This window comes from Sprattus sprattus (genome assembly GCF_963457725.1).
Source record: "Sprattus sprattus genome assembly, chromosome: 7".
NCBI lineage: Eukaryota > Metazoa > Chordata > Actinopteri > Clupeiformes > Clupeidae > Sprattus > Sprattus sprattus.
The window spans coordinates 28,279,989-28,352,077 of NC_137926.1; positions in this window are offsets into that span (position 1 = coordinate 28,279,989).

Consider the following 72,089-nt stretch of genomic DNA (forward strand, 5'->3'; position numbering starts at 1 on the left):
TGGTGTGCAGACCGTCCCGGAGTTAAGCATTCATGGCCTACTGAGCTTTACCTAACAAAAGAACAAACAAAAACACGCAAGCACAGCAAATGATATGATTCACCCCAAATTCAAATGATAAAGAAATAAAGAAATAAAGAAATATAGAAATATATCAGTGCTGCAAAATCAAAAATCACCAAACACAATCCGTGGGTGTAAAACCAAACATCAAAATTATAATACTAATGGCAGAAAAACTCAGCAAGGCCCTAGTACACTTAGCACTCTGGGATAACACAACAGCAATAAATACACTAAAATTACTCCGACAGTGTGGGAAATAAACCAGTACAGTGAATCATATACTTATAACAAGAAATATCGGTCGAAATAGCACACGCACTTCACACCGCAAGCATACAATACACACCAGACACGCAACAACTACACCATACAGCCTGCCTGGAGCACGTCACACGTTTAGTTAAGATGGTAGCTCCGTTTAGTATAACAGACAGTGGCAGCCAAGCAGTGAACACCAAGCAGTGAAGCCAAGCGGTGTAAGCAAAAGTAGCCCACAATGAAGCAGCGTCGCGAAGTGAGAACACAGCACAGGAAAGCAGTCAAACGCAGCAAAGCAGCAGCCAACAAGCCTCTGTAACAAAACGGTTAGACTTTAAATCATACGGAGATTTTATGTGATTATGTACCCACCCGTTGCAGCAACATACCTGTAACGCTGTATTTTAGTTTAGATTGCCAGGAGACCGTAGCAGTCCATACACCTCCACCTACACTGCACCAGAGAACAGGCAACCATTACCCCAGGCTTATTATCCACAATACTAAATAGCGCTCACCAACGGCACTCACCGGTCCCAAGTAAGAGCTGGTTATGGAACGAGATGAATCCAAAATCCAACTCCACGTCTCTTAACGAGTTCCAAGAACCACAAGCTAGAAGCACGCCACACCAGCAAGCTTTTCCCACGAGCTCAAACAGCAGACCACGTTTCAACACTACTCTGGGCTGCAGACGATGTAACTGCAAACACCTGCGTGTTTAAATAGGCCCAGGCTAGTTGAGAAACGGGAATGGTATGGGTGGAGCTACTAATTAGCGGGGAACACCCTACCACATACCTTTTGAAAATTGTCTCTCTAGCTCACAAAGTATGACATCAAGGATAGAAATAATTGAGCTCCTACGAAAATTGTCTTTCTCCATCTCAGTTTGTCTTCCTACAAGTGTGATGTAATGTCCTTCTGGTCTGGAGCTCTCTTTGACTTGACACTCAGGATGGGGGGCAGTGGTTGTGTTAAATTCAAAAAATTCTCCCAGCTCTCCACAGTAAGTATGATTCCCATCTATAGACATTAAAAGCATCCAAGGTTCAGTTGAGGTGACTGTAGTATGTAAGTGTTTTGCCTCTCCATAGGAGGCTTAACAGGCAGTGTGCATCCACACCCCTCTTCACATTGTACTGCTGGGCTATTTCCTCAAGTACACGAATGATGGCTGGTGGTCTGTTTTACAGTTTTATAGGCTAGACACATGCTCAACGAGCCTTTGCAACTCATGAGGAGCCATATCCAGGTCTTTCTGTACCTCTAGTCACCTCTGGTGGACATATGACCCTGACATGAACACATACATCTTTTGTTAATGGGGGAAAAAATATTCTGCATCTAGGATTGTTTTAACTGTGATGTAATCAGTGTGCATTACAGCACACATATAATGCCAAAGTTGCCATTTCTTTAAGTAACCTTTTTTGCACCCCAAAATACATCCCACTCATGACTGGGGCACCATTGTGTCCTTGCCCTACTAGTGTTATTTTTGTGTATTTTAATATACTGTCTTTCTTGTTTACTGTACCATTCATTAAGGGTTGTCAGGATAGAGGGTTTGTCATAGCCTTTTCAAATTTTGCCCATGTTGTCATTGCACTGGTGTGTCCTTCTGACTTAGCATGGGCTGCAAACCCCTCATCACTTTACATTACTTTTTTATCCCAAATCACGAAGGATTCTTCAGAGGTAAATGGTGAATTCCCAAAGGTGGGGGGGCTGAAGTCTCAGCAGGCAGAACCATATACTGCATCCTTACTTTTAGAATATTTCAGCTATTTATCGGTGTTGTACCATATGTTCATATGGGTGTTGTACCTTATGTCCTTGAAGTTCCTTTTTCTGCCCCCTGGAGAGTCCGTGGGAAGAACTTAAGGCACTGCTGCTTTAGGACCTTTGCCTTCCATGTGGAAATGTCTACGATGAAAAAGAGTGAACAATTGGCAAATATCAGTACATTTCCACACTAAGCTGTTTATTACAGACATTCACATGTTCTCCAATACTCTGTATCCTTCAAAAGCAGGTCCACTAAACTCATGATAATGGAAAGAAAAGGAGTAAGTGTGTTGCCCTGTTGCACTCCTGCAATGATCTCTGTTTCACCGTCTGTGGAGATTACTCTGGCTTTGGTGTTATTCTACATGACGTCAATGATACTAACTATAGTTAAGTTTCCGTAGCCGAGGTCAGTGCCGCTGCGACAACTCATTTATTTTTTCATACGGGATTCTTAAAATGTTAAGACTAAAAACTACAAATTTAGGTTCAACTTGCATACTCTATTAAAGGGTTAAAGAAGCATTATGCAACAATTGTACTTCAGGATTAGGGTTAGGATAAGCAGTATTACCTTAAAATAACAGCTTGAAAAAAATTGACGTGCTACATGACTTTTAATATGGCGAATCGCCACCGTGCTATTGCCATTCCAGGGTTCATAGGCTTTTTACTGCTAAATGTAGGATTGCCTGAAGCCGCCTGGCTTTTTACTGTCTGCCGAACTAGAGAGTAGCTTATTTGCCGTCTTGCTTTGTCTTTTGTTGCACTTGCTTGATGTTTGACTGTGTTAGGACAGTTGTTGACTAACTAGTTTGTCATAATGTCAAAGTCAGCACATTTCAAGAGATTTCGTTAGTTTTAGCCGCTAGCATATCGTAAGCGATTAGCAATGGATCCGGAAGGCTACTTTAGATATATCAAACAGTGATGACTAGCGATTACTAAGAGTCCGAGAGGGGTGGTGCCAGGATATCCCCACTCGTGGAATGCCTCTTGTCCAACCATTAGACATGTTTTTAGAAGTTTGAGGTGGTCAATTCTATGATAAGAAACATTGCAAATGTTTCAAAATGAGGTGTGATCAGGTAGGCCTAGGTATAGGGGGATTATCAGTCTACGTCACTCCCACTTTACTGCGCATGCCGGCTGCAGAAAGAGAGCCGCAATCATGTCTTGTTGTGCTGTGGGTTGCGCTAATCGTTTTGATAAAAATGACAAAACGTGCAAATTTTACCGACTACCATCAACTCGCACCCCTTTCAAGGCAAACAAGAGACGTCTTTGGTTGCAAGCCATCAAAAGAAGCGATTGGAACGAGCAGATGATTAAAAATGCAAGAATCTGTAGCTATCACTTCATATCAGGTAAGCCTCTGGTTTTATAATAAACAGAATCTTTGAGTCCTACATATAACAATGTTTATTGTGAATAATTGTAAGTAATAGATGGAGTTATCGTTCAATTTGGAGTATAACTAGTTTACAAGTTTATTTTTTACAAGCTCATGTACCTTGGTTCAGTTTAGCGACGTTGGTTTGCTACACTTTGTATCGATAACTGTAACTGTTTTAACTGTCACTTAGTGACAGGTACCAGTCTCAGCTAGATAGCTAGCATCGTTATCTAGATAGCTAACAAACCAGTGTCGCTGGTTTTATAGATAATAAACAGAATCATTGAGTCCTACACATATCATGATGTTCATTATGAACAATTGTAACCAAAAGATTGAGTTATCTTCAAGTTGGAGTAGAACTAGCTTACAAGTTTATGTACATTGGTTCAGTTTATCGACGTTGGTTTTAACTGTCACTTAGTGACAGGTAGCCTAAGTCTCAGCTAGATAGCTATCGATAACAAGCTCAACAGCGTCGCTGGTTTTATAATAAACAACAGAATCATTGAGTCCTACACATATATAACAATGTTTATTATGAACAATTGTAAGCATCTTTCGCAAGTTATTTGTACAGGAGAGGCATCTGACAACTACGACAGTCCCGACTTTGTTCCGTCTATCTTCCCCTACTCAACCCAGTCCGGTAAGGACGGCGAAGCAAAATTGGAGCGGTAAATATGATCACTTCCATTTAATTTGTTGTTGAATGATCAACCACCATGACTCGACATAGTATGACTGGAAGTGCAAAGCAGAAATGTTGCGTGGTTAAATAGAGCTTTATTTGTGCTTGGAGTTATCTGTCAGACCATAGGCTATAGTTTCTGTTATGTCTACATTATCTCATGAAACTCATTGAGACATGGTGTGTGATTGAGGATATAAACCTGTGGTTAACCAAGTGAAGTCACTGCTTTTTTTGTACTAAATGATTGCTCTCTTCTGTGTGTTTTAGATTTCAGAGAAAAAGACAAAGGGATGAACCCCCCCGCAGATGTCCAGACAATGGAGGTCTGTCCACACCCACTTCCCTCTCTCCAAATGATGGAATTGAGCAAGGTGCTGATCTTTGTACCTGTCTCTCTCTCCCCCTCTTCTGTATCTCTCCTCTGTCTCCCTCTCACCCTCTAGCACAGTCACTACCAGAAAAATAGGATGGTGAAATTCCTATTTGTTTAATTTCTTTTTCAGAAGCTACAGTACCGAAGGCTGTCCACGATGACCTGAAACAGAGGTACAGCCAACTTCATACTGAGTGTGACAACCTGCGTATGGACATCAACAGACTGAAAACAGAGAATGAACAATTGAAAGCAACGATCAGGAGTACACAGTTCTCCTTTGCTCCTCTGACATTTAAAGCAGCACAGCTTCTGTTTTCCACAGGTCTGACCAGTGCCCTTTTTAATTGGGTCTTCCAGACTGTTAGAGACAGTGTAGAGGTTGTGCGTGGCTCTCTGACCCTGGAGGACCATCTATTGGCCATCCTTATGAAACTCCGATTAGGGCTCACTAATAAGGATATTGCGTACAGATTTAATGTTAACGAATGTGACATCTCCAAAATTTTGAGAAGTTGGCTCCCTATAATGGCTCAGACTTTAAAACCTTTAATCAAGTGGCCAAGCAAGCATGCCATTTTAAAGAATATGCCAAAATGTTTTAAACCGAAATACAAGCGTTGCAGGTGCATTATTGACTGCACTGAAATTTTTATTAACAGACCCACAAATCTAACAGCCAGAGCCCAAACATATTCAAATTATAAGCCACAGTTAAATATTTGATTGGCATGTCACCTGCAGGAGCAATTACATTTCTATCCGCAGGTTGGGGTGGGCGAGTTTCTGATAAGCACCTTACAGCTGAATCTGGATTCTATGACCTTCTTGAAGTAAATGACGAGATAGGCTACTAGCAGATCGTGGTTTTACCATTAGAGATGAGCTAGCTGTGCGTGGTGCTACCCTGAGGATCCCCCACTTTACCAAAGGAAGAAAGCAGCCGTCTGCTCAAGAAGTAGAATCATCTAGGCGTTTGTCCAATGTTAGAATACATATTGAAAGACTTATTGGTAGATGGAAAACCTTCAAAATTTTGACCACTGTTATTCCACTCTCACAGGTGGACCTGTTGGATGACTTTGTAATTGTGTGTGCAGCATTGACAAACATTTGCAAATGTATAGTCCCTAGAACATAAATACTTAATGTATAGCAAATGTACAGTGTATAGTAGATATATAGTCAGAACATAAGTACTAAATGCAGTGTTTCAAATGCCCTGCCCCCCCAACGGCCCCGCCCTCCCCCCTGGAAGCTCAAGATAATTGTGATTTAAAAATATATATATATTTTTTTTTTAATATATAAATATAGCGCCAGTAACCCAGTTACCCAGTAACATATTCTGGCAGTGTGCTCATGTTCTCTACCCCACTGTATTGCAGGTATACCAGACAACTCTCTGTTGTTGTAGTGCATTATCAGTTTGACTAAATTTTGTTTTGCTGTCTCAGCTCTAACAGAGCATACGCGATGTAGGGTAGTGCTAGTTATACGTCCTACTCTGTGGGCTTGCTAAACCTGAGATTGGGCCTGATTTTTAGTTACTAATTCGAGGTTCACACACTTCTCTTTTGACAATTTCTTCCTCAGTCTGGAGAATGTCTCCTCACTCTTCTCCAGTAATTCGGCAGAGGAGAGGCCTCTCAGACTCTCATCAAACAGAGCTGCCAGTGGCTCCAGAGGGTCTTCATTCTCTTTCTCAGAGCTCTGATGCAGTGTCTGTGTCACTGCAGTCCAGACTACTGAGCACAGCTGCCTTGGGTTCCAGAAGTTGTAGTATCTTAATATGTTGATCTGTCACCTCTGAATACATAATAGAATAGATGTTAGATAACACATGAAAGCAATTTGTGTCAGCTACAACATAGTACTGAAGTATAATACCAATAACATAATAATGACATTAATGATTGAAAAGCTTGTTTTCCCTACTACATTCCCTGTCTAGTGTGAGGTAGTAAGGTAGCCTTACTCCAGTTGATGGCAGCATTGATTGTTTAAGTTGTTCAGCTTTATTTTTAAATATTATTTAAAATAAATCATACCTTTGACATTGACCTTTCGGTGTTTTTTTCTGGCTGGTTGCAGTAAGCCACTGTCCGTCCACTTTGGCCTTCTGACACAGATTTCGCTCAATCTGGCAGCCTTCAATTCTCTTCTAGATGTGAGAAGCCACTGGTTTGTCCCTGATGTATCTATATTCATCACACTTCAAATCAATGTGTCGAACACATTATATTGCTCGAAATTAATACCAATGTTTATTTCTCTCAGCTTGGGGTCATGCTGCAGGCATGCTGCAGCACTGATGCTAAAAGTTGAGCTATGGGTCAGGTTTGGAAAGACCGAGCAGGCCTCGGTCTTTCCAAACCTGACCCATAGCTCAACTTTTAGCATCAGTGCTGCAGCATGCCTACAGCATGACCCCAAGCTGAGAGAAAAAAACATTGGTATTAATTTCGAGCAATATAATGTGTTCGACACATTGATTTGAAGTGTGATGAATATAGATATGCTCACATGCACCGCTGTATAGGCTAATTGTAGCAAATTATCGCTAGTTGTGAAATGTTTACACTAACGACAGTGACTGAAGACGAGGTTACATAGCAATGGAAAGCAAGCTAAAATGAATTTGTAACGTTATATTATTCTAAATTACATACCCAGCCATGCAGGTGCAGTTCGCGGTCAGGATGCAGTTGTTTTTCTTGTTCACGATGACCCAGACTTTGAGGCAGCACTTGAGTCTTCAGAGCCACAAAGTTTCGCGTGTTGTAATCATGTAACAGTATGTCCTGAACATGATTATCTGTAACATAACTGTAGGCATCGAGTGTCGTGTATGATTTCAGACTCTCCCGAGAATAGATACTTGGGGCCTGATTTACTAACAGGATTGCGCCCATTTTCTGGCGTAAAATAGCGGTCGTAACGAAAAACGGTATTTACTAAGCTGGCGCAGCGCATATTAACGCTTTGAGGGTGTGTACCTGCAAACAGGTGGGATGGTTCGGAAACGTGGGTGGTAACGTAGGCGTGTAGCGCTATTTAATGGGAGGAGTGCGCCTAATGATGAACTGCGTGGTATTTACTAAACTGCCCGGCGAGCGCACATCTCTGATTTGCAGGCTAATTCTCCGCCTCATAAAAGCACGTCTTAACCAAGCGCATTTCCACTGAGTCTGAAAACGTTGATATGGCAGCAGCAAGGCAAAGACATAGACAGAGACAGCGAACAGAAATATTTGTTTCAACTCGTATAATTCATATATATGAAATTAAACTTTCCGAACGTAATTGGAGAAATTGATCGCACCCACATGCAAACAGTCCCACCTTCAATCCGCGAACACGTTTACCGAAACAGAAAGCACACATATTCAATGAATGTCCAGGTCATATGTGATGCCAACATGACCATTACTTACGTGGAAGTGGTCTGTCCATGACAGTTTTATCTTTCGGAATAGTGCCATTTATCCATGATTGAGCAACGGTGATTTTGGAGAGGCCTGTCTACTTGGTAAATGTATTTGTTTCAGTGGGGATATATTGTAGTGAACCCATGTCCCTTGTAGAACGTATTAATCTCGCCATGTACACATATATATTGTTATAATAGACAGTTTATGCATTAATGCCACCAATAGCATATTATTTATAATCGTGTTCTTTTAAACATCTCGCTGTAGATGATGGCGGGCAAAACAACAATATAACCCATTGAATCAGGTTCAGTGATTGAGCGAACGTGAACCAATATATCTATCTCGCTATCTATTCGCTATCTATTCGCTGAACCTTATTTTTTTCTTCCTCGAATCTCCATGGTGGCAGTAACTTGCTGGCAAGTTCTCCAGTCTTTTAACGGTGCGCTAAATAATGATTGCACAGCGCGTATCTGGCTTGATAAATATCACGGAAAATGCGGGGAATCACCGTGCGTTAATGTGCGCCTGGCAAAGATGCGTTCGCAAATCAATCTTAGTAAATCAGGCTCTTTAAAGGGCGGAGTAAGCACAGTTTGCCCAGCGCAGATCTGGCTTGATAAATACCAAGTAAAATGCGCCAAAACACCGTGCGTTAATTTGCGAACGCAGATTAAGAAGCGCTCGCATATTAGTAAATCAGGCCCTTGGTGTCTCGATCAGGTATGAATGGATGTCCGGCCACTGAAGTCTGGGCCATTTTTTCTCGTCATTTATCCACTCACCTGCACCTAACGAGTATGGGTCATTAAGACGTGTCCCATTCACTAACGTTAATTTAGCGTTATAACTTATTTTATCACTCGGTGATAAACTGTTGTAGTAAAAACGTTTAAAGGGACAGTTCTTTCTGCAGCCTCGTTGCGCGCGCATCCCCATTGTTGATAAACAAATAATCCCCCTATACAAGCACAGAAACGATGCCAAAACAAAACAGTTGTCTGTCCTTCCTAATCTGGAAGATAATGACTGAGGAACCTTTCAGGGGGTTCTAATTGGTCACAGATGTGCAGCAAGTATGATGGCCAAATTAAGTTGCAAAGCTTAACAACAGTCATTACTTTTTGGGAGATAATAGTGATGGGATTTTTTTTTCATGATGATCCAAAATCAATTAGTAGAGATGAAGGCAAACATTTTCATGTTTTCATCATTTTTTTTTACCGGCTGCAAGTACTGCTGCAAAGTGACTTAGTGCAAATATTTTGGTAAGAATTAAAGACTTATATGCTATTACTGATGCAATGACTGCTTATAAGTGTGTGTGATGAAATGTTCTCATATGACATGCTATAGCATCCAAATTGAGAGTTGTCAATGATAGTTAACAATAACAGTAACATAATGCTGTCATGTCATTGGACATCAAATGCCATACTAACTTCCAACAGGATACGTCATCTGCCATAGCATGTTTATGACACGGTAACATCAGTCTTCTGGAGGGCTCAAGTAAAGTGTTACCAGTACTTTCAGAAATTTTGAATAGATGTTTAAATTAGCAGTTAGTGTCAGTCATAGGTACTTATAGATCTTAAAGAGGCAAACACCCTTCCATTACATATCCAACTGCACATATACTGTATATAATTACATACTATCCCCACCATTTAACTGTCATGTTTGATTTAATGAACAATCATTTTACGCACAAAACAGTATATGAAAATAATAGCATATGTATGGAACACACACAAATTTAGCTAAGCTCTACTAACATTTATTTGAAAGTCAGAATGAGTTTTGTTGCTCTCCATTTGCAAAGATATATAAAGAAAAGTACCAAATCTTCCCCATGACAACATGCGTGGCTTAAACACATGTCTAGTCTACTCTACAAATAGTCTGACTTTGCTTTATTAAAGAGATCAACATGCATACTATTTTGTGAAGGTTTAAGAAGTCCTGTCATTATATAGCACATGAGACACTCAGAGGGAGGTGAAAGCAGAGGTAAAGGGCTGTCATAGTCAGATTAATTAGCCATGCTTACAGACCAGCGCATGACCAATTATTTGTGTTGTTGAGGAAACATGCTGCTGTTTTACCATTGGGACAGTCTTGACACGTCTTGGGAAAGGCTACACAGCAAGGGATCTTATTACACAGAAGTGTGGTTCACACATACCATAATGGCGCCTGTGTTTGGTTTCGGAACATCAGTCTCTGTCTATCCTGTTTTTGTCCATACTGTTCTGCCTTATTTGTCTAATTGCTCTATCTACTGTGCTTGATTGGCCAGCCAACTGGACTGATTTGTACCATAGAGAATCTAGAATGGGGTATTGTTAAGAGGAAAATGGGATCCAACAGAACCAACAATACAGAAGAGTTGTAGGCCGCCATCAAAGAAACCCAGGGTTCCATAACACCTCAGCAGTGCCACAGGCTGATTGCCTCCCTGTCACGCCGCATTGATGCTGTCATTTGGGTTCCATGGCAATGTTCTGAATGCTCATTATTCCGACACCCCGCTGTTCCGAAATTGTGTGATAGCAACGTGAACCACTATGGCCCACATGCACATCCCAATGAATTGATCACACAATCATAAACATATACATGCATTTATTTCACAAGTATGAACTTTAATTCAGAATATTATTATACACACATGGCATTTGTATCGCGATGAAAAAAAACTTTTATGATTTGTCAGTGCTTGACTAGATCTGCGTAACAAGTAATGTCCTGCAACAATCTGCCAGTGATTTCTTTCGCACGAGTGGAACCCCATATTGAAATATGAGAGTAGGCTAAATTAACAAATATTGCCTAGGAAAAGTGATATGCGTGATAGCCCGGTGAACTTCTCCGCTTCACAAACTAAATGCTGTGTGTGTTTTGTGCCACTTAAAATATTTCTAAATTATGCAAGGGGGACTATTTTTCGAAATATTGAGATTTCGGAATACCGGCTTACGGAACACTGGGCCATCCCCATTTTTTATTTTAAATTCTTTATTCTAATATTTTGAGATACTGGATTTTTTTATTTCCATGAGCTGTATGCCGTAATCATCCAGATTAAAACAAAAAAGGCTTGAAACATGCCACTTTATGTGTAATGATTCTAGAATATGTGAAGGTGTCACTTTTTGAATTCAATTACTGAAAAAAAGAACATGTTTACATTAGGGATGCACCGATCCGATATTTGTCTCGGTATCGGTACCGATATTGAAGAAATGTCTAGATTGGGTATCGGTGATAATGGGCGAATCCATATTAAAAGAAAAAAAATGTATGTTTATGTATATACTTGAATCCTATTCCTACTACAGTACATTATTGACGATAGAGTTGGCTACTGCCTTTCGTACCTTATTGCTTAATTACAAGTTGGGACTACCTCTAATGCTATTTATTTTGAAAGTCTACCAACCAAGCTAGTGAAGCTATTGTTTTCTCAATTTCAGCTACTTTATGATCAAGTTTATACAGGAAACGGAGAGACGCCCCTAATTAGTGACAATGCAACCTATCCAATCACTTTGCTCCCATACGCCCGCGCTAGTTTAAATCCTCCGGTCTCCAGGCCAGATTCACCTAGCTCTTGAGCTATGACGCAGCTTATTTGCTTCTCTTTCGTAAGTGTACTAGTTGTCGTCTTACCTATGTCGGTGATCCGGGAGACCGATGATTCCGCCTCCGCCGGGGAGTCAGAAGACAACGAAATGTCGCCACTTTTGATTGCAGGCTCATCGCCTAACCCGGAAGATTTCCCGGCAAGGGCTCGCCGCAGCCAGTGGCTTGCGCTCAAACAACCAACGATCGCGATCCCGTGCCTAAGATCCTGGCGGACCTCTTCCATCGTGGGATTTCCCCCCCACCAGCGATGTCCCATGAGGAGCTGTTCCGTTTTTTCATGTCCTCCTCTGATCCTGTTTCCCCCTCCTCTCCACATCAACCAACGCCGAGGAAAGCCAAGGCGAAAAGAAAGCACTCTACCCCAGCAGCGAAGCCTGGACCCGCAAAGAGACGCAGAGCGGAAGAACCGGAGGACCTCGTCCTTCAAGCGATACTGGACATGAAGGAATCCCTCGTCTCTCTTAACAGCCGCATCTAGGGCTGCAACTATCGAATATTTTTGGAATCGAGCATTCTACCGAGTATTCCATCGATTAATTCCATCGATTAATCGGATAAAAATTACTTTTGCGAGTGCATGACATGAGATCTTTGAGAATTGTTTGCATGATAACTAGTCATCACTATCAACTAATAACATAGGCTAAAAATAATCACAAGTAGTGTACGTTCCAACTAGCGCTAGTGTCTATATTAGTTAGCAAGGCCTCACAAAAAAATTGTTTTGGTTCCGGTTTCCGACCGACCCTGTCAATTTACGTGCGACCCAAATTATTTTATGAGCTTGGGGAAGAAAAAAAAAATACAGACTATAATTAGGCAGACTATAATTACGTGTTTGTACAGCACCTCTTCATCCTGTACAAGGATGAGCGTATTCTCTCGTGAAAACAACGACTTCACGTGAGATCTGCATGCAGGCGACTGGATCGGTAGCGTGCAGGCTTTTAGCTAGGCATGCGTCCGTGCGTCTTTTGGACGTACTGTTCTAAAATAATAAGAAATTGGACGCAGTACTTTTAGGCAGACGCCCTACAAACGATGAGCGTAATCACGTTGTAACACGTAAAACAACAGTTTACCGGTATTATGGGTGGCGAGCCGCATGCAGCTCTTTGCCGGCTGACGTGTGGCTCGGCTCCAGTGCGAGTGCTGCTCACTGACTTTTCTCTTGGTGTACAGAATTTTCATATTGTAAAATAAACATCTAAAATGCATATTTTGCACGAAATACAGACAAAAAGCTGTCCGATTTGAATGGGGTATTTATTCATGTATATTGTGTCATCACGCGATCTAGAGAGATGTCTTCAAGTAACGTTAATGTTCCAAACATGAAACATTCTAATGTGTGCACCCAGTCGCAGAGAGTTACTAGTAGCCAGACTAGCAGTAGCTACTAAAAGAATGCCATGGATCCAGCAAAGCGTAAAGCTAAACGAAAATATGAAGATAAACACCGCACGTTCTTGCCTGAATGGAAGGAATTATTTGCGGAGCGAAATGGAAAACCCCTCTGCTTAATATGCCAGACGTCACTGTCGCATTTTAAAGCCTCAAACTTGGAGCGCCTGACAGCGCCTTCTCTCCACACACAATGCTAACATAGCCCAGGAGTTCCTAAAGGCACAGAGCTGTGCAAGCACAAGGTACATACTTTGAATTGAAACGTCAGTCAGAGAAACAGACTCGGCTTTTTTTTAAATGTACGAAGTACTCTGAAACGGTCACGTTGGCATCGTATCATTTGTCATGGAATATTGCTCGAGCAAAAAAAGTCATATAGTGAGGGAGTTTGAAAATTGAACAGAGGATATCTGACATTAACTATAATTAGCACCTATCTCAGCAGATGTCTTCAATATGTTTATTTTTGTGCCATATTTTAAATCTACATTTGTTAATTTCTCTTCCTAAAACCCACTAGAGGACACTATTTAAAAGGTTATTTTCAAAAAAAGGGAGGCAACTGCTGTGATTAGGCTCTTCTCCAGGCACAGTCTGTTTCTCTGCTTTGTTTTGATCACAGTCATTGCATAGAAGGAGTTCTCACATAAATATGTGGAGGCAAAGGGTATAGCTGCTCCTAAGCTTTCTCTCCCAGGTCAGGGTGCTCCTGCTTCACACATATCCAAAACAAAATCTCAGCGGATGTCTTCAATATGTTTATACCATATAATAAATCTAAATTTGTAAATGTATCTTCCTTAAACCCACTAGAGGACACTATTTAAAAGGTTATTTTCAAAAAAAAGCTTATGGGGGAGCATGCCCCCAGACCCCCCTAGTTTTGCTGGGTCACCGGGGCTTCGCCGTGTTAGGTTCAATTACAAAATGGACCCCCACTCAAAAAATCCTAGCTAAAAGCCTGGTAGCGCGTGTTATATGGTTGCGGGAGAAAGGTGGATATATGCGTGGTCTCCATTGTTTGCCCATGCAATAGCGTGACAAACACAATTGTTAGATTGGGTATGAAATCTAAAAGACCCACGATTACCAAAGCAGTATTCTTCAAAAGCAGATTATTCAAAGCAGTATATCTCCCTTTAATGTGCATTCATCAATTTCCATTACATGACGATGCATGTGATCGTACATGGGCCTTTCTGCAACTATGGGCACTTTTGAATTCCCAGACTGAGGAAAATAAACCATTATGAAATTTAATTTCAACCATCACAGCATGTCAAACACACATGTAAGTACACATATTAAGAAAAAGTCGCGAAGATTTTAGTTTTGAAAATGTATATTTTTAATGGTTTTCTTATATTTTTTTTTAGGTATGTCCTTACCGCAACAGAGCTAGAACAGTACATTTATGAGTTTTTCTATATATATATATTTTTTAAATCATCAGTTTTGTATTCAGTGCAATCCATTCTAACTTATAATCATACTCAGTGAATTTAAAAAACATGTTAAAATGTAACATTTTATGAGTTTCTGTGTACCAGGAGGAGACTCAGACGGTTAACACAAATGTCAATTGTACACATATTCACAAAAAATGATATAATGACAAATTTCTTTTTTTTAATATTGCTCCAATACGTACACTACCTATTCAATAACTTTAAAAATATTTTTATGAATAAAAATAGATAAATAATAATTATTATAAAAGACTAATGCATTGTTGCGGTAAGGACATCTTGTTGCGGTAAAGACATCTTGTAAGTTTTAACAGAGCATGAGTGGAATAATGTTACGCCATAAGATTAGATTAGACAGGTACTTTTCTGCGCCCTCTCTTCTGAACAGATTGGCCAACCATATTTGGTGAAATAGGCCTACCATTAAGATTTTGGCGATAATTCTCAGCCAAGATAGGCAAGACCTGCTCTGGGGATTCAGGTGGCGTGTTAGTAGTGGCAAACTTCTCTGTGGCCTCAACTGCTTTACTTTGTGCCCTCTGTTTTCTTTTACTTACTTTCAACTGTCTTCTTTTCAGATTCACCTCTTTCTTTGTCATCTGTGAGACAATCTTCAGTTGACCACTTTCCCTTCTTTTTTTGTAACGTTCTCTTTCCTTCTTTAGATACTCATCATGTTTTTCTCGATTGTTTTTCATTTTTTTCTACTTTTCATTGACCTTTCTGTTGATTTAGGTTTCATCTGGGGTAGAAAATGTGATATATTAATATTTTGGTTGATATATCGGCGGTAAAGGCCAAAAAAATAGAAACACCTTTTTCACAATGCACTGAAATTATTTACTTATATCAAAAATAATATAATGTATATATATTGATCTATCAGTCATCTATTATCAAATAGTTTCATCAAAAATTAAAACATATTTAATCTTAGCATCCTAAAAGTAGAGTTCCTGGCAGAAGTGCTGCAAAGTGCTGCGGTAAGGACATTTAAGCTAATATTGCAGAAAAATGACACCTAGCAAGGTCTGCTCTGTTAGCTATTTCTCACCCAAACTGATAAACACTAGTTACATTTTAATATTAATCTATTTTGAACATTTTATGCAAAATACAGAATTACTAGGCTGCCCGGTAAGGACACACAATAAGTGCTACATAGGGAGTTATGATATTTACTTGATTTCTCCAAATTTTGGGACACAGATTGTTGGAAATCAAACCATGTGCCCAATGTGGTCTCCTGAAGTCTTCTATTTCCATGGAAACTAGATTTGTTTGGCTTTGGGAAATATGTTGTTCTATGGCATTTCATAAGTGTTGCGGTAGGGACTCAAAAGTAAGGGACAGGTGTATTTTAATTAAAAAATCTTATGAAAAATGTTGAAAGGTAAAAAAGAACTTTAGGATGATTAAAAGTATATTTTTCTTAAATAGAATACATTTTTTAAATATTTTTTTTTTATTGAATAAGCCCTTTTAAAATGTTTAGTCATTGAATTGTATTGTCCAGGGACACCCCAAAAAGGGGTGTTTTGACGTATTAAATGACTTGGACATGTTAGAAAATCAAATTTTTTTGGGAATATTTTTTTTGGCAAAGTGTATCATACCATTGCACATACATTTCAGTAAAAAAAAAAAAAAATTGGGTTCATTTTCATCCTGGGGACTTGAAAGTGCCCGTAGTTGCAGAATGGCCCACATATGTGTCTGCAATGAGAATGGGGACTAATTAGCACTGCACTGAATTATTTTAACATGAGTAATTGCTACACGATAACAATTACACAACTAATATTACTCGATACATAGAATAGTGGACATTACACTAGGCAACATGAATCTCATTCATAGCTCATCCAGTCGAAATCTTAACAAGATGAACCCATCTTTATTACAGCGAATCAACATCAGGACATAACTAAATCTCCGCCTTAGCATGCTAATCGTTACTAATAGCAACGTGCACTCACCACTATACATACTACATACTACTAATACACTACCTAGCAGTCGTAACTTCATGAAACCCTTTACTTTCATTATGTACGCACACAATGCCTCACATACTGTATGTCAAACAATGATGATTTAAGCATTAGCATCCTGGAATGACTTGACTGCAGTTAGAGAATATTTCCCAGATAATTAGCAAAAGTTTTTAATGTGTTTATAGTCAACACAGTTTTAGGCTACAGCCTGCCTTTTTACTATTGCTTTGACTCCGAACTTCGTTTATAGGCTAAAATAAATTCGAGTAGGCCTATTCAAAATATATATAGGATATAATTCAAACGAATATTAGGCAGCCCATTATATTCAATGATGTTATTGGCATTATTTTTTGTAAATGTGTTTGCTTGAACAGTCTATTCAGATTCCGAGGTTTCTTAACACCTGGTGTAGTTGTGAATCGCCAGCTCATTAGTCATACTAGCATGTATAAATATCCTGGCCATGGATGCATTAATCATTGCATCTGTCTTTCAAAGATGTCCGGTAAAAAACAAATGAGCATAAACACATTAGCGGAGGAGATGGTGGAAGAGGAAGAGACAGTGCAGGTGAGGAGAAAGAGACAGTGCAGGTGGAGGAGAAAGTGACAGTGCAGGTGGTGGAGGAGGAGATGGTGGAAAAAACAGTGAAAGAGATGGCTAGAACAAAAGGGAGAAAAGTCCAGGAGCAGCCACCTACAAGACCTCTTTTGATAGTAAATGGACCTCTCAATGGCCATTTATTACTGTAGGAAGCACCAGCTCATAATACTGGTGCTCTATCTGCCGCCAAAAGAACTTTGTAATTGGTTGAATTGTCATTGCCATGCGTCAAATCTTTTCTGCAAGTCTAAGCAATTATTATTAACAAAACACTAATAATAATATGGGGGGGGGGGGGTCTGGTCTGTGGGCATACAGCAGGGGCGGAGCAGTGGAATACGGCGGGCTGGGGCGTGGTCGGGGGGATATGTCACTCTTGCCTGTCTTCAAAACTTGAGAGCCCTGTATAAGGCACATAGTAGCTATGGTCAACTACTTTGCCACTGAATGGGAGACGAACTGAACTTGTCACTATTCACTGAAAACTTAACTGAGCAGATAGCATTGCTAGGCAACGTCGCTATCAACAGAGTATTGGAAGAGTTGATACTATTAAATGTATTAATTAAATATTACTTGAAATGTCTTCAATGCCAATGGTCCAGGTTGTATTGACTACATATTTTGACTACAAATGTGTGTGTGTGTGTGTGTGTAACATGCTGGGAGTATCCATTGCTGCTGTAAACATTTTCTTAAAAAAATCTACCTATCACTCGCTGCCACTGGAAAAATAAAATAAAATAAAATTCCCTACCTACCCATGACCTCAATTGACAACCAACAGGAACCAAACTTTTTTTTTGTTAGGCCCAATCATACATCTGCTAGCTAGCGTCAACTTTTACGTTACATTGTAGAGGCTCAGCATGGTGACCTGTTAATGTTTTTGTTGGTTCTAGTCTGTTAAAACACCCACGATACCAAAAGCAGTCTTCTCTATCCCCCTTTAATGTGCATTCATCAATTTCCATTACATGACGATGCATGTGATCGTACAATACAGTATGTGTGTTGTCTGCAATGAGAATACGGACTAATCAGCACTGCACTGCACTGAATCACATTAACAGGAGTTATTGCTTCACGATAACAATTACACAACTAATATAACTAAATACATATAAAAGTGGACATTACACTAGGCAACATGGATCTCATTCATATCTCATCCAGTCGAAATCTGAACAGGATGAACCCATCCTTATAACGTCGACTCAACATAAGAATCATAACTAAATCTCCGCTTAGCATGCTAAGCGCTCTTAGTAGCAATGTGTACTCGCATGAAGCCCAAATGCACGATTATCACAGTAGTAACTTTATGAAAACCCTTACTTTCATGAGGTACGCACACAATGCCTCACATACATGTCAAACAATGATGAGCACTATGATCAACTACTCTGCCACTGAATTGGCAACGTACTAAACTTGTCAGTTATCATGCGGAAAGGCATTTTACGGCTGGTTCCTTGATTCTCCGCCATTGTGTCATCGTAAATAATATGAATTAAACAAAGCCTCGAGGCAAAAAATTTGCCTTGAACATTTTTTGCAATCCAGTTACTCGAGTAACTCGAGTAATCATTTCAGCCCTAGCCGCATCTCCACCCTGGAAAGCACTTCAGTCCCCGCGGCCGCAGCTGCTCCAAGCGTTCTAGTGCCGTTTCCGGGAACCAGCGGGCCTTCTGTTGACATCCAGCCTCGCAGGACCTATGCGTCAGCTGTGCCAATGGCCACCCTTCATTCCCTCTGCAGCAGCCGTTACACACGCGCTTCGCAGACAGATAATCGCAGGTAATGATGTCAATTTTGTTAAGATTTTCTTGTGCCGTAATGATGTACCTAGTGGTCGCCTAGTGGAGTGCGGGGATGTTTCTATTCTACTTAAAGAGCGCGACGCCAGGCTCTCTAAAAGCCTTACTTTGGCCGAATTCTGTGTAGCATTCGGAGTATACAGAGACATCATTTGCGAAGAGTTTCCTGAGAGGCGCCAGGAACTGGACACCTATTTAGCGATCATTTCCGACCTTGCGCTTAATTATGGGGGGTCCTTATTCTACGAATATCACAAGTCGTTCTATTGCAAAGCTGCCATGTACATCCAAAAAAGATCCGTTCAGTCCAACTCGTCGTTCCCTGGGTTTAAGCCCAGCACTCCCTTCCTCAACCAAGGAAGAGCTATCCCAAGCCGACCACCGGTGTGTATTAATTTCAACGAATCGGTCTGTCCTTATTTGAAATGCAAATTTCTACACTGTTGTAGTAGTTGTGGTGATAGTCATCCCAGAGCTGTTTGTCCCCGCAGGAAGAAAGCGGGTCCATCAAACGAACATAAATCTGTTTATAACAAACGAACATAAATCATCTAAATCTGTTTCTTACTACCTCGTATGTGTGCAAGAATTTACAGTCTGCCATGAGCCTGACATTGTGGATGGCCTTATCAAGAGAGAAGTCGACAAGGGGTATTTGATCGGTCCATTTCGCAAGTCACCTTTCAAGATTTTCCGCATTAATCCAATTGGAGTCGCCACACGCAAATATTCGGGCAAGAAAAGGGTTATTATCGATCTATCCGCACCCCACAATAATGAAAATGTTCCAAGTATAAACAGTCTGATTCCCCCTGAGATGTTTTCTCTATGTTATGCTTCAGTAGATAACGCCATTCAGTTTATCAAAACCGCAGGCAAAGGAGCATGGCTGGGGAAAGCCGACATTACAGACGCATTTAAAACTATGCCTCTCCAACCCTCCCAATGGCATCTTTTCGGGGTTAGATGGTGTCGTGTCCCACACACGCGGTCCCAAATGAATGGCCGTTCATCTATTCCTTTCATTAATAGACTTATCAGGCGTCTAAGTTGGACATGCATTATTAAGAATTTTATCATTACGGCTACCTACATTCCCGGCCTCGCCAACGATAAAACTGATGCATTATCTCGCTTTGAATTTCAGAGATTCCGCAGGTTATGTCCAGACGCGGATGTGTCCAGCCTGGAATGCCCTCCATTCAAGGATATGATCCTAGACTAAATACTTTGTTGACCTATCTCTCTTCAGCTGCGCACTATATGAGGTTGGGGCCAAATCAACACTGAATTCTTATGACATTGCTTGGTCTCACTTCACCTCCTTCTGTGCTGCTTTTTTCACGCCTGTTTTGCCAGTAAACATTCCGATTATAAGCTCCTTCATTGTGCATTGTTTTAATTCCAGAAAGTTATGTCCCTCTACTATTAAATCTACACTAGCAGGTATTCAATTTCACCTTCGCTGCAAGGATCCTTCTGTTATTAGTGTATTAAGTCATCCTTACATCCGTCTCCTGATGAATGGCCTCCAGAAGGAAAGTCCAGCAGGCAAAGATAAACGCCTTCCTCTCACCTTGTGTCTCCTTCACAAATTAGTGCACAGGTTGCGGCTGGGTGTTTTCGATTCCTACACAGACACCCTGCTTGAATCAGTATACAGTATTTAACTGCTTTTTATGGGTTTCTAAGGGCTGGTGAATTCACGACAAAAACTAGTTTTTTCAATCCCACTTCGGACCTTACCATGTCCGATCTCTTACTAGATCACGACCACTTCACTCTAATTTTAAAACACTCAAAAACTGATACATTTTGCAAGGGTGTGCCTATCATTATTAACAATGATTTCTGTCCCTTATCTTCCATATCTCGCTATCTCGCCTCCCGCCGTTCTGCTGCCCCCGATGAGCCCCTGTTCATCACACCGGACGGCAAGCCCATGACCAGAGCCTGGATCCATGTGCCAGCTTTGCGGCTTGGATCTAAAGCATACACGCCTCATTCCTTCAGGATCGGAGCTGCCACAACTGCTGCGCCTAAAGTACCGGCTGCCACCCTTAAAGAAATGGGCCGCTGGTCATCTTCAGCTTATGAAAGATATGTCAGACCTAACGCCAAAGACATTGTCAATGGCCAGTACTTATGAGTAATTGCTCAGGTGGTGCTGGGACCCCTTAACCTGTTGTTGTTCTTCACTCTGTTGCTCTTCTTGGGGGGCGTCACTCCAGCTTGCTGGTCATTAATCAGGTATTCTTTATTATCGCATTCACTGGTAGGTCTCACCATTAGCGAACCTCGGTCTTCGATCTGAGGTACACACATTGTCACTAGTTATCGACACTGGTATTTTAGTTCACTTAGCTTGCCCATGCTTTCACCAAGGCTGGGTTTCATTTATAGGTCACTGAAACTGAAACATTTTGCAGCAGCGCAGCACACCTGTCTGGCGTCCATCTGCTCTGTTGGGGATTTTCGTTAATTCCTGCTTGTCTTATTTATTGTGGCAGCAATTTACAGTGTAAATTGTATTTTATGCAGCAGTTGCAGTTTGCAGCTTTATCTTGCAGCAGCAGCTGGAGCAGATCTAGGGCGCCATGACCAAACATACTACCTTGTACTTACATTAATAAAATCTTATTTACTAATTCTGAGAGTTTCCTGTCTGAAATGACCAAGTTCATACAGGAAACTGAGAGACGCCCCTAATTAGTGACAACGCAACCTATCCAATCACTTTGCTCCCATACGCCCGCGCTAGTTTAAATTCTCCGGTCTCTAGGCCAGATTCACCCAGCTCTTGAGCTATGACGCCGCTTATTTGCTCCCTCCTCCTCCCCAGCTCCACCTGTCTAGATCTGCTTATAGTTTAAGGGGGATTTTCGTTAATTCCTGCTTGTCTTATTTATTGTGGCAGCAATTTACAGTGTAAATTATATTTTATGCAGCAGTTGCAGTTTGCAGCCTTATCTTGCAGCAGCAGCTTGAGCAGATCTAGGGCGCCATGACCAAACATACTACCTTGTCAGGGGCGGACTGGCCATCGGGAATACCGGGGAAATCCCCGGTGGGCCGATGGCCCAAAACACCGGCCCATTATCATCATCAACCGGCCCACCGCCATCAGGCCCACTCGCAGCGCATATCAGTACAATATTTTTTTTTTTCTGAAGACAACATTAATCTAGTTTTCTCTAAGAAATGCAAATGTTAAGAAGCACTGACTGACTTTTATACTCCTACTTGCAATCTGTCTTCACACCTATGGTGTCAAAGTTAGTTAAACTCGCAGGCAAACATAGTTTTTGCAGGGGCAGTGAACCAGCTCAAGGATCCCCTTTGGAGCTGGTGGAAGTGACATCCAGAGTCATAATTCTTGTCTTTGTTCATCTGTCAGACGATGTCCTCATTTCTTTGTGATTTCTAAGAAATGCTCATGACTTCTTACAATGTTGCATGGAATTGTTTGTGTATCATCTAAGCCTATGATTTCTCACAGTTAAGATCACCTCAGCTGACGTAGGAAGTACAGTCTTCTTTGCCTTGATTTCTTCGATGTGCTGGGTGTTCACAGTCCATGTAAGATCGTCAGTAATGTGTATTCCCATGTATGTCAAACTTGATCTAAATGACTTAACATAAAAATAACATTATCGTATATTTGCCTCATTGTTCTTCTTGGACGCGGCTATGTATACAGCACTAATTATAATTAATTTAGCCCATTTTTGAGGATGTTCGAGTGTTTTCCTCTATCGTTAAAGTTGTTTCTAACCGCACGGGAGCCGCCATTTTTCCATTCTGTTGTCAAAAAGCAGCCTTCTCATTGGTGTAGCATGATCACGTGTCGAACCGTGGCACGGCTCCCGACAAAAATCTTCTTACGCTCTGAAGACTATAGTTCTGCATAAAACAAAGCCATATAGACAATCGACTGGAAAATCAGCGACGAACTTTTTTTTGGTAACTAACCACGGCTCGTTCTTTTTTATTAGCTAAAGATTGTGTAGATGCCAGTGAGTGGAACGGGATTCATTTTCTAAAGGACTTTTCGTGCTTCACCTTGCGGCCTATTAATTTAGATTTTTGTTTCAAGTAGACCTAATGCAGCGCTTCTTATGAGGTTAAATTAATTAATCTGAAGTACATTTTTAATAGCCAACTCTTGAATGTGCTTTAAAAAATTGTGAATGCAAAAGTTAATAAAAATAATTGACGTATCGTGAAGGAGGGCCTTTAAGGATTCCCGGGTACAGCATACATCGCGTGTTGGTGCTGTCACCAAACAATTGGGCAATATTGGTTGATTTCTTTTAATCCATTTTGAAAGTGGGAAAGATTGTTTATATCCAACAATGTCAGAGTAGGTCTGAAATGGCAGGTTTAATTTTGGCCGGTAAAAAATATGATTGGCTGGTACATTTTTTCATCTACCAGCCATGTTGTCTGGTAAGCCAAAAGGTTAATTTCGAGCCCTGCCTGATGGGTAGCTGGGCTTGGCCGGTAAAAAATATGATTGGCTGGTACATTTTTTTTATCTACCAGGGTAAGCCAAAAGGTTAATTTCGAGCCCTGCCTGACGGGCAGCTGGGCTTGGTCGTTTGTGGAGGACTGTTTGTGTTTAGCTTAAGATTCAACAACTTCTTTCCCAATCCTCTGCATGTCTTAGGCTAGGAGAGAAACCGTTAGTGGAGCCTAGCACAGTAGGGGGACAGACCATACCTCAGGTTTCCCTGAAATTAATGATGGAGACCAGATGTAGAGACAGTAAGGTTAAGGGAGTTCACTATTTGTATTCACATGCTAATAATATTAACCTCTGATATGGGCAGCTGTGAACTGTCATGACACTTATCGATAATATTAAAAAGACACTGTGCTATCATTGAACAATAAATGCTATGAAGTAATTGTGCATTTTCAAGGGATTGATTTAAAAAAAATAAAAAAATACATATTGTGTCTGCTGGTCAGTAGTATAACAATATCTCACTGCCCTGGAAGTTTGATTTTAAAAAAAGGTATCATTTACGTGGTTAAACAACAGTTTTGCTTTTTTTCTGTGTCTGTACTATAATGTTCCATTTCCTGGTACATTACGCTCTTATACATCCAGTAGTTTTCACCATGAAGCAGTCTACATTTGAAGATAGTATATGTTGAACACTATAAAAAGCTACAGTGTCTGCTTAGAAAGGGTCCTCTGAGTCACGCAGGAGACCAGTCCCTGAGCAGCTGACAGTCCTGATGGATGGCCCAACCAATTACTCTCCTCTCCACACCATGCAAAATTCATAAAACACTTAAGCAGCAGCTCAGATATCATAGTTCATGCATAGATTGAGCAGCAGCAAGTTAAAAAGGGCTGGGCAATATGGCCAAAATATCTAAATCTCTTTTGAAACCATTCACAATTTTTATAAAATAGATTTATTTGTGTCACCATGAACTCAAGACAAAACATGAATCAAAATAGTTTTCTTTCTTGAAACTATATTCTGTTCCCCAGTAACTAGGGTCATCTGTGCCATCTTGCCAGCCCTAGGCTGAACATGCAGGTTTTAGTATTTACAACCTGCCATACCAAGAAAGTTATTTGGTGGCTGTCACATTAGTCGTTGTCTTTTCCTTGTTATCAGACTTTTATTTTGGATTTACCATGTGTCTCTGTTTACCTCATTGTTTTGAACTCTTATTTTGTAGTAGTCTTATGTTTTGTGCTCCTTTATTTATTTTGCCATGAGCCTCTGATGTTCCTTATGTCTGCCTCCGCCCCTCACAGGTTTCTGCTCATTTAATAGCCCAATAATTGTCTACCTTGTGTATACCTGCCCCTCGTTGTGTTACCAGTGAAGTTCCACCTGATGGAGCTCCCTGTGTATTTAAACCAGTGATGTTTCACCTGATGGTGCTCCCTGTGTATTTAAGCACTTGGTTTCCTTTTATTCTTGGTTGGTTGGTTGTTCATGATCTCATGCTGTATTGCTGTATACCCTGTTCTTGTTTGAAACCCACGTCGTCAGGAAAGACTTCTCGTTTTGATTTAAAACTGTGTTTTCTGTTTGAGTGTGTTTGAGTCCAGCCCTACATAGCGAGTGTGATGGTAGTAATGGCACTCTATCTGACTACAACACATTTGGTGCCATCATATGTAACCAAATTAAAATGTAACAGTCATCATATTGCTAAAGGCAAAATTCATAATGGTAAAGGGGAACACAAAAAAAGTAGTCAAAATGTTTTATAGATTTCCCACAGACTCACCCATTTACCAGATTAGTCAGACATAGCTCAGTTCTTTAATATTCATAGGATGAGATTAAATGACTCAACATTAGGCCCAGGCTATGTTTGTCGACATAGATAAACACCCATCTACTATGTGTGTTTATGATGTGTAATCTTTGTCCTAGTGTGACTAAATTATTTACCACTAGCTATTAAATACACTTACATTGCTCGACCACAAGTGTAATTCAGTTGCCATTAATCCTCAGTTTACCGGCAGCATTAACATGACACAACATTGAGAAAAGGCAACTGCTCTAATGTGTCTAATGAAGGACCCGTTCAATTACGTAGTAATACGTGGTAATCGTAGTCGACTGATCACTTTCGTGCTGCACTGGGCCAGTGACTGGAGCTACACAACACCCTGTGTAACACTTTCTGCAGGGAGGGAAACTAGCATGCCGCTAAGTGCACCAAGGTCACGTGATAAATCTAAATGGGTAGCAAGACTGAATCTACATTATAAGTGTTTTTTCTCTCTCTTATTAAAGTAGAAATGGTTCAATAATATATGGCAAAAGTAAGCCATCATATATAAGCTCTTAAGGAAACTGAGCCGATGTAAACATAATTATAACCTCATAAAAAAATAGCTAAGGGTAAATAGTAAATGGTAAAATAGCTAAGGGCTCTCAAGTAATAATCTTAAGGCATCAATATTATTCAGTATATACTTCGAAAGGCAAACTATTCTCCAACCCCCCCCCCCCCCCCCTTTTCTGCAGTCGGTGCAGTCTGAAGGCTACATTTGAGAGGATCTATGCTCATGATCCCGTGATCACACTGTCATGCTACACCAAGTCCTTTTTTGTGTTAGACTGGTCGGTTGAGTGAAGCACTTTTGGTTCGCTTCACAGGTAGGTGTGGCCTAAAGGTGCAGCACTACAGAGGCCCAATCAGATAAGCCTAATGATAAGCAATAGGTGACTGATGACAGGAAGAGACTTGGTCTACCGACAACATTACTGTCGTAACTATGGTAACTCCAGAGAAGTGCTGGCAATTGAGTGGCAGCAGAGGAAGCAGAGGAATCTCAATTTTGCAATTTAGGCATTTTCACATTGTTCAAAAACAACCACTCTAATTAAATCAAATACATTCAATACATCACCCAGCCCTAGTGCTGATCAAACCACACTTTGGAAACAGACAAAGATAAAAGACAGAGAGCTACATAAACAACATCAGCAGTACTGGTAATAAAGAAATTACCCTTCAATTGCTATGCACATTCACATTGTGGATGTGATAGCTTTCTGGAGCGCTTGCATACTTTAGTGAGAGAGGGATCGATCAACAGCCCTAACCTTTTATTTTCTAAATCAAGGTGGATGAGAATGGATTATTTGCTCAATACACAATCTTGAATTGGTGAGGTCACTTTCAACAGCAATTAAACTGGAATGGAGATTAAGAGATATAGTGAGATATGGCTAAGGAACTACTGGTACAGAAAATGGCCCAGTTGTAGTCTTTGAAACAATGCCTCAACTAAATTCATGGCAAATAAATGGTTCACAGAGATATTAACACCGTCATAATTGTGTATACTCAAGAGATGCTCTTCTATGACTGATGAATACTGGTCAACACTGCCATGGTGCTCATTTCTAAAGCTGTTTGTTATTGTCATGAAACTAAAGCAAGACCTGACAACATTTTAAGATGTGTGGAAAATATATGCATTATTATATATGCTTTCTTTATGTTAAAATGTTGACCCTTATCCCCAAGCCCTTAAAGAACTATCCATCTGCAAAAAACTAACAAACAAAAAAAGAACATTTTGGTGATTAAGGGATTTTGGACAGCTGAAGTCAGCAGTCACTTTGGAGGAACACACTGTTCTTTTCTCCAAGAACAGTGTCTGAGAAACAGGTCTTGAGGGAAGTGTTTGAGGGCATATCCTGTGTAGTTTCATACTATTGAAACTTCATACTATTGAAAATCAGAAAACATTTGAGAGGAGTTGAAATACCTTTGACTGCAGTGGTTGCTCTTCACAAAGCTCTGGCAAAGCTAGTTTGATTTTTGATTTTATTCGGATCCCCATTAGCTGATGCTAAAGACACCAGCTACTCTTCCTGGGGTCCACACAAAAAAAACAACGCACCAAACAACAGATATAAAAGGAAAAGCATACAACAAAGAAGAAATCAACATACAAACAACAGATAAAGGAAAAGGAAAAGACATATAGCAAAGAAGAAATCAACATACAAACACCAGATTAAAAAAAGACTAAATAACCTAACCATCAACACACAAAAACAACAGATGACAAATAGGGAAAAGGATACATGAGTAGATAAATAAAAAATAATAATACATGCTATTGTCCAGTGCAAACAGCCATGAGGTGTTGCTTCACTTGTTTTTTGAATCTAGCTTTGTTCTGAATTTTTGAGATGTGATCTGGAAGGGAGTTCCATTCAACCATAGCCCTGCATAGTACTGTACGTTGTTTTGAGTTTGTTTTAATTGTTGGAATTGTGTAGTTACCCCTGGTGGCATGTCTGGTGGGGTATGTGTGTACATTAGTGCTGAGTGTGAGCTGCCTAAACAAACAGTTAGGGGTTAAAGGGTTATGGTTGAGTAGAACAGTTTTACAGATCGCATACAGAATAGACAACAAGTCAAAAGGGAAAAAAATAATAATTCAATCGAATACAACTACTTATATAAAAGTGTGGTGATTAGAAAACAACATAAAACATTATTTAAAGGATACATAAATTAAAATATGTATGTATATATACTAATAGATTCATTTTTAAAGGTGCATTAAGGATTAATAGCTATTCGCTAAAGGTATGCTAGCAGCTAAAACTAACGAAATCTCTTGAAATGTGCTGACTTTGACATTATGACAAACTAATTACTCAACGACTGTCCTTACACAGTCAAACATCAATCATGTGCAACACAAGACTAAGCAGGACGGCAAATAAGCTACTTACTAGATCGGCAGGAGGTAATCAAAGTCAGGTCGGCGGGCATCGGCAGGCAAAACTACAGAACGCAGTTATATGCCTATTGACCCTGCTATGCCATTGGCACGGACGCAATTCTCGATATTAAAAGTCATTGTAGCGCCCCCAATTTTTTTAAAGCTGTTATTTTAAGGTTAAACTGCTTATCCTAACCCTTATCCTGAAGCATAATTGTTGCATATTGTACCTTTAAACAAACATCTGGAAAGGCCTGTTTTTTTTTTTAAAGATATAGCCTACTGTAGATCTCTGTACAGCTGGTCCCCTATGCTTACAGTTGCTATAAACACTGGTGCATGTCAAGGTAGGGAAAAAGCCTCATTCGACTGTCTTGAAGAATTTCTGATTAGCTTTGGTCAAGGTGAAAATATCTTCACTTTTATGATCCTGTACTTGTACCTGTAGGTAACTGTAGGCCTTTATATTTTTCTGAAAAATTTGATCTTCCTGGAATGGAGAGTACTAACATTACCATACTCTTTAGTGTCGAGCTCTATGAACTTTGGCTTACATCAGTTGGTTGGTGGTGTTATAATCCCTAAACTTTATGTCATGTAAAGGTAACAAAAAACGTAACCCATAACACTTTGTCAAATAGAAACTATAAGGTGATTTTTAACTTTAAAACTGTCGAAAAGCTGAAAGTGACTTGTCTTTGTTGACAGTTTGTTATTGGCCAGTCACTTTAGTGTTTCCATGGACACTAGGGCTGAACGATTTGGGAAAAGAAAAAATAATGCGATTGCGATTCAATATGCGATTTTTTTTCTCCATTTTATCCTCTTTTTTTCCAACAAAACGTACTGAATGATTTAAATATGACCAACACAATATAAGATCCATTTAGTGTAAAATATTCTTTCCCACATTTTACATTTTTATTTAACTGCTCATTACAGAAACAAATCGGTGGCTTTGCCACTGTGCATTTAAGTAATTTAAACAAAGTCAAGTATAAACACAAGGCCTGCACTTTTTAAAGTGGCATTATGCAGGGTTAGGATAAGCAGTTTTCCCTTAAAATAACAGCTTTGAAAAAATTGGGGCGCTACAATGACTTATATATGGAGAATCGCCTCCGTGCCATTGCCATACCAGGGTCCATAGGAAAATGGCTGCGTTATGTATGTGTGCCTGAAGCCGCCCTGTTTTTACTGTCTGCCGAACTAGTAAGCAGCTTCATTGCCGTCTTGTGTTGCACTTGCTTGATGTTTGACTGTGTTAGGACAGTTGTTGACTAACTAGTTTGTCATAGTGACAAAGTAAGCACAATTCAAGAGATTTTGCTAGATTTTGCTTGAGCCACTTAGCCTGGATACCAGCCTGAACTCCGCCCACAAAATTTTTGGTCTGGGAGATTCAGTCTGGAGTCGAGCTAGTTGGGAGGGTTTAAACGTTTCAAAAAAGTTGAGAAAGCAATCTAAACCAATCAAATTGTAAGGGCGGGCTTTATACGTTGATGGACAGATGACCTGATGATAGATAGAATACCGGTATACATCGAACAAAGATGGCGCCGTCTCGGGAGCTTAGTGGGACATATTTGATATGATTTAAGCAATCTACACGACTTTTTTTATGTCTACATTGACTCGGTTAGTTGTGTATACGCAACACCAATGTTGCCGAGGATTGTAGGTCTTAACTTAAGTACTCTAGACCAGGGGTCTTCAACAGGGGGTCCGCGACCCCCAGGGGGTCCGCGGAGGTACTGCAGGGGGGTCGCGAAATCTTTGGTTGATAAGATCATTTTTTTTAATATTTCTAAAAAAAATAAATAAATAAAAAAATCAACCAATTTTTTTTCCCACAAATTTAAATGTCTTCCAAATCAGAATTGTATTTATTCCCTTTAAATTTACATTAACATAAATCCAACATATTGTAGCGAACGTATAAATTGATCGAGAAGACGTTATCTTTCAGTCCAATCGACACCCACAGCTACCCACAGGAGCTCTTTCAAGCTGGGCACCGGTTCACTCACAGCACCTTTCATGCACAGGCACTAGCCAATCAGATCGCGTTTCTGCTCAAGTCTAAAGAGCGCGAAGGTAAAAAATAAAAGATGGCGGACCAAACTCCATAGCTGGTCTTGTTTGTACCTATAAATTGTTAGTTTGACATTTTTTTGCTTAGATTTAAAAAAAATAATAATAAAGAGAAATAGACACTGTAAAAGGTCAAAAAACGTTAATTGTAACTGAAAAATAAGTGAGGATTTGCGAGGTGTGTGAGCCTCCTAGCTAATGTTAGCATGCTACTACCTACAATCTTAACAACTTGCTAGCGGTGTGATTGGTTTGTTGACCTGTCAATCTCACTATAACATCTATGTTGTCAACACAACTCCACGCGCCAGACTCCTCCTCCGTCATCCGTTGGATCGTGTCAGTCAGGAGTAATTGAAAAGAAGATACATCTCACTAATGTGGGAGGATGTGTGCCATCGACACAATAACAGGGTAGCTATGTTTTTTTGGCACTAGGCCTAGTATATTATAAACAATATTTTATGCAATTTATATAGTAGGGGGTCCCTGCTCATCTCGCCATCAGTTTGGGGGTCCCTGGCCTGAAAAACGTTGAAGACCCCTGCTCTAGACCATTATTGAAAGGTTATGCTAACAGCGTAGACAAAAAAAACATTGAAACAAATGGTAGCTTCTAGCCTTGAGTGCTAATTAAGTAACGTGAGCAGGCATATCTCAACAGATATTGACAGCGCATTCATTTTGAAAGAGGAACAGAGAAACGCGATCAAGGCATTTGTCGATTGAAAAGATGTTTTTGCCGTCCTTCCTACGGGATCAGGTAAAAGTTTAATCTATCAGATGGTAATAATACTACGTTGCTCTGATTGGTTCTAGGTATCCAATTCAGCGAAGAGGAATTTTCTTTCCTGGTTCGTTGAAACACGCCCCATAATCACAGCCCAGTGGTTCGGTCTCAGACTCATATTCTGACTAGAATTATGAGTATGACATCGTCAGGCTATGAGCCACTAGCATCTCATTAGCAATTGATCCGTTAGGCTGCTTTAATCACTGTGTGCAAAATGTTCCATCTTAAAAAATTTAAAAAAAAAAACACGTTTTACCATATCACGATTTAATCGCAAATGCAATTTATCGTTCAGCCCTAATGGACACACTGTGAAGAAAGTTCTGAAAAGTCAAATTTGCTTGTGGTACATTTTCACACAGTGATCATTTGCTTATTTTTTTCAGGGCCTGAAAAGAAACCTGAAGAACAAGATGCCAAGAAAGACTGATTATATGTGTCTGTTCATCAGGCTTTTAGTATATCATCATCAGTGTAGGTCTGGAAGCATTTTTCAAAAACAAAAAAGTAGCAGACTACACCTTTAATCTTCAAGTTGCAGGAGGTTCTCAAGGATATAAGGAAAAGCTCTGTGAATGTGCAGCAACACACTGAGTTTTTTAATTCTGGGTTGTATTTGAAGTATAAATTATATGGATGAAAGTGTCATTTTGAAAGAATATTGCTCTTATTTGATGTTCTTTTCGCTTTTAAGAAAGGAAGATAGAAAGACATATCACATAACACAGGCCGTGTCAGTGCAAGGTAAATACACACCATCAATGAAGAACTGTATGCAGTACCAACATTAAGTGTGATCTGCAGTGAAGAAGATCAAAGCTCTGTGTGATGCAGCTCTCTCTCGCAAACTGACTCATGTCTTGTCTTTTAATTATGTGCTTGGTTATGTACTATGATGCTAAGGCTTGTAGCTTGCGTGTTCACAACATCTAGGCCTCAAAATTGGCAGCCTTGTTTAATCAATCACTCGAAATATTTTGGGTGAAATGATCAGGTATTGCTCCTCGTACATAACCATGAGATAACTTTATGAAGTTATATATCAGGATTAAGATATTTAATATTTTGTTGCCATTTGTTGTCCATCACCCATAACAGCATGTTGATACTCACATGGGCTTAACCTCTAGCCTAAGTGCTCATAAATAGCAAAGTACAGTCTGAAATTATTTGGTTCTAAGCTTGGTGGGTCTAATCAGCTGTTTGACACTGAGTCCATAGCTATACTGGGTCTCTCCTGTGTCACCTATATATTGATTAAAAAAAAAAAAAAAAAACAGTAGGTGAACTCACAAAATCTTTTCACATCTTGATGACGTATCTATTTTGAGTTTCATTCAATCTCTCCACGTAATGTATTGAGAAGCCACCCATCTCTACTTGATCCAGCCACAAGGCAATTTCCCATCAAAGACTAGCACATTGACTGTGACCATCTGGCAAGGACATTAAGGATTACCATAAGGCTGTCAAAATGAGCCATACCTTGATGTAGTGGACATTCTTTCAATTCTCATATACATAATGACAGAAGATGCCTTATGGCAACATTGAACCTATAAGATTGCAGAAGCCTTCCCCTTTGCTTGCCCAGAAGGTAAAGGCAGGAACTGACTGTACAAAAGAGATGAATTAATGATAACCCAAGATATAGCAAGTATGGCACAACTGAAGGATGACTATGACTATGACATAACTGACAAGACAAAGAATTCTGTTTCAGGTCTGATGGACAGACTGTACTTCCACGTGGACAGGTATGCCACAATTGCACTGTGTACGTGTCTCTAGATTTAGCTGGAGAAAAAATTGTCTCTTCCCACGAACCATTTATCCTCATGGGTAAAAAGTTTACCAATGTCAGCACGTTCATATCTTAAAGTTTGTAATGCCCTCAAAGGTGACTAAGCTGCCACTTATATAACTGTGTATCCCCACAAAGACAAATACTAAAGGTAGAACTGGTGTGTATTTGTATTATATCATATTTAAATTTGTATTATGTATTTAGATTTTATGTTTCCTGTGCTCCAAGCCATAAAAATGATCATACCCTGATCACCTGATTGGCAGAATGAAATGGCAGGATTATAATTTGACGACTGACCTGTGACTTCTCTCGAACAGATAAGCAGAGCATGATACTATGGCTGCTGGTCAGCTATGGTTCAGTGGTGAGGGACTATCAGCTTGGACTTTTCAATCATCGTCATTAATAATGTCTCACTAGGCAGCAGTAGCCAGCTATCAAACAGCTCAGGATCCAATCCAATAGAAACATGTGAAACTCAATACAGAAATTGCCATGGTCCACAGACATAACTCAGTTATCAAGCCAGGGATAAAGCTATGGTCACCTGACTGCAATACAAACCACCACACATCAAATACTAATGAATCTTCACTTCAGCTATACAATGTCAGTCGGATAAAAAATACACATACAGTATAGGAAAACACCAGGACAATAGTGGGTAAAGGAATGGGATGTTTTTTTTCTGAAACAGACTGTAAAAAGAAATGAATGACAGCGTGGACAGTAATGTATGTATGCAGCAGACCAGTGACTTGCAAAATAAGTAAACAGAGAAAAGTCTTGGTGTTCTTAAATATGAAGGTGATGTTTTGCCTGTGTATCAGTAACAGCCATCATAATCCCCCTGTGATTTTTAACTCAAAATGTTCATGCTTCATAACCTACCATTTCGACAAGGTGGTTGTCCCTGATAACTGCAATATATTTTGAATGATAAAGCTAGAGATAAATATGGTCACAGCATAGACCATCAAATTACAATCACCACATCTATGGCTTCTGGTTGATTACTGATGTGTATAAACATCCTACGAGTTGGTTTCTTAAACACCACAGTGTAGGATTCTGCGACGTGTACTGTACATTCATGGATTTAAAGAACATCATTTCTATAAGATTAAAAGTGAAATGCTGATGCAAAAAAGACATAGTCATTAGGGGTGGGAATCTCTTGGCACCTCACGATTCGATTCCGATTCAGAGGTCAGTGATTCGATTTTAAATTGATTATTGATTTTAAATCGATTTTGTAATAAATGTATTTTTTTTAACACATCCATTTTGAAATGCAAGCTGCATCGATTATTGCATTGCTCATAGAAAGTCAAAATTGTGACAAGAAAAATCTTTTTCTCTAATAAAGCAAATAGAGAAGGTAATTCATCTGTTGATTTTCTTTAATTATCAAACACAAAGTAGGAAGTGATTTTAGACTCTGAGTTGCAAACTCAAATGATTCAATAGTCGAAATGCATCGATAATCGTTTTATCGGTTTCAAATTAATTATCGATAATCAATCGATAATTGCATTTCAACATAAAATGGATGTGTAAAAACAAAAACGCTTATCAATTCTAAACCGATAAAACGATTATCAATCCATTTCGACTTTTAAAACATTCGAGTTTGCTACTCAGAGTCTTTGATCCCTTCCTACTTTGTGTTTGATAATTAAAGAAAATCAACAGATGAATTACCTTCTCTATTTTTTATTAGAGAAAAAGCTTTTCCTTGTCACAATTTTGACTTTCTATGAACAATCTAATAATCACTTGCATTTCAACATAAAATGGATGTGTAAAAAAATAAATAAATAAAAATTTCGAGAGAGAATCGAGAAAAATCGAATAATCGATTTTTTTTCCCCCACCCCTAATAGTCATGGTGACATGCAGGGCCAACACGTTCTCATTCCCAACTCGTCAGAATTTGCAGCTTGGTCAGTCGGAAAAGCGCCAAAAACCGACGCAATATCTGCCTTCTAGCGTCGATTTTCGACGTGCAATGTTATTTCCTTGCGTCCTATCAGGCGTCATTTTTCGACTTGCAGGGATGTTTCATTGATTCCTTTTAGACCGAAGCTGTCAAGTTCTCTAGCCTCTCAGCCATCTTGGATTTTGTGAGGTCCCATTCAATTCAATTATACCAAAATATCTGTAATAACTTGTGTTCTGCTTCACGAAATACTGTTTTTCTGTTATATTCGTACAACTTAACGTTAGAAATGCAATCATAACATGTTTATTTTACATGGTTTGACTTCACGAAGTATGTTTAGAGGAACGAAAATTCTCATTCTCTTTGAATGGGGTGACGTCATCAGTCCCATTTTACCTAAATATGTTTAATTACTTGTGTTCTGCTTCATGAAAACTGTTTAGTTGTTATATTCTTACAATTTAACATTGATTTCTTGTCAAAAATGCAATCATAACACATTTATTTTTCATCGTTAGACGCTAAACTATACATCAGATGCCCATAGACTTGAATAGGGTGACGTCATCAGTGGTTGTCCGTTTTGCACCCTTCTCAACAGACCCATAACGCATAACCATTACTTGCTCAATTTTCATCCGATTTTTAAACAGTTTGGTTTGTTACAAACGTCAGAGATGTAGTTATGACAGGACATGTCTGTGAATAATTGTGTTATTTTCTAAAGAATTATAGCCACGTTAATAACGTTTGTAACAAACCAAACCATTTTTAAATCCATCGAATAATTGGGCAAGATACGGTTATTTAAAAAGTACATACCACTACCAACACAATGTTATGGGTGGGCGAGCTCATATACGTCTTAAGACATCTAGCCCTTATATATAGCTATGGTTGCTGCAACGTAGCTGTGCATTTATCATTATGACTATGAGGATTAACAATACACAAGAAGCATGTTATGTTGTCCTGTTACAGTTTTTTCCCGAGAGGTTATATTTCATATTGATATACGCACATAAAAGCATTATAATTTCAACCTCTTCGTCATATGAATGATTCCTTCACTGACTGATTGTGGGCCTCATCACCGAGAGTGACGAGTCAGCCTACAGAGGGGAGGTTTATACCCTGAAAACATGGTTTTAGGATAATAACCTCACTCTTAACATCAGCAAGACTAAGGGGATGATTATGTAGGCTACTTTAGGAGATGGCAGGAGGTGGAGCATGCACCACTACACATCAACTGCTCTAAAGTGGAAAAGTTCAGCTGCTTCAGGTTCCTGGGGGTGAATATCAGCAATGGTTTGACCATTTTTCTGCCATGTTTACCCTCCCCTATTACCACTTCTAAGGAGACAATTTAATTGTTTTTGCACTATATAAATTAATTGAATTGAAGTCAGTGGTTTAACAGCCTTGGTCAGCAGTGTTGGGAGTAACGCGTTACAAAAGAAACGAATTACTGTAATGCATTGCTTTTTGCGGTAACGCGGTAATGTAAGGCATTACAGAAAAAAAAATTGGTAATATTTACCTCGGTACAAATGTCAGTATCGCGCGTTACAATGCATTTTTAACCTGGAATGAAGTGTTTTATTTTCCTTCATCCAAATTCGCCAAAATCACCGCGAGATCAGCAGAGGTGAAACGTCGGCGCAAAATGTTTCACTTCCTTTTCCTTTAGGCTAATCAATGCCGCTTTCAACGGTGGAATCGCCAGCTTTCCGAAAAATTGGCAGCAAGATCCCTGTGGCCACTAGCAGCAATGATGACAAGGTAAGGCTAAAACGTTCAGATATGGTATCCTTGCAGATATGATACCCACACTACCATTGCGTCAACATGTTTTTTTCTTACTGGGCTAAGGTAACTTTCCTTCTGAAGGCCATGTCACAATTCAATTAAATGTGGTTTGGAGCCACAAATGCATTGGTTCTAACAGACATGAATGAAAATGTACTTTTCCATTCTCAGAATATAGCTTAAAAAATGAATCACAAACGATTAAATATGTGGCCATCCATCAACATGATCAGACAAGTTCAGAGAATTAACGTTAGCCTAATTTAGCACCAAGGTTCTCCCTCCTAGGCTAGGCTATGTGATGTTACTTCACCCGCCACTGTGGCTGTATCGTTTGACTTAAGACTCTTATCAAAGCAAACAAATGCATTGACAGTCTCTAGTTCCGCTACATATCTAACTGAACACAGGGATTTTGTTTCATATCAAAAATACGCCTAAAAGCCCACCTCTTCACTGAATAACCCGCTAGCTTGTTAGCTGAAAATACTTGGTAACGTTACTAACTTAGCTCTTTTACCATACAGTGTACATGTAGGATAAAGCGTCTTTCTGTTAAAGTGCACTTTACCTACAAATACCACTACTACCTACTAGTTTAGCCCAGAGCCCTAGAATCTTTCTATCTTTCTAGAATCCTTCTATGTATCTGGTTTAACCTACATAGTTCTAGATCAGAACAGATGTACATAACGTCATTGTGAACCACATCAATGTATTAAGATGAAACGTAGTCTACAAGAAGTATGTTTAATACAATAAACCATAAGATGAACTTTAATTTGAAGGTTAATATTGAAAATGTGTGATGCACTGCCTGTTTCTGTCCCATATGGATTTTTTAATTTATTTTTTTAGATCTAGCCTAGGGCCTATACATGTATGCGTTTTATACATTTTAAATATAATGTGGAGCATTTTTGTAAGGGCGTGCTGAACTGAACATGAACATTGGGGTGCACTAGCCTGGGCTACCTGTCCCATAGAAAAAAATATTTTGACACACATTAATATTTCAATCTTCATGTTCAGCACAGCCATACCTTACAAAAATAGTTGGTTTCATTTGGGTTGTACATTGTAAGGCCCCTTAGCTAATATGTAGTGTTTATATCTTAGACTCTTGAATTTGAAATCTGGCTATTTTCTTATATTTTCAGCATGTACTTCAAAGCCGAAAAACCTTCACAAAGGACTTGGATGCCCAGGTGCTATGTGTAGGCCTTTTTATTTTGTATGACGCATAAACTATGCTTAATGCTGTGAAGTTGGAAATAAGAAATAGCTTAGATAAGCTAATTTTGTATCCTGTCATATTTTTAGACATTACAATACAGTCCAATTATTGTTAATATGAATAGGCCTAAAGTTACAGTATTTCTATCACAATTTGCCAGACTTTGACCTTTTGTCTGTTCTTGCGATGATTGTTCTTTGTATTGTGCCATGAGCCATCACTGTGGCTATTATGTTCTACTGTTTACCATAAGTACAGATACCACATCACCTTCCACTGGATGTGTGATTCACTAATTGAGCGTCTTGAGCTTCATTACAGTAAGATTGCCAAATCCATACTTCCAGTGATTTTGGAGCGAGTAGCTTACAAGTAATACAATAGTAGTGTAATGCCTTACATTTTAAAAACAGTAATATTGTAATGTAACAAATTACTTTAAAATGACAGTAACAAGTAATAAATAATGCATTCCAGTTTTGAAGTAACTTGCCCAACACTGTTGGTCAGTGAAGGAATCATTCATATGACGAAGAGGTTGAAATTATAATGCTTTTATGTGCGTATATCAATATGAAATATAACCTCTCGGGAAAAAAACTGTAACAGGACAACATAACATGCTTCTTGTGTATTGTTAATCCTCATAGTCATAATAAAAAAAGCACAGTTCCGTTGCAGCAACCATAGATATACAGCCGCGGAAAAAATTAAGAGACCACTTCAAAATTATCAGTTTCTCTGGTTCTACTATTTATTGGTATGTGTTAAAGTAAAATGTGCTTTTTTTGTTTTATTCTATAACCTACTGGCAACATTCCTACCAAATTTCAAAAAAAATATTGTCCTTTAGATCATTTATTTGCAGAAAAATGACAATTGGTCAATATAGCAAAAAAGATGCAGTGTCTTCAGATCTCAAATAATGCAAAGAAAACAAGCTCATATTCATTTTTAAACTACACAATACTAATGCTTTAACTTAGGAAGAGTTCAGAAATCAGTATTTGGTGGAATAACCTTGATTTAAAATCACAACTTTCATGTGTCTTGGCATGCTCTCCACCAGTCTTTCACATTGCCGTTGGGTGACTTTATGCTACTCCTGGCGCAAGAATTCAAGCAGCTCGGCTTCTTTTCATGGCTTGTGACCATCCATCTTCCTCTTGATCACATTTCAGAGGTTTTTTATGGGATTCAGGTCTCGAAATTGGGCTGGCCATGACAGGGTCCTGATCTGGTGGTACTCCATCCACACCTTTACTGGCCTGGCTGTGTGGCATGGAGCATTGCCCTGCTGGAAAAAACACTTCTCAGAGTTGGGGAACATTGTCAGAGCAAAAGGAAGCAAGTTTTTCTTCCAGGACAACGTTGTACTTTGCCTGGCTGAGGTTTGTAAAAGACCATAAAGATTGAACCAAAGCGGACTGGAGGGTCTTCTAGTTCGTCTTCTCTGATGAGTCCAATTTCACAGTAGGTGCAAGACTCTGTGGCTTGTAGGCCTCTCCAGGTCTCCGTCTAACCATCAGACGACCATGTGTTGGGCAAAGCTGAAAATTGGACTCATCAGAGAAGACGAACTAGAAGACCCTCCAGTCCGCTTTGGTTCAATCCTTATGGTCTTTTACAAACCTCAGCCAGGCAAAGTACAACGTTGTCCCGGAAGAAAAACTTGCTTCCTTTTGCTCTGACAATGTTCCCCAACTCTGAGAAGTGTTCTTTCCAGCAGGGCAATGCTCCATGCCACACAGCCAGGCCAGTAAAGGTGTGGATGGAGTACCACCAGATCAGGACCCTGTCATGGCCAGCCCAATTTCGAGACCTGAATCCCATAAAAAAACCTCTGAAATGTGATCAAGAGGAAGATGGATGGTCACAAGCCATGAAAAGAAGCCAAGCTGCTTGAATTCTTGCGCCAGGAGTAGCATAAAGTCACCCAACGGCAATGTGAAAGACTGGTGGAGAGCATGCCAAGACACATGAAAGTTGTGATTTTAAATCAAGGTTATTCCACCAAATATTGATTTCTGAACTCTTCCTAAGTTAAAGCATTAGTATTGTGTAGTTTAAAAATGAACATGAGCTTGTTTTCTTTGCATTATTCGAGATCTGAAGACACTGCATCTTTTTGGCTATTTTGACCAATTGTCATTTTTCTGCAAATAAATGATCTAAATGACAATATTTTTATTTGAAATTTGGTAGGAATGTTGCCAGTAGGTTATAGAATAAAACAAAAATGTACATTTTTACTTTAACACATACCAATAAATAGTAAAACCAGAGAAACTCATTTTGAAGTGGTCTCTTAATTTTTTCCGCGGCTGTATATATAAGGGCTAGATGTCTTAAGACGTATATGAGCTCGCCCACCCATAACATTGTGTTGGTAGTGGTATGTACTTTTTAAATAAGCGTATCTTGCCCAATTATTCAATGGATTTAAAAATGGTTTGGTTTGTTACAAACGTTATTAACGTGGCTATAATTCTTTAGAAAATAACACAATTATTCACAGACATGTCCTGTCATAACTACATCTCTGACGTTTATAACAAACCAAACTGTTTAAAAATCGGATGAAAATTGAGCAAGTTATGGTTATTTAAAAAATACATAGCTTACTAAAACCAGCGTTATGGGTCTGTTGAGAAGGGCGCAAAACGAACAACCACTGATGACGTCACCCCATTCAAGTCTATGGGCATCTGATGTATAGTTTAGCGTCTAACTATGAAAAATAAACGTGTTATGATTGCATTTTTGACGAGAAATCAATGTTAAATTGTAAGAATATAACAACTCGACAGTTTTTCATGAAGCAGAACACAAGTAACTAGAAAATGCATTTCCTGAAGGAAATACCAGTGCATGAAATGCAAAAGTTAGGAAAGGAAGAAGAAAAGAAAGAAGAGTGAAAGAAGAAAAGAAGAAAGGAAAGAAGAGTGGAAGAAGGAAAGAAGAAAGGAAAGAAGAGTGAAGAAAGGAGAGAAGAGAGTATGAAGGAAAGAAGAGTGAAAGAAGGAAAGAAGAAAAGAAAAAAGAGTGAGGAAAGGAAAGAAGAGTGGAAGAAGAAAAGAAAGAAGAGTGAAAGAAGGAAATAAGAAAGGAGAGTGAAGAAAGGGAAAAAAGTGAAAGAAGGAAAGAAGAGTGGAAGAAGGAAAGAAGAGTGAACAAGGGTGAAAGAGAAAAAGAGAGTGAAAATATTGAAAAAAGGAGATAAAAATGGAGTGAAGAGAGATTGAGTGTGAGAGAAAGTAGACTGAGAGGGATAGAGAGAAAGATGGAGAGATGGAGAAAAAAAAGTAGAGAATGGAAGGTGTCTCAATGTTCCTAGTTACAGTTAAATTGAGAGGGACAGAGAAGAGGTTCCTTTGATTTGGCGCAGGTGTCAGTGAAGCACAGGTGCAAGCCAGTTTAAAGACCCTATTATGATGTCATAATGGCCCAATGTAAGTCAATGGGAAAATTTAGATTCGTTTTTATTTAATATCTTAAAAAGTATAAAGTTTAGAAAAGTGAAAAATACATAGCATAAGTGTCCTTTACAAGACCTACGCGACAAAGTTTGAATGAAGTTTCTACGTTAAGCCGTTCGGCTGAATTAATCGCAGAAAAAGGTGAGAAGAAGAAGAAGAAGAAGAAGAAGCCTAGGAATAACAATACAGGGCATTTCATGCACTGTAATTAAACATATTTTGGTAAAATGGGACTGATGACGTCACCCCATTCAAAGGGAATGAGAATTTTCGTTCCTCTAAACATACTTCGTGAAGTCAAACCATGTAAAATAAACATGTTATGATTGCATTTCTAACGAGAAATCAATGTTAAGTTGTACGAATATAACAGAAAAACAGTATTTCGTGAAGCAGAACACAAGTTTTTACAGATATTTTGGTATAATTGAATTCATGGGACCTCACAAAATCCAAGATGGCTGAGAGGCTAGAGAACTTGACAGCTTCGGTCTAAAAGGAATCAATGAAACATCCCTGCAAGTCGAAAAAGGACGCCTGATAGGACGCAATGAAATAACATTGCACGTCGAAAATCGACGCTAGAAGGCAGATATTGCGTCGGTTTTTGACGCTTTTCCGACTGATCAAGCTGCAAATTCTGACGAGTTGGGAATGAGTGTTGGCAGGGCTCGAAATTAACTTTTTGGCTTACCAGCCAACATGGCTGGTAGATGAAGAAACTTACCAGCCAAATATATATGTTTTACCAGCCAAAATTAAACCTGGCATTTCAGACGTATTCTGACATTGTCTGACATAAACAACCTTTACCCATGATTTTAATATCATTGTTAATCACTCTCAGAATGGATTCAACAAAATCAACCAATTTTACTTTTGTAAATATTTTTTTTATTCAGGGTTGTTCCACTACTCCTCTTGCTCAATGTGAGATGGGTTGTCGTTGTCCATGAGGTTCGGTCTTCGCATTCGCACACTCTCCGCAACCCACAAGTTGATTGCAGGTGTGGGGTCGAATTCCTCCACATCTGGGGACAACAGCTGGACAGTCAGGAGGTCTGAGAGAGCAGCAGGAGTGAGGCTGGCCCTCCAGTCAGTCTTCACCTGATGACATAAAAGTACATGGGGAAATATAGCAGTGAGAAACTTAGTTGATGACAACGATACACATAAAACCACTGATTGAATCCTCACCTGCTTCATGGTGCTGAACCCTCGTTCACGTTCAGCGGTGGAAGCAGGAATGGACAGGAGCAGGTCAAAAAGAATCAGCACATCTGGGCAGGCGTGTCTGTGCCACCTATTCACTTCCATCCATGTCAATGATTCAAATTTTCCCTCTTGATATAGCTTTGCCTTTATAATGGTCCATTGGTCCGGGATATTTTGTACAACAATATTGGCCGAAATTAAAACTTCCTTGAAATTATCACAGAGGGCCTCAATCTCTTGGTCACCAAAGTCTAGAAGAAAAACAAATTGTAATATGCATTTCATCATGCCCGTTCCTGTCTAACCACTTACAGCGTTTTCAATCTTAGTCACTTCATCTGATGTACACTTAAATGCTTAAACTTTCTCTAACATTAACTACAAACCTGCAGAATTCGCTGAATCTGCCCAGTTTTTGAAATTGACAAGCTTTGTGGCAGACAGAACTCCTGCACCAAAGTCCTGAAATCTGTCACTCAAGCTCTGATTCAGCTTTCTTAGCAGGCTATCCTGTGAGACCTTTACAGCCCTGTTATCACTCCTTGAAAGTTCTACTCCCTTAAAGCTGGGACCACTGGTGGCCTTCATCATTGGTCCTTCTCTGATGAAAAAGTAGATATCAAGGTCCACTGCCTCCCCGGAGCCAGGGTCCGTGTCATTCAGCGTAGACTCCCCAGCATCCTCGCTGGTTACACCAAGCATGTCCCAATCGCTGATGGAAATATTGCTCCTCACCCCCACCACTCCTCATCTACGCATATGGACAGCTGAACTCTACCCACCCACTTTCTTCCTTTTCTTTCCCTACTAATCAAGACCATCTCCCCATGGCACGCTGCTGTAGTCTCTCCACCTGGTCTACCTGGAGTAACCCTCGGCCAATTGCACCCACCGCCACTGCATTGCCGTACACTTACTCTACCCCATACCCTATGCTAGCATTTATATACAATATACATTATTGCCACCACTGAAATGTTTCTCTGTCCCTACGTCCCTTACCCCTGTAACAGTTACCCTATTAGTACAGTAAACCGGTCTTGCCTGTATCATGTATTTTACCACTGGATGTCTGTGTATATACTATGTCCCGCGACCAAATGCTGGCTGTGTACAACCCCTGTTGCCCCCGGCCAACCTCAAGCAGATGGGTCCCCCCTTATGTGCCGTGGTTCTGCTTAAGGTTTTTTCCTGCCTAACAGGGAGTTTTTTCTTGCCCCTGTTGCCATTGTGCATGCACTAAGGGGGTCTAGGCTCTGGGCTCTGTTAAGCACCTAGAGGCAATTGTATTGTTATGGCGCTATACAAATAAAATTGAATTGAATTGAATATCTTTTAATCATTTTGGTATTTAAAAAACTACTCTCCTATCTCTTATGAATACACAGGTAGTGAAACACATAAGTTCCATACTTTGTCAGGTACTTTGTGAGCACAGTCTGTGTACCCACAAGTGAGCCATGTGCCTCTGCAATGGTGACACCACTTCTCTGTAGGCAATGCATGCAGACAGACTTGTCAGATGGCCTGTGATGTCTGTAAGGAACCCTGCGAATTTCAGTACAGACCTGTCCCTGGCAACGGCATACAGCTTTTTGGCTTTTGCCTGCTGAGTACCCTGAACATCCTGAGCATCAGGTGATTGAATCTGGAAACAAATCCACAAAAAGCAGTATTCAAAAGTTATAAACAGGGTGTTGTGTTTATGTATATGTGATAAGTAATACATATAGTTTACTGTTTGCAGACACAATAACCTCATTTAAACGCAACTCACCTGCTCGAGGTGGAGTACGATGGGACCATAGCCCCTTAAAAAGTTGTCCAAAGCCTGGTTGAGGTGGCCGACCCACCTTGTACCCCCAATTCTTGTTGGGAGTAAGGCTTTTTTCTCCAACGCCTTGCAACTACTCATCAAGTTTGCACTTTGATGGTAAAAGTTATAGACCCATGTAAGCAACTCCTCAACTTTTTGGAACATGGTGCTGCACTTAATGGCATCACTGAAAGAAAGTTCTAGTCGATGTGCCATGCAGTGCACACCGACTGCATAAGCACGGTCCCCCCGCAACCGGCTCACCACACCATTGTGAACACCAACCATCACCGCTGCTCCATCAGTGGCACAGGCAACAAGCTTCTTGCGCCACTCCTCATCCACACTGTCCATCAAGCAGGAGATGACAGAGGTGATGTGTTCGGCGTCAGCCTTCTCCACGGCATTGATCCCAGCAAATCTGACAGTGACTCTCCCTTCATTGCATGTTTGGATAAACAGCAATTCCTCCTCTTTCACAGAGCTGTCTGTAGACCCGTCCATTCAAATGCCCACAAATTTTGCAGCTTTGATCAGCTCTTCTGTATGCCCCCTCTCGATGGTGGCAATAGATCTAATGAACTCCCGGCACTGTTTATCATTGATGTAGGTCTTCCCGACAGGTACACCTTTCTTCTCATCCAAACTATAGAGAAACATTATTTAATTAACTTTTGTATGACCACAATTTATCAAAGCACATTCAAGAGTTGGATAATAAAAAAATATACTTCAGATGAATGAATTTAACCTCATAAGAAGCGTTGCATTAGGCCTACAAAAAAATCTAAATCAAGCCTTAAAATGACACCTATATGATAGATAAATATTGTTCAACTAACAATATAGCATACAACCTATTCTGAACAAATTGTCACAGCATTTTTATAATCAAAATAGCTGAATTTCTGCAAACTGGGTTAAACGCATGCGTAGAACCTATTTAGTCTTGCTGATCTGACATGATCATTATAATCAGAATCAGAATCAGAATTCTTTTAATGGCCAAGTATATTCACACATACAGGAAATTGACTTGGTGTGGTTGGTGCATAAGACATAAAACATAACATAACAACAAAAAAGCATAAACAAGAACAATGGACAATGTTTTTTAAGATAGTAATAAATAATTGGGCATAGAAGGGCAAGTTAGTTTGAGTACGTAAACCCAGAGTCAGTTTGATGCAGGGGGCTTGTTTGTGAGCCCAACTGCCGTGGGGAAAAAACTGTTCAGGTGGCGAGAGGTTTTGGTCTTAATAGCCCGGAACCTTCTGCCGGATGGGAGACACAGAAATAGGTGGTGACCGGGATGAGAAGGATCAACGATGATCTTCCCTGCTCTCTTGCTGGTCCTTGAGTGAAACAGGTCTAGAAGAGACGGCAGGTCGCAGCCGATGACCTTCTCGGCTGACCGAATGATCCGCTGCAGTCGGCTTTTATCCTTTGCAGTAGAGGCAGCGAACCAGATGGTTATTGAAGAGGTGAGGATGGATTCAATGATGGCTGTGTAGAATTCCACCATCACTTTCTTCGGCATGTTGAATCTCTTTAGCTGTCGAAGGAAGAACATCCTCTGCTGGGCCTTCTTGATTTTGGAGGTGATGTTCTCCGCCCACCTTAGGTCTTGTGCCATGACTGTTCCTAGGAATCTGAAAGACTCCACCATGTTAACTGGGGAGTCACACATGATGAGGGGGATGGTTGGGGCTGGGCTCCTCCTGAAATCTGCTACCATCTCTACAGTTTTTAAAGCGTTCAGCTCCAGGTGGTTCTGGCTGCACCAGAAAGCCAGGCGCTGTCAACTTCATTTCTGTAGGCGGCCTCATCCCCATTTGAGATTAATCCAATGAGGGTGGTGTCATCCGCAAATTTTATGAGTTTGACAGAGGGGTGGCTGGAGGTGCAGTTGTTGGTGTAGAGGGAGAAAAGTAAAGGAGAGAGCACACAGCCTTGGGGGGCTCCAAAATAAACCCTTTAGATAAATAGATAAAACCTTTCACGCAAAAGAATGAAGCTCAAAGTGCTTAAAATATAACAACGTCCCCTCCTCGTTCCAAAAAAACAAGGACAAATCTCCGGTATGATGTTAGGTGACCGAACTAACTAAAAGCCTTATAAAGTTTTTAAACAGAGAAAAAAAGTACTGCAAACAATGGCTATGTGCAGCGATTAAACTCATCTACACTGTTCAATACAAAATAAGAACTACAATGTACATGAAATTATGAATATTTTAGACAATCAAACAAAAACTATGCCAGATAGAGCGGCATTAACCTCGCGAGCGTCCCTGTTACCTAGCAACCTAGATAAAACCTAACCTAAACCTAAAACCACTGTTAGCTCGCCTCACCAGCCAGGAACTTCACCGCAGTGAATAGTTAACGTTAGCTAGTTTTAACCAGAGATAACTTACCTAATATAACATCAGTGGTGAAAGTAACCCGGTACGGTCAATGACAATAATGAGTATGACTATGATCATGTAGGCTTAGTTGATAGCTTTAGCATAGGAAAATTACAGCCTAACAGCAGATAGCTAATGAACGTAGAGTTGACTGTGTGGTCTGCGACTTATCGTCTGATGAAAGCCTTTTAAACGGCATAGCATTATTTTCTACAAAACCTCTTCTGTGGTCATTGGACATTGATTCAAAAACGTAAAAATCGACCATTTAAATGCACACGGACATCTAAAATATCTGGAAACAGCACTTGGCACCGTGCAGCGTCACACTTTATGTCAATTGAATTGTGTTACATTTTGATAAATAAAGTATCAACTTACCGGCACATCCAAACGAAGTCCGTGAAGGGCTTGGCGTGCTTGCCGATGGCATGGGCATTTCGGAAGAGCACCTGCATTTTTTTGTTGGTCGAGTCAGTGAGCTTCGTAAGTTGCCTGACGGTCTCGGTGGTGCACTGACGAGCTTCGGGCATCGTTGATCGCCATACAATCTTTGTGGCAGTTTGATGTTTCGTGGCTTATAATGGCCTCAAGTTTCATGACTTGTGTCCCGACAACAAATTAATTATTCCGCCTTTTATCCCTGATGATGTTTCGGCATACTTCACAATACATAATACCGTCAACGTATTTCAGCCACTGCCGTGGCTGCCCATTATCAGCAACGAGCCACCTACTGCTAAATTTTCTTGGTGTAGCTGTAGATGCTGTTGCGGCTGTTGTTACTTCCTCGCTCCTCTGCACCTGGTGATACACCGGCAATGAATCGCCACATATTTTCGAGAAGTAACTTTATCTTTAACTGTATGAACTTGCGTGTGGATAACTAAGTGTCTTTCAACTTATGATTAGCGCTCAACATATTACAACTTTATACACTTTTTATTCGCGGGCAAGATATTAGAACTTTGTATTCACGCGCAAAGCAAAATGAACTTTATAAAATGTGTATTCGCGGGCAAAATATTAGAACTTTGTATTCACGCGCAAAGCAAAATGAACTTTATACATTTTGTATTGGCGGGCAAAATATTAGAACTTTGTTATAGTTGTATACAAATTCATGTAGCCCCCCCTCTCCCTCTCCCACTGTTCGTGTTTGCGTTGAAAGCTATTTTTCACCATGACGGTAGATGAGGACGCTGTAGTCGGAGGCTGTACTCCGCAATTTCACCCGCCAAGTGGCGGAGCATCGGACACAAGTTAGTCGCCAGCCCCAAAATCTACACGCCATTGGCGCTTGGCGGGTGCCAATTTCGAGCCCTGGTGACATGACACCTACTACATCACTGGACAGAGACAGTCATAACTCTTTATGACAGTGTATGACATCTGGCATGACATGGTTGTGTTAGCCTTATGACACATGTCAATTTACTACAATTTTACTAAAAGTAAATGTTACTTAAAATGTTTTTAAAGTTTGTAAGAGTATATAATAAGTTCCTCGGGTAATGTTAAAACTGAGTCAAGTTCCAACGATTAAATCAGGATTGACTGTAGTGTTTGCATGACCTGCCTTCTCACTCTATTCTGAGAACTAATCTAGGAACCACAATACCTGCCTCCTACTAGTTCCTGTCTCATGGTTGTGAAAACAGTGTGGGCATAGTCACTCAGGGACAATAGAAAGAGAATCTCTAAGGAAGCCAATGCCTGCAGGTTTTTTTCCGTTGAGGAATCTGCTGGTAGGAGGTTAGATTAAAAAAGGTGCAGGTAGAATGTCAAACTCTGTCCCACTGCAACTAGAGGATTCCATCAAGTGTAAAAAAAAAAAAATAGCTGCTGGAGGTGATATGCGTAGTTGGGTTTATATTGCACATTTAAATGATAATATGCTCTACCATGTGTTTTTAACTGATTAAAAATAATAAATTGATTATTTTTAGTTAATTAAATCATCATATATCAGGAAGGTTTTTAAAATATGAATTATTGGTCTGTGAATATGTACTGTATGTATGAGCAGTGGTGTGAATTCTGTAGGTAATGTACTGTCACGTGCAAGGGGTACTGAAGCTACTCTTACATAAGTAAGAGATTTGGAGTCACTTCTACCATGTATGTGAGTGAGGTATAACCTGTCTCCCTGTTTCTCTCACTGTCTATCAGTGTTTCGGACCTGATAGAAACTAAAGAACCTACCAACGCTACAGTGCTTACTGGGTAATGGGAAAGTATCTAATGTATCTCTAAATGCACATTTGGGTAATCATAACCAAGGAGGTGCATTCCAGAACTCCTCCTGAACAATTAAGTACACTTAAATTAAACTAACCTAAACTTAAGTACAAAGTCAGCGAGGTCTTGTTCACATGATGTATGAAGATGGAAGATTAAGCCACATTTCCAAGATACTTGGAGATAAGGGTGTTGATGCTGCAGCATCCATGATGTGACATCTCAGGTGAGATTCAAACTAAACAGGTTAACAATGGCTTTAGGGGCCAAGTAAAAGCCTAGGAAGTGAAGAGTTGCTGTTCAGAGTCTGGTCTCCCCGACTGCTTCACAGTTTCACTGAGCTACCGACTAAAGCCCAGACTGTAACAAACAGATAGAAATCACACCCACAATGTTGGCAATCCAATTAGGTGCCCTAATGTTTAATTCAACTCAGTCCCTCATATTGGGGATCTGATGTTGTAACTGATAGATCAAACATTGACAGTGCAAAAAATAAGCCAAGTACTACACCTGTTGGTGCGTTTGTTTGAAACGCATAGTGTTGCTTTCTCCATTCAGGTATTTGGTTTGGTTTCTCTGTGCAGAGCTCCTACAACAGTGATCCAAACTGCGTAAGTGGGTAGTATCATAGTAATGAATAGGTATTATCATCTAAAAAAAACATTACGGTAACTCATAACAACCCACAAATTACTTAGTCTCACAATTGGTTCTCAACACTTATCTAGCTATTTGGTAAGTCTGTAACAAAATAGAAATGTATCGTAGTTAATATGTAATTGTTCAACAACTACCTCCTTACTTGATTGCTTGTTGTCAATGATATGCTAGTAATTGCTGCTAAAACCATTTTGACTTGTTATCACAATAAATGGTGGATTAATGCATTTACCCACTTATCACCTTGATACAACCCACTTACTGTGATCTGTAAAAGATAAAAGAAAAAAAGAAAATATATTTTGTGAAATGCTGTGCAACATCCCTTACCAGAGTCCCTTACTGTGTTGGTATAAGAAATTAATGTACATCATTGTCCATTGTTAGTGAATGTTTATCAGTGTTTCCCCTAGAGAACTAGCTTTGGGAGGGGAGATGGTTGCGGCCTAAAATTCCTGTTCCTATTGAAGACATCTGCTGAGATAGGTGCTCATTATAGTTAATGTCAGATATCCTCTGTTCAATTTTCAAACTCTCCCTCACTATATGACTTTTTTGATCAAGCAATATTCCATGACACCTGATACGATGCTAACGTAACCGTTTCAGAGTACTTCATAAATTTCCAAAAAAGCAGAGTCTGTTTCTCTGACTGACGTATCAAAGTATGTACCTTGTGCTTGCCCAGCTCTGTGCCTTTAGGAACTCCTGGGCTATGTTAGCATTGCGCTCCAAGTTCAAGGCTTTAAAATGCGACAGTGACGTCTGCATATTAAGCAGAGGGGTTTTCCATTTCGCTCCGCAAATAATTCCTCCCATTCAGGCAAGAACTTCCGATGTTCATCTTCATATTTTCGTTTAGCTTTACGCTTTGCTGGATCCATGGCATTCTTTCAGTAGCTACTGCTAGTCTGGGTAGTAACTCTCTGAGACTGGGTGCACACATTAGAATGTTTCATGTTTGGAACATTAACGTTACTTGAAGACAATTCAAGATCGAGTGATGACAAAATATACATGAATAAACACCCCATTCAAATCCGACAGTATTTCTATATATGTTGCGGGCAAAAATATACGTTTTAGATGTTTATTTTACAATATGAAAATTCTGTACAACAAGAGAAAAGTCAGTGAGCACTCAAGCTATCTTTAAACAGAAAGTAACGTGTGCGCAGAGATGGGCAGTATTTCATTTACTTGTATTTGAAATACTAGTTAATTTGCTTTTGAGTATTTTGTAATTTGTATTTGATAGGGCCGATAAAAAATCAAATGTAATTTGTATCAAAATACTTTAGAGTGGAGTAATTTTGTATTTAAAATACTCAAATTACTTTCCAGTGTTTAGGCAGAAGGAGATTTTTTTTCTGTCAGATTCTACCACGAGACCATCTGATCTGCCTCTGAATGTCATTGTCGAATCAGTCAATTTGCCAAAAGTGTTGCTTCTTATGGCCCGCCCCTTTTTGGGGCGAAAAATAAATCACCCCAGATCTCTCTCATTGACTCTCATGTTAAATCAATTTTTTTCACAAAACAGGGTTGTGGTCGTAAACTTAGAAAGCTGTCTTGATCCTTGTCAATTTATCTTCATTAGTACACCGACTTAAAGGAGGTTCTTTCAAAGAGCGAATCCAGTTGTTGCACTGAATGTTAGCCATCTTGACACAATGTGACTCGATGAAAGCTGTGTGATGTCCTTATACGCAATTAGGTCCGGGACGTGATCTGGCACTCCGCAACTGGGCGAGACTCTCCACTTTGTGAATGAGGCGCACCTCACCTAGGACGCGATCTGGCACTCCGCGCCTGGGCGAGACGCTCCACTTTGTGAATGAGGGGCGCCTCACCTAGGACGCGATCTGGCACTCCGCGCCGTATTGCATAGAGGCAGGGGCGCGGGCGCACATGAGATGATGTGCGCCAGTGTTGTCAATCACATGCGGGCGCCAATGTTGTCAAAGATAATCTGTAACTTGTGGAAGTTGTATTGTTAAACGGTGAGTACTTTGGTAGATTAAAGTGTAAACTTTGAATACAAATGCTAGTACAACTTCTATACGTTATCTGTAAGGTTGTGAATGTGCAGTGGTAATGTAAGTTGGATTCGTAAAACGTATTTTAGGAAATAAATTACATTGCTTGACGTGTAGCTATTTGTCTCTGTTTTGTTACCGACTTTCAACCTAATAAAAATCTCAACAACGTTTATAGTAGGCTAAGATCTTTAAAAAGAGTCTCATCGGCGTGGAGTGCCAGATCGCATCCTAGGTGAGGCGCGCCTCATTCACAAAGTGGAGCGTCTCGCCCAGGCGCCGAGTGCCAGACCCGCGTCCTAGGTGAGGCGCGCCTCATTCACAAAGTGGAGAGTCTCGCCCAGGCGCGGAGTGCCAGATCGCGTCCTAGTCCTTACCTGGCAATTACGTATGACGAAAGCACGGTGGGGATAGCCCTCCCGGAAGCCATATAGATTGCAATGAGAGCCCTGTGGCGGCGGTTACAAACATGGAAAAAAGGATACGGAACCACTGACATGGGCCCGTCATAATAGCCTGCACCTGGCCTTGTGGTTACTACGTTATGGTAGGGGAAACACTGCTGGTCTTACCGTACATTTAGAGCACATTTAGAGCACTTAAGAGTTTTCAACACTGTACACAAAGTAAAATGTGTATTGTCTTTACTATTTAACAATATGAACTAACACATATCATCAGTACAGTCTCCTTTCTATCAGTATCTGCCCACACTGTTGCTCATTTAAGCAGTAACTATTGAAGCCATGTTCATGTCAATCATCTAAATGTGAAAGTGAATTCTCCTTTGCCATCAATGATTAAAAGCAACTGTGCATTAAACAGGAAGCTCACAAAAATGTCTATGCAATAAAGTACAGAAATGTTGTGACTGAACAGATTTGGATTTTTTTATATGATAATCCTTCTCCATTTCAGAATGTGGTGTTTTATCCTATAATAAGTTCCCACCATTATTTCACTAAATGATTATTAAAGCAGTATACTTTATCACAGCAGGTACCTTTTTTTTAACTGGCATCAGTGGGCTTGTGATGGCAAAAATGTTTATTATTATTATAGGATGAAACACCACATTCTGAAATGGAGAAGGATTATCATATTAAAAAATCCAAATCTGTTCAGTTGATAGTCTTGGCAAATTTGTTGACATGACAATAAGGGTTTTTTCAAGATGGGAGCAAAATAATCACTATGCATGTATTTTCTTTGCAAAATTGCAAAATTCTTGGCCGATACCGATTTCCGGTTTTTAAGGAGGTCTGACCTGCCAAAACCGTTTTTTCCGATACCGATTTTCTAAGAAATAATTATAATCATATAATAGACACCATATTTGTTTGGCTTGAGTACCCTTCTCCCAGACAACATTTTGCTTATATAACTGCAATTAAAACTACAACTAGTGGTAGGCTATATGCTATCATTACTCCCCTTTTCAAGAATAAAACATCACAAATAAGAAATAGAGTGAGAGTTTCAACAGTGCCTCCTGAGCAGATTTATTTTGAACACTGACATTCAGTCCAGTTTACAGGTCAATAACTAGGATAAAACTAAAATAAATACAAACAAAAGATAAACTGCACTATTAGGCTATGTACTGAAAATAAACTGGTTCTCAAAGTAAATTGCACATTTCAGGCCTTTGACCTCTCTAAATAAAAAAGTGCATCATAATATGGGATAAAAAAAACAATCAATACAAACAGGTAGTTTAAGGTTGTGATCAAAGTACTCCATTCCACTCCCAATGCAATCACTTAACCATCAATGGCAGGTTCTTCTTCACAAACAGAAGCATCTCTGCCTTCTCACCAGAAAGCCTGTTTCTTTTCTCATCTATGACATTACTAGCCAAGCTAAACAAGCGCTCACTATCAACGCTTGTACATGGAGCAGAGAGGTAGGCTTGGGCAAGCGGGGCAAGTGCAGGGTAGTGTGTTTTGGTTTCATGGCAGCGTTTTTTACATCCTAACTTTAACGTTACTCGGCTACTCTCAGCAAAATAGATAGACAGACGTTCATTGTGAAAATAGCGATCTTTTTCTAACAATCGTATTCTACTCAACTGTAAGGAATATTATTCTGCATAATGATCGGCTAAATATCCCGATGTGTTTCACATTTTTTAATCGTTATTTGAAAAGATATCCATAGATTTGTAAACTTCTTTTTCTGCACTGGCAGCCATACATACATGTGTAGCATTCCATATGGGACTAGTGGCAACGGGATTTCTGTTAGGGGAGTTGCCATGGTAATGGGTTGACTTGTGGTTGTTCTGAGCACGAGTGAAATACGCTTTTATTAAACGGAGAGCTTCTTATCCAAAGAGATATTTTCTCAGTGTGAGTTCTTTCTTCTGCTATGTTTTGGTTGGGGGGAGTGCAGTGTAATGCCATTTTGCTCTGTTTATATTAATTTACGTAACGTGGACGTTCCTTTTTGATGGGGGGGACGAATGTAGCATTCCACGAGTGAAACACGCTTTTATTAAACGGAGAGCTACTTATCCAAAGAGATATTTTCTCAGTGTGAGTTCTTGAGAGAGCCCTAACACGGACGCTACACATGTCTTAGGCGTTGATCCTCCACGGCTTATTTGTGACTTGCAAGCATTACAAACAGCGTGTTTTGGGTCGTCCTGGCACACAGTGAAATAAGTCCAAATCAGCGACATGTTTTCTTCCCGAGTCTTGCTAGTTTTTTTAGCTGTTTTGCTCTGGGCGCCTTGAGCTGCTACGCACCGCGCATGCGGGTCAGTTTGATCGGCCGAAAACCGGAAATTACGACAGTGACCGGCAGGTCACCGATTGTGGCCGATTGGATATAAAACCGGCTTTTTTAATCGGCGGCCGATTGATCGGTGCATCTCTACACTGTACAGCATAGAAGGGTAAATGTGTCACTGCTTCAGTAATCCAAAAAAAAAAAATGTCAGCTCTGTGCGTTGTACATAAGTCATTTTGATTACTTGCCTCCCTCTTAAAAGTCAAAGAGGCAACATGGCAGCCTCTGCTTTTGAGGGAAGATATCATCTTTCAATAAACCGAATGTCATTCTCTCTCACACCCCCCCCCCCCCCCCCCCCCCCCCCTGTGTCAATGGCAAATCCACCATTATAAGCGTCATTTGAGGGCTGATAATTTGTCAGAAGCAATTCCCCTCGGTAAATGTAAGGTCTCGAAAGGACAATCTGATAGACACACAATCTGAGGCACAGCAATGCGCAGGTAGTCAGGGAGTCTAGGCCTACATGACACAAGCCGCAAAAACAAGGCAACCAAGCTGACTGATCTAATTCCTATTCTCTTTCCACAGGGATTCTTCAATTTAATTGTCAACCATCATTTGGGCCATGCAGACAGCAATGCTGTGAGTGCTGTGAGAAAAGCAAGAGGGAGATTTGTGGTGGCTGCCTACAGCTACCTCTCATACCCTGTCTCTGTGCATGGTGATGTCCTTAGAAACAGGCAAATTGTCTGCAGACGATGATAAGTGTATTGACCACTGACATTAAATTGACCAGACTGCACTGAGATGAAAAGAAAAACTGACGGCGGGCCCCGCATGGCAGCACAGTGTCCTTATCTTCACAGACTGCCGTTCTCTCACATAATATGGTCGGCTGCTGCCTTCGTGGTCTTTTTAATGATGGTCTGTTCATTATGGCAAAAGTCACAACAGGCAGCTATGGCATATCTTGTGCAGTGACCAAATGTCGCAAGATTGAAAACTCCACATGGACATTAGAAAATCCTTGATGATATGGACCAGCATTTGATGAATACCCTTAAAACATATGGGGAAACCATAGCTTTATAGCCTTTTAACTGAATATTGACATATTATATTTCAATAGCCTTTTAGGCATGAACAAAACAGGGAATACGTGGCCATTAAATGATTAATAAAGCTGAAAAAAATACATATTTATCACTTATCACAGACAGGTATAACTAATATCAGCTTATGGTCTCATATTATAGTGTTATCCCAACAGGTTTCTCCAAATGAAATTCATAACATAACAAAAATTTACATTGCTGTCAATTGCCTTGGTAAGTAGACTGGCCAACAGAGTGAAAGACTTTCTTTCCATGAAAAGATGGCTATCTTTGGGAACTGGTATCTCTTCTAATTGGTATTTGACCCAAATAAAAGCTAATTGGTCTTTTAATGAAGTTGCCTTGTCACCAAAGCCCAGCTTGTTAGACATAACAATGCGCTACCAGCGGTCGTGAAAATGGAGCATCAGCATTTGTTCAGGAGCACGGGAACAAAACAAATGGTGTGTCAGGAGGAATGAACTGCCCCTTCATTTTAAATGAGCACAAATAATCCAGCTGACTTTGCGGTTAAAAAGCCCACTATCGGAACCCTAACCATTCCTCTTTCATACACAAAAATAAAACTGCTCAGACAGAGTGCAATTGCTTCGGGGCACAGCAGACTAGCGGAGAGGGAGTAGGGCGAAGCCGTGGAAGAAACAAGAGTCATGACTTTACATTAGGACCTTACCCTTAGCCAAATAAATAGCCCTGTCTGTGAAAGTGAGAGATATGGAAGGTGGGGTACTATGCCACCCCTTCTCCTTTGAGAAAAATAAACTTCCTACATGCTAATCTACCCCAGCAGGATGATAAAGGGCTTAGACCTCACTGATCACGCCCCGGTGCTCTACTTTGACACCTCCTGTTTTCATGTACCTTGTTGCAATACATCATATACTTTCCAAGAGTTTAGTTCTTAATTGTTCTAAATAATTGACTGTTTTATCTGTACCTCATATATATTGTGAAGCACTACTAGAACAGCTAGACATGTTTCAAATGTTCATCATTTTTTTTTCTAGTTTTACAGAGGATTGGTTGGAAACTTCCCACAGCAACCAGACCTCTCACTGTTACATGCAAATGCTCATAACTAACAACCTAGCCAAGTATTATAAAAGGGTGTACTACAACCATCATGATGCCTTTCTGAGCATTTCACTGGGTTGTCAAGTGGGCACCTTCCCTTGTCAGTGTTTCATTGAATTAGTCCCACAACCATAAGGCTGAACAATGGTGTTTGGCCTCCCAGACTGACTGATGGAACTGGAATTATTGTTATTATTATAGGTAAAGATGTACTTCTCTGTATCCACAACTTACTCTGAACGTATACTACTTCTGTCTCTCACTGAGATCCAATGCAAATGACATGTGACCCTCCCCCCCCCCTCTTCCTGCTAGAGGCCTTGTGTCCTGGCATCCCCATCCCCCCATAGGTGACCCTCTCAATGGATCCCACCCCCCCTTCTCTTTGTATAAAACCTGATAGCATACTGCATCAGGTTAGACCGTTCTTGAACCAACAGCGAGAGGGGTCTCCATGCTGCAATACAAGCCAACTGAAACCGACTCTGCCTCCTGTCCATTCTTCAACTTTAGCGTGCTATTATTATTCCATTACTGGTGTCTGGCGTCAGCTTCATACTCACGATGGATTAGGACACATGTTAATGCCAGGGACATTCACCTCAAGATACACCTCCAAAAGATTTCACATTCACGTCTCAATGTTTGAACAGCAAACTGCCTAATTATCTAAACATCAATCTCCTTATCCTATGGCATGCCACAGACTTTTCTGGCTAAGGGGGTCGGAGGGTTTTGATTGACCGTCCTCAAAATAACAAAATCTAGCAGCAGCATTGTGGTTAATTTAGCTACAAAGCCTCTAACAACCATTTCCGCTGGTCATTTGTGTTTTGGCCAACCTCGTTCCCTCGCTTCCACTTTGGTAGTTTTGCTACCAAAGACTTGGAGACTCAATTAGATAAATAATGTTCAATTAGGAAACCAGGCTTAATTCCAACTCTCAAATTAGACGAAAGGTCTGAGTTTAAGTATCCTCAACTAAGCATCTTAGGCATCTTAATTTTTCGCTCTAGGACACAGAGATCTTTGCAAAGACAAGAACACAATCACTCCTTAACCTTGCAAGCAGACAGTAAGGCACTAAACAGATGTCAGACACAAGAACAGAGACCACATTCCTGCCAGTCTTAAAATAGAGCACATTCATGTCGGAGAACATGATTCTGATTCACAACTCTTTCAACACTTCTACATTTGCTAGACTTCACTTAAATCCTTGCCCATCATCCTCGCTAACTGAACTTGGCTGACCGTTTTTTTTAGAATTATATGACGCGTTGACAAAAAAATCCACGTCTACTATTTTTCACAATCGACATCGTCGATTTCGTCGACTAGGCCTAATCGATGCAGCTCTATTTCAAATGATTTGTTATTTCAACAGTGGACCCATTTCTGCTCATTTCCGTCATGCTTCCATCAGCTCTACCGTAAATGGACAAAAAGCAGGACTGTTTGCACTTTGCTGGGGCTAGGTAGTGAAAAGGTAATGTGTTACGTAATGAAATGTGTTCCAGACACATTATTATGAATTGAAAGCATTAGCAGTGATCCTGAGGCCCTCTGTCAAGAGCGTGCTCAGCAAAGTGGTGAGCATGAGGATCAGGCTGCCCAGGCAAGTGCAAATAGTTAGGCCATCTCCCTTCTGCGACTCCTCCAGCCCTTGATCTTAACCGAGGCTGACATGTTTTAAACAGCTTGTCAGATGATTTTATTCTCATTTTTCCTGCCACCTTCCACAAATCTTCCACGCTCCTGTCCATGTAATAACTTGATAAAGTCTCAGAATTCAATCAAAAGTTGTGTGACAGTAATGAACCGATGCATTCATCCTTATTTGTGGATCTCATTGGCTAGTCGCTGAATGGACAATTGAATTGAAATGATACACTATTTTGGAATTCCATACATTACCTTAAAAATGAGTCAGTCATTCCATAACTTTCAAATTGTAACAAATGCAAGCGGGTGAAAACCTTTTGAGAAAAAAATTCAGAACACAGTTCACTTTACCATTCAGACTACTTCACAAAGTTTTGTTGTTGTTGTTGTTGTTGTCCTTGTTTCATTATCTCTTTTTGCCAGTGAAAGACAGCCGCTGTTACCTAGTTGATCTAACTAAAATGTTTACCGGCAATTTGTTTCAACACGTCATTGCATTGCATGCACGTGCCTTCCCTTCCACTTTTTAAGATATGTTGTTTAAAGATTTGAAAGCATCTGAGGAAAATAGTCAAATTCTTAAAGGTGTTTCTTATTGATGTCCATGATTGTACTCACCACACCACACCACACACACACAAGCAATACATGATTTACTAGTACAAATATGTTGCTTTGTTTTGGTATTTGTTGCAGGCCTGTGTATCTATAAATGGCATGTTGATTGACCTAATTTCAGCACACAACATCAGCTATACTTCATCGCTGTGCCTTCAAGGAAAACAGTGATGATGCTCCTTGTGGGCCTGAGTGTGTCCGGTCACCTGTCACAAGCTGAAGTGAGTATGTCGATAAAGCACTTGTTTGTTCAAATGCTATTGATGATTTCCCTCACTATCTCAGGCACTACCCTACGCTACATGTATGCGTGTTAAAGAAAAAAATAAACTAAAACTCCCCCTGTTTGAGGCTTGTAGTACCACCGCATGGTCAGATGGTTTGTAAGATAAGTAAATGTCACATTTTTCATTAAGGCGAGACACGGCAGGCAAAAACATTGTTTTTTTCAGCAGTGGTCAATTTTGAGATTTTGAGCTAGTTCACTCCCTGAACATGTAATCTTTCATACTAGCATAAAGAAAATATCCTAATTATACAATAACGTGTATATTTATTCACATTTTGTCTGTTCGCGGCGTTAGAATTCTCCTAGGTTTCCCGGAAAGTTAGCATTCTAACGTAACATGCAGTGTATCGGCTGCTTTCTGATGCCTGTCATGTTTGGTATCGTTGAAAAGCTCTGTATCTCCCACACAAAGCTATGTATTCCAAATAAGTTGCCGATCGCTAGAGAAAAATAAAATAGATAATAGAAGTAGGTTAATGAATTGCCCTGTGCCGTGTCTGCGTCTGAACGGAAGCTTTCGATGGGAAACCTGGGGGATGACATGCAGAAAGATGAAGCGCAAACCGGTGCCAAAATGTCATCTCATTCATTATGTTGTGTTGGTCAGTTTTACTTTAACAGTTCAGATTTCGATTCAGTGGCAAAAACAAAGAAAATAAACCTTCTAATCAAATGAGTACATGGCAGGACATTGAAGTGAACTATTTTCCATCTGATAGCTTTACCTTATGACAACATTAGTTCACTGGGCAAATCTAGGCCCATAGTTGCACACAGGGAGGGAGTTAGGGGGGAGAGGGGCGCTCTCAAGCACGCGCGCACATACACACACAGGCACAGAGTAATGGGTCTGCCTTGCTCTGATGGATAAAAGTAGGCTATTTGCTAAGCAATCACACAATTTTGCATAGTGTAAAATTAGGGACTGCTGAAGTTTATTCCTTTTATTCAATGTATCACTTTCAGCTTATCTAACAAACTGCCCCAGCGACTGTTCTTGATCTAATCCCTGGTCCTATCCAAAAAAAACAATTGGAGGTTTTTGCCCCAAGTGAAAGAAATGTGACCTGTATCAATAAAACCAAACCAAATGAACAGTTCTTGATACAAATTACATTGGGGCCTAAGGGCCCTATCTTGCCGATCAGAAACGCAAGTAGGACGGCGCCAAGCGCAAGTAGCTGTGTGGGCGGCTCTATGGCGCAGTTGCTATTTTAACGGCGGAAAAAACACACTTGCGTCCAGCGCAAGTGTCAAAAGGGTTGGTCCAAAGGAGGTTACTCAGCCATAGGTGTGGTTTGGGCGTAATATGCAATAAACCAATCGGAGCGTCATTTCACATTCCCTTTAAGAGAGAGAAGCGCATAGTCCATAGCGGCTTGTTATTTTGATGGCGGAATTACCTGGTGGAAGACCGGAGAAGTTCACAGCCGAGGAGACCGACGTGAGATTTACACCAATTTTTTGGCAAGCCATATATAATTACAAGGAAAATAAAGTATTTACCACTTGAGGAAATCATTGTGAAATCCATATCCAAGATATTTTAAAAATAAGCATACATGTAGCCTACACATTGACCCAAATGATTCAGGTTAATTGAAGCTGCGTGACATTTGATTTATTGTATGGCTTTGTAAAAAGCCGGGAGATAGATATATATGGGGATGCGAGAAACCCTCCAAAAGTAAGCAAAGTCAAGCAAGCATGTCAAGATATCGCCGTGATTGTTTCTGCAACGGGGCACCCGAAAACGTTGCCGAAAACGCTATAATGACGTCCGGAGACGTGGGACATCCAAGCTGGAAGGTAACACACGTTCTCGTGCCTTCACGGGAGGTGGATCTGCCTCGACCCAGGATCTGACGGCAGCAGAGGACATCGCCACGTCTACCCTCACGCCTGAAAGCGTGCAGGGATTTGGAGGCATGGAAATTGGCACCCAAGCCAGTGCACCAGCTGACCAAACCCAAGGTACATAAATAAAGTCCACATACACAGAGATGAGTTTACAAGATTTATAATAATACTGGCATTAAATAAATGCAACAAAGCCATACAATAAATCAAATGTCACGCAGCTTCAATTAACCTGAATCATTTGGGTCAATTGTGTACGCTAGATGTATGCCTAGTTTTTAAATGTCTTGGATACGGATATCAAAATGATTTCCTCATGTGGTAAATACTTTATTTTCCTTGTAATTATATATGGCTTGCCAAACAATTGGTGTAAATCTCTCGTGAAGACGACAGAAGTAAAGTGTAGCCTACAGGTCCTATACTGTGCGGGCAAGCACATGCGCCCTTAAAATAGCGTTCTGAATACGCGTTACAGACTTTAGACATTGCGCCTCACATTAGACCAGCTTTTTTTTGGTCAATGGCGCACGGCGCACGGCGTTGTTTTGAATCTGCAAAATACCACTTGCGCCAGAGAAACGCCTTCTCTGTTCCGCCCCCGCCCATGTCGACGCAAGTTCATTTCGAAGCGCGCCTCTGGAGGGAAAATCGCGCTGTGCGCCGGGTGCAAGATAGGAATGATACATGCGTCGGTGACAATGTCAATTGCGCTGGGTGCAAGATAGGGCCCTAAGTGTTGTATTGCATTTCTGGTTGCAGAGTTGCCGTTCTGGTGGAAAATCTTTGTGTGTGTGTGTGTGTGTGTGGTTGTCTACAGTTGGAAGACCTGTTTTGTTAATAAATTATCAATTTTCATGTACTTGGGATGTTGCATATTGTTATTACTATGGGCCTGACTAGTTGTTTTGCTTGCAAGGAATGCTTTTCTAATAGAAATGTGTGGAATTTTACAATGTAAATCTTTAAATGCGATCCTGAGTTCTGACATCCAACGGTATAGTATCATCTCCTTAACTTATTTCTTAGTGAAGTGTTGGTTGTCATGCATGAGTTTGTAACTTGTCTTAAAATATGAATAAACATTAACACAAAGATTTTAAAGTTAAACGATTTATTAAAATATCAAATATCAATGCTTAGAAACAAACCAAATATGTGTTCCCTTTTTCCTGGTCCTATTTACCAAAGTCAAATACCTTCAAATTAACATACTTTCAAAAATCTCCAACTAAATAATGGGCGCTATTTGAACTCTAGAAAAATAAGAAGCCGGCAGAAATAAAACTAGCCTACCCCAAACAAGTTGGTTGCAGGCGTGTAGCTTTCGTTAGTTGTAGCCAAAAACTATGGCGGCTCCTTCACTCTACCTACCAAGAAGGAAAAAGTTTACTCACAGATTACAGGATTCGCCTTCGCACGCTGCTTCTCTTGACTGATTCCCATATTGCTGTCGGAGCTAGTGAAGTTTCTTTCACTGCTGTCTCTTCCGTGTTGAGCAGACAATTTCAAGATGTTGTTAAACTTGCAAAGTCCACGAACATCCCTGAGAAGCTAGCTATCTCACTCAAATTCTCTAGCTCACGCTAATCAAGATGGCGGACAGACACTTTGACTCCTCGTCGAATAAATAGTTCAAAACAGTCCCACCTTCAGATATAACACTTAAGAAGCTCACGGGTTGTGCACTTAGTATTATGGTGCACATTAGTTTATCTTTCAAAAGTTAATAGAAATACGTGAGTAACGTATATTCACTTTTAGCTCATGACCAAATACACAGCAGTTCCTTTCCTGCATTCACGTCGCTCTTCCCTACAGTCTCCTACTCCTATATTTCCGCCTAACCCCATAACCTTTACCCAACCTGTGGTTGGTCCGTTACATACTGATGTAAAACAAATTTAAATCCCTTTTTTTCTTTAGACAAATTAAAGTATTTGTACATCATTGCCATCACTATAAATGTATTTAATCATCAAAATATATTTCACACCTTGAAAATAACTCATTCTATGTGTTAAACATGCAATAACATCCACTTTGTAAAATATGAACCAACTATAACATCACCACACTTAATGTTTATAACCTTTATATTCTATTTATGACCTATGAAGTTATTCTATTTATGAATCAATCAACTTAAATTATGACCTTACACCCCAAAACAGTTACATATTTAAAGGGTGGTGTAGCTGCCGCCCGTTCTTGAAAAATAAATCTGGACAGGAGAAACAGGACCCTGACATGCAGTGGAGGGGATTTGTAATTTTTTTCAAGAATGACTGGCGGACTACACATTATCCGGCTTATTATATGATTGCTTGCTCCTCCAAAATATCTCTATTTTTGTAATGATTTTGTTGCCATTTTGTGGAATCCGCTGAGAAAAGATAGCACTTCAACATTGCAGGTGTTGCGTAGCAACGTATTATTTGGTACCTTAAAGTTACAATGAATTTCCATTTTGATTAGTGAATGGATTACTTTCAGAATTATATGAAAGAGGTGAATCAGAAGCACAAAATCAGTTGTCAATAGTAGTGGTCATTTATTAGCAGACATGAAGAGTTCCTTATCGCAGGGACTGCGAAATCACAAACGGGACTTGACCTAGTATCATGGACCAATCGAAGAACTTATTCATTCACGCCGATAGGCAGGGAGACGTGCGTCACGCTCTGGCCCCCACCGGAGCCCATAAATACCTCAGCGCACGTATCCATCTTCCTTTTTTCAAAATCTTCGCGTAAGATTAGGACGTTCCAAGGACTATTCAACGCTCCATTCCTGATGGTCATATTACTTGTTTCTATTTTTAAACTTAACTCGATACTAGCTGGTGGTTTTAAGGTTCTCTAACCTTCACTACCTCAAGAGTACTACAAGTTCGACTCGTGGTACAGAAAGTGGAGTTTCACTGTATCGAACTTGTTAGGCTGGCCGGTCTCTAACTAGCCTGCTAGCTTGGTTGGCTAGCCTACTAGCTTGGTCTGCTAGCCTGCTAGCTTGGTTTGCTAACCTCTGGTTGACTGGGATAGTGTGCTCTTTTAATCTTTCTTGTGTTTCAGATATGTCGCGCCAAGCATACCCTGACTGTGGTCATGCTCGAGGGAAGGGCGACCACTGCTGGATGCAGCTTGAGCGGTGACGACCCGGTGTGCGACATTTGACGTGGGAGGGGGCGACTCCAGTGCCGAAGCTCCTGACAGAGCTGGCAGCATCGCTGGGGGGCAGTCATGAGACTGTACTAGAGCTTGCAATGGATCTCTCACTGCGTCTCACGCGCTGCACCTCCCAGACTCTGGGGAGAGTCATGGGAGCGAGCGTGGCAAGCCAAATGGAGGAGCAGCAAAAGAATGAGGAGGCATCAAGCAGCTCCGAGCCCCAGCATTCATCGGGACAGGAAACCTCGAGTGCAGGGCATGAGAGAAGTGAGTTTCGCTCACCCGCACCTCTGGCAAAGGTGCAGGTTCGTTGGGGCGGGAATCTCAACCAGTTCTGCCCCGCTACGCAGCAGCCAGCTCGCTCCACACAGGGCACTACCCACACGGGACGACAGCGCACTGCTTCGGTCGTTGACCACTAAGGGGGGTGAGGTGGATCCCTGGCCTGAGTAATTGGAATGTCCGTACATCAGTTAAAGCTACAATACATAAAATGCTGGTCCAATGAGCCTTCTGATCAGGAAAAAAACACAGCTCCAGCAGCTCTTTAGCCTTCAAATCTAAAGAAGTGGAGAAAAATGTACTTCCTGGGCTAGCCATTCCCTGGTGAACTGAGTTTTTTCTGTCACTTTGTTTCATATCCTTGATGGCTGGGCATCAGATGGTGACAGACAGGGTCATTTATAGCCATTTAACAGTGTAATAGCGCGACTACAGCCTATCTGCTCTCCGTGTGTAGTCCTATGAAATGTTTTGTTGAGTTATTAAACCTGCATATTTAAACAACACTGGTTTTTATTTGATAATGTTTCATCAAAAGGTTCAAAATCACATGCTTCATTTTAAAATAATGGTTATATAAATAAATTAAGGTTTGTAACTGTGAGGAATTTATTGACATAGCAAAAAATAATCTATTTCATACAAACACGCACATACAAAGGCATATAATACATACTCTTAAACCCATAACGCACATGAATATACATACACATACATGCACAAGTCCCTTTCTGCCCTACTTATTTCATAAGCCTGATCATCAGTGACATTTTAATAAATTCAGAGCTCATTCAATCCCACCTTTATTCACCTATACATGGATTTCCAGTGCAATGACCACATGACAGTATGTACCTTAATGCAATATAAATAGCCCTGGTACAACATAAACACATCAAAATGAAGACTGCAGATTTAAAGTCACAGAACACAATGCAACCATCCTTACTTTCGATCATACCAATACAGCCATGTATTGTAACATCAATCTCCCCCAGTCAAACACAGGGCCCTTGTGCCAATTTGTGGTTCAGTGCATGTGGCTGTCTCACTGGAAGAAATCCAGACAACTACTGCATCATTAATGCTTGCAAACTCCTTTAGCACTGCCACCCACAGGACTTAACTGCAGCCAGAGATGTAAGCTGACTATGAAATGGATCTTGCCTTGATCATCTGTGATAGTCTCATTCACAGCGCTAAGAACAGTTACCTTTTCGGTAACACTTTACCTAAACTCAGTAATCATAAAGGATGATAAACACATAAATTCATAATGCATCAGAGCATCTGACATGAGTCTATTAAATGCCTGACATGAGTCTATTAAATGTCATTATTATGTCATTATGAAGCATTATGAATACTTTATAACCCTTTATGAATGTGTTTATAATGCATTATAGGGTTATGCATTTAGGGTTATACGTTTTATTGTTTCCATGTAACCCATTTGCCAGAATGGTCCATGGGTGATTCCTTTTTGAGGGAGCTGTCTACACTGTTGTCACAGTACAGATTGGCCCGTTTGGAATGAAGGCAGCGGACAAAGAGGATATATTTGGCCAAGTGCAACAAAATGTTTTGAAAAAAGGCAACATGTTGTCAGAGAGAGGGATGGATTTGGGCTGACCTGCGGGAAGTCGGGAACACCTCGCCACCTCAGTCTGAGCTGGCTCACAACAGCCAGAAGCTATATGCCCAGGCTTCTCAGCCAGTGAGGCCCATAGCATCTCAGACCAAAAACCACCTTTTCCTCCAGGCACAAAGGGGAAATGCTCTGGTTGAGGAAGGAAGGGGAGGGGGGGTGTGGGCAAAGAGAAAGAAAGAGAGAGAGAGAAACACCTCACATTTAAGGGGTGTGATTTTGAACGACACCTTTGGGAATTTCAGTGTGAGAAGCTGACATGCTACACGAAGGGTATGCGAAGAGTGGGAGCACAGGATTTATACTGCCTGAACAGAATTAGAAGCAGGCTGGCAGACAGAGTGGGAACTCCAGGAGAAGGCACACAGAGGCATTCTATCAGCTATCTTTATGTTATCTGGCGAAAAAAGGTTCCATTATCAAATGCATAAAAGTGGGACTGTTTTGAATTACCTCATGCAACACACAACATAAGCAGCGCTGAAATGTTCAGCCAACCTTGGTGAATTGCATCAGGTTAATACATACGTAGCAAGAGGTCAGGATATATGAAAATAATGGCCGCCGTGCCAATCTCCCTGAAGGCGTAATCCTGCATATACCACATTAATTTTCAAGTATTCACATCACGATGTACAATGAATATTTTATTTATATATGTGTCAGCCATGCTGTTGTATCACACATACTGTTACTGTTATCATTACTAAGGAACTTGAATTACATCTTTACCCTACATTTTTTTCATATACACACATATCCTTGCCATGCCTTTTAACTCAATGAAATGTGTAGTGTGGTATAATATGAGACATATGTTTTAAGCAATAAATACACTTCTTCAAACTAAATGGCATAATAACAGTATCACGCTAATGTAAAACTTGTGAAACTTTTGACATATTAAACTGTGTGAAAAACTAGATGCTGAAACAGTATGGGATGCATATGCAGCCCCTATGCAAATTGTGAGGTGAACGTGCCTTTTTTTTTTGTTAGACTGGTAAGAATTTAGCATTTGCTTTCATCATCTTCTTCATCATCAACATAATCATCATTCAATCCTAATCTCTTTAACATTTTTGTATGGATCAAAACCACAATCTCACAATCTATGTTGATGTTAAAGGTTTCAAAGTCATACTGAGAAATCTGTTGGAGATTAATAGCTTGTTTTACGCGAAGCTCATTCACAGGTTGGGCCTGCTTTGATGTTCAGACTTGAAAATGTATATTGTTGAAAAGAGTTCATCCCACTGCTGTTTGATCATGTTAAAGACTGAACTTCAATTTCATCAGAACATACCTTGAAGGCTTTTGTGCAATTTGGAGCAGTATTGCATCAAATACACCAACTTTACAATTTTCTGATCTTTTGCAGTCATTCCATTAGACATTCACAACAAATAAATATATATACTTTTGAGGCTAGGACAAATAATTAAAAATGCAGTTGTTAGTGGCCCAAGCAGATAAAACTGTTGCTGATCCCTTGTGTTGATTGCCTTGTGGTTGCCTATCCATTTTCAAATGGTTTGGATATGGCATAGATGAAAAGCAAGTTAGTTAGAAGTCCACAAAGTTAGACCACAAAGTTAAAAGTGCATATTCGCCACAAAAAAGTCAATTCAGTGCACAACATCAATCATCCGTTTTGTTTTCTGTGCACGAAAGATCGTGCTCTATTTATGTGGACACAATGCTAATTTCCTGGACAAAAGACATTACACATTATGGTGTTTTATGGTTTTGTAATAAAAGAATTCCTTTAGTAGCACAGAATGAGTTCTGGTTACAAAATAAGGTCTGTTACACTTGGTTCCCCATAGGGTTTTACCCATTTATTTATGTAGGTCTTCCATATATTGGATTTTGGATTCTGTGACCTGCTGTCCAGCCAAGGCATGTATGCAATGAAATAAGACTAAAGAGACAGCCTCTGCCACATACTCGTGAATCACAGATGATGTGAATTACAGCGCTGCAACCATCGTGGAGGGAAAAAGAAACAAATTAGAAAAGTTCCTTAAAATGAAGCTGGTAGATGGGATCATAGATCATCCCCTGCAGCTCTTCACAGGCTGTGCCAGAGAGCCATGGAGCAACCAAAGGCAGCAACCTGCCAGGGTGAATTACTACTGCATAAGGAACTGATCACCTAGGGAGGATATTACGTCTGATTTGATTATAAAGCAGTTTTGATAATCAGAGAGCCAGGACACGGAGGGAGCCCTTCTGTGCTGAGCTGATGCACAAGTAGGCCCACAGAATCCCATAGAAATCGAGCTATGGGTCCTGAAAGACTCGAGTACTAAGTGGTGGGTGTTCAGGCGGGAGGTGTTTTGTTTAAATTAAAAGAATGCTATTATGATGGTGTTGGTCTCAGCACAAAGAGCAAAGCATAAAAAGAATGCTATGATATGAATAAAACTCTTGGGCATACCTTACACAATACGATATTTTACATTTTAAAGTTACCAACATACAGTATCCCAAGGTTGAATATTCATGTGTTTTTATTGTGTTTGAATATACCAGCTGTTTTTTTGTAAATTATGTGAAGCCTGGTCATCGTTAGTAAGCCCAACAAATTTAACACTGAAATGAGTCAGATATGATTGGATCAATTGGTAACACTTTACTTTACAAATGTTACAAATGTTAGCCATTAACACATAACTAATGATGTCTGTGCACAATAGAGTCTGCATTAAGCATCATTTATAATTTATTAGGCCAGTATTCACCCATTTTGTATTCTCATTGAATAGGCCTTTATTCTTGGTACAGCCTTAATAATCAACTATTCAGTCTTATCCTAAGGTTACTGATACATAGCAAGGATCAAAATAGGTTTATAGCTTTACTTTACCAACAGACAAACTTTATCAACAAGTCCATCTTGTAGTCTCACAAAACAGAGACATCTGTCAGAGCCTGATGGAGGCTTAAGGCTTTGGAAAAGGTCTCTGTGTCGCACGCCTGTGGTGTTTCTCCAGGTCAGGACCAGCTAGTTGGCAGATGTGGAAATATCTCCTGCTCAATGAGCTCCATGAACAAGCGGTACAACCTAACCGTCCTCTCCCCTATACCCACACCTAATGCGCCTTGCAAAAATGTATTCCATGAAGATGGACATTTAGGTCATTATTACCCCACAAAAATTGCAAAGTTAATGACAGCATTTTTGCCTTAATTCAGTTGTGCAATTAAGTAATGTAAATTAAGTGAAGTGTAGTGTAAATTAAGTCTGATAAGCATGAATTTTCTACATATCATGTGGTAATTTTTCTAAATTTGCTAAGGTGGGACAGAGTATTTGACTACCAATTGAATGTGCAGTATGGCAATGTTATTATCCTAAACCAATAGGGCTTTAGAGTTAGAGCAATGCTAATTAATAATATTCTTTATACCTGCCCTTCAGTTGATTGGGACTTTTTTGATGATCAGTTATACACAACTGCATGTTTATACCTAACAGGTTGACCTTAAATAAAAATTTGCTGTCTGTGTTTTCAAGAAGTTTCACAGAAATGGAGGAATTCATTCAAGGAATTCATTGATATATGGAACACTCCCCTTTGTGTGCGGCCCCATCCATGTTTGCGCTTTAGGATCTTGGTGATGTTATGAAATTAGCTAAATAATTTTGCCAAATTAGGTTGAAGTCATGCATGGCAGACTTTGCGTGTAGCCAGCCATTGCCCATCAGTGAAATTAGGGCTGAAGATTAATGGTGTCAAAACTACAGTGTCCGTTTGCTCAAAATAGCATGAAAATGAGGCTTAATTGTACTCTTCATTGTTATTCATTAGCCCTTTTGACATATCTTGGAACTTAATTTACACTACACTTCACTTAATTTACATCACGCCACACTTCATTTTACACCCACCTTTAGCTAGATCACTGGAGTTCATATGGCACTGGAGAACCATTTCCGAAGTAACTAAAGAAAGTATGCACTGTGATTTTGATACCATTCTGTTTTCTGATACATTGAGTGCAACTAAAGATTCATATAATTGTGGGCAACATAATTACACACCACTTCAGATTTGTGAGTTTGAAATAGTTTTTTCAGGAGTTTATTATGTAGTTATTTAAACAAAAAAAATGGAACAATAATAGGTAGACAGCTACTTGAGAAAGAAATGTGTGCACTTTAACCCCCTCTGATCCTCACCTTGAATAACCATGAGTAGAAACAATTAACCTTTAATATAAAGTATATTTACATAACTATTTTCCTTCTCACAAGAGCTTGCCCTCCTTCCAGCATGGGTTTATGAAGGTATGTAAAATGCATATTAACCAGTGGGCAACTTGTTTGTGTTATTTAAACAGCATATTCAAATTGGGAGTTTTTATGATATCAGCATATTCTAAAGAGTGAACAGAAGTGCCTTTTTGAAAAACTGCTTTCAAAGCAGTATAAATGTATGGTTGAAATAGCTAACAATCAGTCCCTTTGCTGTATGGATAGTAAAATTAGGGGTTTATTGAAGAGGGATGTGAGGCTTTCTTAATTGAACCTCAAAATGCCTGGACAATTTTATCAAGATAAGCACAGGATAGTGCATATGCAATGGCATAACTCCCAGTCTGGTTGCCCATAGCTATGCCCTAGACCCAGTCCTGTCGTCCTCCTGTAGACCACCTGGTAGCCTGTTAGGATGCATCTGGTGTCTTTTTTTAGGCCAGACCTTTATTTCCACGCATGAGCACTGTTAAGATGACTGTGCTCCTACTGGGTGGATGAGCGCCACCTTGCCATCTTTATCAGTGGATGTCTCAGCTCATCACTCCTAACTTAAAGATAAAAAATAGAACTTAGAAATTATTGGAAAATTCACCTTCTCAGTTTTCTCAGGATTCAGAATTTCATAAAGATCTAACAAATAGACCTAATGGTGGATGTGAAGTGTGCTGACATTATTGTCTCCAAACCAATGGAAATTTAATCTGTTTTTAAAGCTAGGAGACTTAATACAACTATGCTTTTTCCTCTGAAGGAGATTTGCTTACTTTTCTTAATGCATCCCAATAAGTAGACATACATGCCAGATAGGCCAGGTATAGATTGGTTTATCCCAATATAAAAATGACAGTGACATGCCTTCCAAAATATCTTCTGACATTATTCTGTATGAAGTGTCCACACACACAGTTCAATTAACACATAGTAATATATATATATATATATATATATATATATATAGCAATTATTGGCACCCTTAGTTAATGTGACCAAAACAGGCTATGAAAAAATATATGTCTGCTGTTGATCCTCTTGTTCTTTCACTCAAAATATTCTCCTTTTCATTGAAATAAAATGATTGAAAGAAAACATTTTAATTTTACATTAAATACATATTATTCTCCTAAACAGGTGTGCCACAATTATTGGCACCCCTTAATTTAATGTTTTGAGCAGCCTCCCTTTGCCAAGATAACAGCTCCAAGTTGTCTCCTATAATGCGTGATGAGGTTGGTGAACACATGGCACGGATCTGAGACCATTCCTACATACAGTATCTCTCCAGATTCTTCAGATTCTTAGGTCAACGCTGGTACAATAGGTTTCAGCTCTTTCCACAGATTTTCTATGGGGTTTAGGCCTGGGGACTGTGATGGCCATGGTAAAGCCTTTATCCTGCTGTCGGTGAACCATTTTTGTGTTGATTTTGAGGTGTGCTTCTGATTATTGTCCTGCTGGGAGGTCCAACCACGGCCCAGTTTAAGTTTCCTAAAGGGGGCTGTTAGGTTTTCATTTAATATCTGCTGGTATGTGATGGAGTCCATGATACCAGGTATCCTAACAAGATGTCGAGGGCCTTCGGAAGAAAAACAGCCCTCCAACATCAGA